The 72,089-nt window shown below is 44.1% G+C and overlaps 2 protein-coding genes and 1 non-coding gene across 10 annotated transcripts in view; 1 reads left to right on the forward strand and 2 right to left on the reverse strand.

Moving 5' to 3' along the window:
- Positions 1–7,505, forward strand: part of ITIH6 (inter-alpha-trypsin inhibitor heavy chain family member 6) — a 12,905-nt gene extending 5,400 nt beyond the window's left edge. The window contains 7 exon segments of the mRNA XM_058712705.1: positions 183–285; positions 1,719–1,792; positions 1,795–1,845; positions 6,043–6,106; positions 6,108–6,421; positions 7,301–7,393; positions 7,396–7,505. Coding sequence (XP_058568688.1) covers positions 183–285; positions 1,719–1,792; positions 1,795–1,845; positions 6,043–6,106; positions 6,108–6,421; positions 7,301–7,393; positions 7,396–7,505 — 809 coding nt within the window.
- A 30,806-nt stretch (positions 7,506–38,311) lies between these two features.
- On the reverse strand, positions 38,312–46,583 carry MAGED2 (MAGE family member D2). Of its 8 annotated transcripts, none has more exons than XM_058712687.1 (13): positions 46,467–46,583; positions 44,872–44,945; positions 44,030–44,485; positions 43,123–43,431; positions 42,941–43,004; positions 42,604–42,683; positions 41,987–42,081; positions 41,201–41,280; positions 41,065–41,107; positions 40,675–40,737; positions 39,445–39,559; positions 38,636–39,054; positions 38,312–38,446 (listed from the first exon to the last, which is right to left on the reverse strand). In XM_058712687.1, exons 2-12 carry the CDS (start codon positions 44,914–44,916, stop codon positions 38,644–38,646), a joined length of 1,761 nt encoding a protein of 586 aa, XP_058568670.1. In that variant the 5' UTR covers positions 44,917–44,945; positions 46,467–46,583; the 3' UTR covers positions 38,312–38,446; positions 38,636–38,643. The 8 variants fall into 8 exon arrangements, with proteins under 8 accessions (XP_058568670.1, XP_058568671.1, XP_058568669.1 ...); XM_058712688.1 differs by lacking the exon at positions 46,467–46,583 and adding an exon at positions 45,832–45,930; XM_058712686.1 differs by lacking the exon at positions 46,467–46,583 and adding an exon at positions 45,248–45,331 and having other exon boundaries at positions 44,895–44,945.
- On the reverse strand, positions 39,715–39,844 carry LOC131503337 (small nucleolar RNA SNORA11). The gene has a single exon (XR_009257427.1). It is a non-coding gene; the product is annotated as a small nucleolar RNA SNORA11 (small nucleolar RNA).
- Positions 46,584–72,089: the final 25,506 nt, after the last annotated feature.

The raw sequence follows: 72,089 nt of genomic DNA on the forward strand, positions 1-72,089 counted from the left end.
AGCTTGAAAGATTAAAATGTTGTGGAGAGAGCATAATAGTCCAGTCATGGCAATGTACAGGTCAAATTGGGAAGCCAATGAAGACTCTCCCAATCAGGAGGAAGGTATGCCCTTTGGTGGGGCCAAGGTATATTTTCCCTGGGAATGTGAAGGATTTCCCTCATTTCTTTTGTGCTTGGTAGGAAATCCACTTTAGGATGACAATTCTGAGGAGATCCTAGGAGGAGCTGGAGGCAGCACAAAATCTCAGGGAAGTTCTGTGGGGCTATCAAAAAGTGAAAAAAAGTTTCTTTGACAAAAATCCCTAAGCTTTCATTTCCATTCAGTTAAAATTCTCACAGGCGTTGTGTGAGCCCAGAGAAGGAAAAGTGTATTAGTTTTCCATTGATGCATAACAAATTACCACAAACTGAATACTTTAAAACAACACCATTAATTATCCCACAGTTCTGTAGGTCAGAAGTCTAGGCACAAGCTAGTTAGGTTCTCTGCTCAGGATTTCCAAAGACTGAAATCAAAGTGTCTTCCAGAGTTCTTGTCCTCTTCCATGCTCATTCAGGTTATTGGCAGAATTCAATTCTTTGTGTTTGTAAGACTAAGATCCCTGTTTCCTTGCTGACTGTTGGCTGGAAGTCACTCTCAGCTTCTAGAGGCCACCTGGGCCATTTTCATGTCCTAGAATTTTTCTGCATTCCTTGTCATGTGGCCCTTTCCATTTTCAAAGACAGCCATGGAGAAGATCCCTCGTGTCAAGTCCTTCTCATACTTCAAATCTCTCTGACTTCTCTGTCTCTGACCTCTAGACCCAAATTTAAAGGGCTAATGTGAGGGTTGCCTGGGAGTCTCAGTTGGTTAAGCGTCTGACTTCAGCTCAGGTCATGATCCTACAGTTCATGAGTTGGAGACCTGCATTGAGTTCTGACACCTTGGAGACTGGAGCCTCCTTCAGATTCTGTGTCTTCCTGTCTCTCTGCCTCTCCCTGACTTGTTTCTCTCTCTCTCTCTCTCTCTCTCTCTCTCTCTCTCTCTCTCTCTCCCTCTTTCTCTCTCAAAAAAAATATTAAAAATAAATAAAGGGCTAATGTGAGTAGCCAAGGAGTCAGGCCCACCTGGATAATCTTATTTTAAGATCAAGTGCATCACAAAACATAACTTACTATGGGAGTGATATCATATCACAGTTCTGGGGATTTTACAGTGTACACTGGGGAATCTTGGGGACCATCTTAGAATTCTACGTACCACAGACAGAGAACAAAGAGAAAATAGAATTGGAACAAACCTGGAAGGAAAACTAGAAATTGATCCTTGTAAGCTAAGGGAAAGGAAAACATTCCAGGTGGCAGGAAAAACAGAGGGAAATGGTCACTAGCAAGAGACAGCAGGGCATTCATAAGAATAGTCAGTTCAGTTGGACTGGAGCATAAAGAGAAGACTAAAGAACTAGGTATGGACTAGATCTCAGAAAAGACTTAAATGCTGAGCTCAGAAATTTGGCTCTTCTCTGGAAAGAATTGACCAGAGTTCCTCGGAATATGATCAATCTCTTCTCATCCTCGGGTATTCCAGCCACCCTCACTGTTCTGAGTAGTGGACAGCTTGAACACTGGGACTGGGGGCTGGACACTCTCTGAGAAAATAGATATGGTCTCCTACCTTCCCTTCCTTTCCTCTCCCCTCTCCTTCCCTCCCATTCCTTCTAGGGCATAACTTCAGAGTTGTATCTCCTGCCTTGCCGTGGATGGGGACCTTCACTTTGTGATCCACATCCCACACTCAGAAGAGAAGATCTGCCACTGGATAGGCCCCCAGGGGACCTGCTACAGCTCACAGACAATCCAAAGGAAGATGAGACCCCCCCCAAGGACTCCACCCCATATAACACCACAGCAGGATTATACTCATATCAATACCTTCAGACATTTGTGTCCTAATTCTAGCGAGCACATAGCAGTGCAGCTCACTAACACACAAGTACACATTCAGACACATAAAAACACACATGAATACATGCTAACATCAAGACATTCACAGATACACACACAGGCATATAATAAACTCATACAAATACACACCTAGGCACACATATTTCAACACTCTCCATAACTACACACAGTAACATACAAATATGTACCCAGATACACAACACATGCCCAGATATACACAATGACACACATACCAACACAGTCAGACATACATACACTGATACTCATTCATCTTAATACCCAGGAATTCAACATACACTGGCACACATACTCTACTACTCTAGACATACAAAATACACCAATGCAGGTCCTTAACTTTAAACCTAAAGGAACTAGAAAAGAGCAGCAAGTAATGCCCAAAGCCAGCAGAAGAAGGGAAATAATAAATATTAGGGAAGAAATAAACAATATAGAAACAAAAAAACCCCAGTAGAAGAGATCAATAAAACTAGAGGGTTTATGGGGGGTTGAAGGGAGGGGAGGGTGGGTGGTGGGCCTTGAGGAGGATATCTGTTGGGATGAGCAATGGGTGTTGTATGGAAACCAAGTTGACAATAAATTTCATATTAAAAAAAACCTAAAACCTGGTTTTTAGAAAGGATAAATAAAACTGATAAGCTCTAACCAAACTTCTCAAAAAGAAAAGAAAGAGGACACAGAGAAATAAAATAACGAATGAAAGGGGAGAGATCATAAATAATATCACAGAAATACAAACAATAATAAGAGAATACTATGAAAAATCATATGCCAAAGACTGGACAATATGGAAGAAATGGACAAATTCCTAGACATTCACACACTATCAAAACTCAAACAGGAAGAAATAAAAAAAATTTGAACAGGCCCAAAACTAGCAAAAAAATTGAATCAGCGATCAAAAATCTCCCAACAAATAAGAGTCCTGGGCCAGATGGCTTCCCATGGATACTACCAGACATTGAAAGCAGAGTTAATACCTATTCTTCTAAAACTGTTCCAAAAAAATAGAAATGGAAGGAAAGCTTCCAAACTCATTCTATGAAACCAGCATTACCTTGATTCCAAAACCAGAAAAAGACCCCAGTGAAAAGGAGAATTACAGGCTAATATTCCTGATGAACCTGGATGCAAAAATTCACAATAAGATACTAGCAAATTGAATTCAACAATATATTAGAAGAATCATTCACCATGATCAAGTGGGATTTATTCCTGGGATGCAGGGCTGGTTCAGTATCTGCAAATTAATCAATGTGATACACCACATTAATAGAAGAAAGGATAAAACCATATGATCCTACCCATAGATGCAGAAAAAGCATTTGACAAAATGCAGCATCTTTTCTTTATAAACCCCTCAAGAAAGTAGGGATAGATACCTCAAACTCATAAAAGTCATATATGAAAGCCCCACAGTTAATATCATCCTCAGTGAGGAAAAACCGAGAGCTTTCCCCCTAAGATCAGGACCACAACAGAGGTGTCCACTCTCACAACTGTTGTTCAATATAGTAGTAGAAGTCCTAGCATCTTCAATCAGATAGCAAAAAGAAATAAAAGACATAAAATTTGGCAAATAAGAAGTCAAACTTTCACTCTTTGCGGACGACATGATACTATACGTGGAAAACCTGAAAGAGTCCACCAAAAAACTGCTAAAACTGATACATGAATTCAGCAAAGTTGGAAGATACAAAATCCACCTACAGAAATGGGTTGCATTTCTATACACCAATAATGAAGCAGCAGGAAGAGAGATATCTAGGAATAAACTGAACTGAGGGAAAAGATCTGCACATTGGAAACTATAGAAAGCCTATGAGAGAAATTGAAGACACAAAGAAATGGAAAAAAAAATTTCATGCACATGGGCTGGAAGAACAAATATTGTTAAAATGTTGGTACTACCCAAAGCAATATACACATTCAATGCAATCCCTATCAAAATAACACCAGCATTCTTCACAGAGCTAGAATAAACAATCCTAAAATTTGTATGGAATAAAAAAAGACCCCGAATAGCCAAATAATGTTGAAAAAGAAAACCAAAGCGGGAGGCATCATAATCCCAAACTTTAGCCTGTATTACAAAGCTGTAATCATCAAGACAGTATGGTATTGGCACAAAAATGGACACATAGATAAATGGAATAGAATAGAGAACCCAGAACTAGACCCACAAACGTATGGCCAACTCATCTTTGACAAAGCAGGAACGAGTATCCAATGGAAAAAAGACCAGTCTCTTGGTGCTGGGAGAACTGGACATCGACATGCAGAAGAATGAAACTGGCTCACTTTTTTATACCATACACAAAAATTAATTCAAAATGGATGAAAGACCTAAATGTGAGATAGGAAACCATCAAAATCCTACAGGAGAAAATAGGCAGCAACCTCTTTGACCTCAACCACAGCAACTTCTTATTAGGTATGTTTCCAGAGGCAAAAGAAATAAAAGCAAAAATGAACTATTGGGACCTCATCAAGATAAAAAGCTTCTGCACAGTGAAGGAAACAATCAACAAAACTAAAAGGTAACCGATAGAGTGGGAGAAAATATTTTCAAATGGCATAAAGGGTTACTATCCAAAATATATAAAGAACTTTTCAAACTCATCATCCCCAAATCAATAATCCACTGAAGAAATGGGCAGAAGACATGAATAGACACTTTTCCAAAGCAGACATCCAGATGGCTAACAGACACATGAAAAGATGCTCAACAGAACTCATCATCAAGGAAATACAAATGAAAACCACAATGAGATACAACCTCACAACAATCATAATGTTAAAATTAACAACTCAGTAAAAAACAGATGTTGGCAAGGATGCAGAGAAAGGGCAACCCTTTTGCACTGTTGGTAGAAATGCAAATTTGTGCAGCCACTCTGAAAACCAGTGTAGAAGTTCCTCAAAACATTAAAAAGAACTATCCTATGTCCCAGAAATTGCACTACTAGGCATTTTTCCAAAGGATACAAAAATGCTGATTCAAAGGGTCACATGCACCCCAATGTTTATACCAGCGCTATCAACAATAGTCAAAGTATGGAAAGAGCCCAAATGTCCATTGACTGACGGATGGATAAAGAAGATGTAGTATATATACACAATGGAATACTACTCAGTGATAAAAAAGAATGAAATCTTGTCATTTGCAACAATGTGGGTGAAACTAGAGGGTATTATGCTAAGAGAAATAAGTCAGTCAGAGAAAGACAAGTATCATATGATTTCACTCCTATGTGGAATTTAAGAAACACAACAGATGAACATAAGGGAAGGGATGGTAAAATAAGATAAAAACAGAGAGGGAAGGGAGCTATAAGAAACTCTTAAATACAGAGAACAAACTGAGGGTTGCTGGAGGGGAGGTTGGTGGGGATTGGCTAAATGGGTGATAGGCATTAAGGAGGGAATTTGTTTGGATGAACACTGGATGTTATATGTATAATTGAGTTATACTCTGGAAACCAATACTACACCATATGTTAACTAACTTAAATTTAAATAAATAAATTTTAAAAATATATGAATAAAATAAAATAAAATACACCAACGTATACATATACTCACCATGACACACAGACAGAAGTATGCACACTGACACCCCCAGATACATGTCAATATATAACAACATACAACCAGACACATACAACATAAAATACTCACCAAGATATGCAACACCAACATATCCAGAGACATGGATAAACATACAAATATATATATATACTGTAACATAGCATCTTCCCTAAATATGCAGATGCCCAGAGATATTCATATGAACTAACCAAACACACACATTTACACACTCAGAAACATACACATACATGCAAACAGACCCACTGGGGTGAGCATGTATACACATACATACATACCCACACACTGTACAAGTAGGAGCATCCAGATAGTACCTGGTAGGAGCATTTTCCTCAGGAGCCTGCTTTCTAACCGCAAATCTACACTACTTCATCTGGACCCCAGGCCCTCTCATGCCTTCCTGTGCTGTGGGTAACCATGTGAATGACCATGTGAAAGCCCATGCTCCACGCACACACTCTCCTCCCTCCAGAACTGCATGCATATGGATGCCCACTTGGGACACCACCAAGGCAAGACCACAAGGAGCAGAACCACATACTTCCATGTTATCACTGTTACTACAGATAAACCAGGGGCCTACATTATCACCATCCTCCACAGTTCCATATCTGTGCAAGGCAAAAGTACCTTGCTCCTATCCTAGGACCAGCTTGCTTTGCTGAAGAGGCCCCAGGTGGAGATCCATGTGATTGCTGCAGCCTGCCTTACCCTTCACCATAGGCCCCACCTTGAGTTCCTTGTTCTCTGGTACTGCCACAGGCACCCCAGCACCCTGCAACTACCCCACCTGGAGTTCTATGTGGTCAGTGTCTCAGGCCTCAGTCCCTTGACTCATGGTCAGCTGAGTGCTTCTGAGGCTGAGAGGGGTTGGGGAGCATCAGTCCTAAGAGAAGCCTTTCTAGGGTGAATAGCCAGTGAGCCCCCAGCACCCTGACCCCCAAACCACAAAGGGAATCAAAGCCAAGTTCTGCCCTTGGGGAGCACCTGGTCTGGGAAGACATGGATAGTGATCATAGGGAGTTATCAGTGCTATACAGAAAATAGTCCAGGAAGATGGAGCAACCCAGGGTGGGGAACCTCACCCAGCCTTGGAGCTCAAGAAAGATCTTTTGGAAGAGAGAGACCCACTCTGAATCTGAAAGCCTGAGTAAAATTATAGAGACAAAATTGAAGGTTGGTGGAGATGAAGCTGTAGTGGTCAGAGTAGAATTCCAGGATGAGGAATTTGGCTTTATCCTAAAGACAGTGGGGGAATCCATGAAAGGTTACAAGCAGGGAAAAGACACTCAGATCTGGGTATTACAAAGATCCCTCTGAAGGTTGCTGTAAAGGGGGATTGTAGGAAGCCAGACTATAGGTCAGGAGATGCAGAAACTGAGGCTGAGGCCCACAACAAAGACTTTGGGCAGTGATGGTGGGTTTGATGGATATTTTTACTCTGGGCCTCCCCACTCCCCTCCTCTCCTCCCCTCTAATTTGCCTGTCATCTCCTCCAAGCCTGACTTTTCCCCCTTATTCTGCCATCTCACCCACCCTGGCTCTGTACTTCCATAGTATACTCTTGTCCCATCTGGCTCTTCTACATTTCCCACAATGCCCACTCACTTCCTTCCTCCAGATCTTCACTGCCCCTCCTCTCTCCCACTTTTCTTTCTAGATTTCCTGCTTTAAGCTCCTCTCAGCTCTTAGTGGGAACTCAGGCCAGTACCCTGACTGGCACTCAGGGCAATTCCAGCACACAGACATCTGGCTGGTGGCAGGGCCTATGGGGCAAAGCCTGCAGAGGCACCAAGAGCCAGGTGTGCCTGTAGTTCTAGGAGGAGGTTGCTGAAAGAATCACTGAGGCTGCTGCCCTGCTGGGCTTCCTGCTGGCTGGTGAAGTGTTCTCATGTACAGCAGCTGCTGTGCTACCTTGCCTATGTACTGTGATGGCCCAAGAATCCCAGTGCCAGGATACTTGAATTTGAGAGACCCAGAGGCCAAGGCATTGGGTGGGCAAAGAGCAAGGATTTAGGGACACGGAAACACACAAAGGGACACACACACTTACACATGCAGTAAGTGACACATACACAAGGACACACAAACACACACAAATATGTAGTCCTGTAGGCCTAGAGGCTTAGGTACTTCTGCTTCCTCAAAGTCCAGCCTGTCTCCAGTCTCCACTCTGTTCAATCCATACTCCACAGAAGCCTTAAGAGTGACTTTTTAAAAACAAAATCTTGGACTTGCGGGAAGATGGCAGCTTAGGAGGACGCTGGGCTCACCGCGCATCCTGCTGATCACTTAGATTCCACCTACACCTGCCTAACTAAGCCAGAAAACCACCAGAAACTAGCAGAACGGAGTCTCCAGAGCCAAGCGCAGACGAGAGGCCCACGGAAGAGGGTAGGAAGGGCGGAGAGGCGGTGCGCACTCCACGGACTGGCGGGAAGGAGCCTGGGCGGAGGGGCGGTCCGCCGGCCAAGCAGAGCCCCCAAGTCTGGCTTGCAAAAGTGGAGGGGCCGGATGAAGTGTGTTTCGACAGCAAGCGGGATTTGCTTAGCATCTGGGAGGTTATAAGTTAACAGCTCTGCTCGGAAAGCAGGAAGCCTGGAGGACAAAGGGAGGGAGAGTTGCTGAGGCCCGGGATGACAGAGCTCAGTTTGGCGGAAAACAAAGGCGCTCACCAGCGCCATCTCCCTCGCCATTCCCCCAGCCAAAATCCCAAAGGGAACCAGTTCCTGCCAGGGAACTTGCTTGCTCCGCGCAAACACCCAACGCTGTGCTTCTGCAGAGCCACCCGTCCGGCAGCGGGTCTGACTCCCTCCTGCTGCCACAGGGCCCCTCCTGAAGTGGATCACCTAAGGAGAAGCGAGCTAAGCCTGCCCCTCCTGCCCCTGTGCACCTTGCCTACTCACCCCAGCTAATACGCCAGATCCCCAGCTCCACAAGCTTGGCAGTGTGCAAGTAGCCCTGACAGGCCACAACACCCCACAGTGAATCCTGCCTCTAGGAGAGGGGAAGAGAAGGCACACACCAGTCTGACTGTGGCCCCAGCGGTGGGCTGGGGGCAGACATCAGGTCTGACTGCAGCTCCGCCCACCAACTCCAGTTATACACCACAGCACAGGGGAAGTGCCCTGCAGGTCCGCACCACTCCAGGGACTATCCAAAATGACCAAACGGAAGAATTCCCCTCAGAAGAATCTCCAGGAAATAACAACAGCTAATGAACTGATCAAAAAGGATTTAAATAATATAACAGAAAGTGAATTTAGGATAATAGTCATAAAATTAATCGCTGGGCTTGAAAACAGTATAAAGGACAGCAGAAAATCTCTTGCTACAGAGATCAAGGGACTAAGGAACAGTCAGGAGGAGCTGAAAAACGCTTTAAACGAAATGCAAAACAAAATGGAAACCACGACGGCTCAGACTGAAGAGGCAGAGGAGAGAATAGGTGAACTAGAAGATAAAGTTATGGAAAAAGAGGAAGCTGAGAAAAAGAGAGATAAAAAAATCCAGGAGTATGAGGGGAAAATTAGAGAACTAAGTGACACACTAAAAAGAAATAATATACGCATAATTGGTATCCCAGAGGAGGAAGAGAGAGGGAAAGGTGCTGAAGGGGTACTTGAAGAATAATAGCTAAGAACTTTCCTGAACTGGGGAAGGAAAAAGAAATTGAAATCCAAGAGGCACAGAAAACTCCCTTCAGACGTAACTTGAATCGATCTTCTGCATGACATATCATAGTGAAACAGGCAACATACAAGGATAAAGAGAAAATTCTGAAAGCAGCAAGGGGTAAACGTGCCCTAACTTATAAAGGGAGACCTATAAGACTCGTGACTGATGTCTCTTTTGAAACTTGGCAGGCCAGAAAGGATTGGCACGAGATCTTCAATGTATTGAACAGAAAAAAATATGCAGCTGAGAATCCTTTATCCAGCAAGTCTGCCATTTGGAATAGAAGGAGAGATAAAGGTCTTCCCAAACAAACAAAAACTGAAGGAATTTGTCACCACTAAACCAGCCCTACAAGAGATCCTAAGGGGGATCCTGTGAGACAAAATACCAGAGACAGCGCTACAAGCATAAAACATACAGACATCACAATGACTCTAAACCCGTATCTTTCTATAATAACACTGAATGTAAATGGATTAAATGCGCCAACCAAAAGACATAGTGTATCAGAATGGATAAAAAAACAAGACCCATCTATTTGCTGTCTACAAGAGACTCATTTTAGACATGAGGACACCTTTAGATTGAGAGTGAGTGGATGGAGAACTATTTATCATGCTACTGGAAGCCAAAAGAAAGCTGGAGTAGCCATACTTATATCAGACAAACTAGACTTTAAATTAAAGGCTGTAACAAGAGATGAAGAAGGGCATTATATAATAATTACAGGGTCTATCCATCAGGAAGAGCTAACAATTATAAATGTCTATGTGCCGAATACCGGAGCCCCCAAATATATAAAACAATTACTCATAAACATAAGCAACCTTATTGATAAGAATGTGGTAATTGCAAGGGACTTTAACACCCCACTTACAGAAATGGATAGATCATCTAGACACACGGTCAATAAAGAAACAAGGGCCCTGAATGACACATTAGATCAGATGGACTTGACAGATATATTTAGAACTCTGCATCCCAAAGCAACAGAATATACTTTCTTCTCGAGTGCACATGGAACATTCTCCAAGATAGATCATATACTGGGTCACAAAACAGCCCTTCATAAATATACAAGAATTGAAATCATACCATGCATACTTTCAGACCATGATGCCATGAAGCTTGAAATCAACCACAGGAAAAAGTCTGGAAAACCTCCAAAAGCATGGAGGTTAAAGAACACCTTACGAAAGAATGAGTGGGTCAACCAGGCAATTAGAGAAGACATTAAAAAATATATGGAAACAAACGAAAATGAAAATACAACAATCCAAACGCTTTGGGATGCAGCAAAGGCAGTCCTGAGAGGAAAATACATTGCAATCCAGGCCTATCTCAAGAAACAAGAAAAATCCCAAATACAAAATCTAACAGCACACCTAAAGGAAATAGAAGCAGAACAGCAAAGACACCCCAAACCCAGCAGAAGAAGAGAAATAATAAAGATCAGAGCAGAAATAAACAATATAGAATCTAAAAAAACTGTAGAGCAGATCAACGAAATCAAGAGTTGGGTTTTTGAAAAAATAAACAAAATTGACAAACCTCTAGCCAGGCTTCTCAAAAAGAAAAGGGAGATGAACCAAATAGATAAAATCATAAATGAAAATGGAATTATTACAACCAATCCCTCAGAGATACAAGAAATTATCAGGGAATACTATGAAAAATTATATGCCAACAAATTGGACAACCTGGAAGAAATGGACAAATTCCTAAACACCCACACTCTTCCAGAACTCAATCAGGAGGAAAGAGAAAGCTTGAACAGACCCATAACCAGCAAAGAAATTGAATCGGTTATCAAAAATCTCCCAACAAATAAGAGTCCAGGACCAGATGGCTTCCCAGGGGAGTTCTACCAGACATTTAAAGCAGAGATAATACCTATCCTTCTCAAGCTATTCCAAGAAATAGAAAGGGAAGGAAAACTTCCAGACTCATTCTATGAAGCCAGTATTCCTTTGATTCCTAAACCAGACAGAGACCCAGTAAAAAAAGAGAACTACAGGCCAATATCCCTAATGAATATGGATGCAAAAATTCTCAATAAGATACTAGCAAATAGAATTCAACAGCACATAAAAAGAATGATTCACCATGATCAAGTGGGATTCATTCCTGGGATGCAGGGCTGGTTCAACATTCGCAAATCAATCAATGTGATACATCACATTAATAAAAGAAAAGATAAGAACCATATGATCCTGTCAATCGATGCAGAAAAGGCCTTTGACAAAATCCAGCAACCTTTCTTAATAAAAACCCTTGAGAAATTCGGGATAGAAGGAACATACTTAAACATCATAAAAGCCATTTATGAAAAGCCCACAGCTAACATCATCCTCAATGGGGAAAAACTGAGAGCTTTTTCCCTGAGATCAGGAACATGACAGGGATGTCCACTCTCACTGCTGTTGTTTAATATACTGTTGGAAGTTCTAGCATCAGCAATCAGACAACAAAAGGAAATCAAAGGCATTAAAATTGGCAAAGATGGGGCGCCTGGGTGGCGCAGTCGGTTAAGCGTCCGACTTCAGCCAGGTCACAATCTCGCGGTCCGTGAGTTCGAGCCCCGCGTCAGGCTCTGGGCTGACGGCTCGGAGCCTGGAGCCTGTTTCCGATTCTGTGTCTCCCTCTCTCTCTGCCCCTCCCCCGTTCATGCTCTGTCTCTCTCTGTCCCAAAAATAAATAAAAAAATAAAAATAAAAAAAAATAAAATAAAATTGGCAAAGATGAAGTCAAGCTTTCACTTTTTGCAGATGACATGATATTATACATGGAAAATCCGATAGACTCCACCAAAAGTCTGCTAGAACTGATACATGAATTCAGCAAAGTTGCAGGATACAAAATCAATGTACAGAAATCAGTTGCATTCTTATACACTAACAATGAAGCAACAGAAAGACAAATAAAGAAACTGATCCCATTCACAATTGCACCAAGAAGCATAAAATACCTAGGAATAAATCTAACCAAAGATGTAAAAGATCCGTATGCTGAAAAGTATAGAAAGCTTATGAAGGTAATCAAAGAAGATATAAAGATATGGAAAGACATTCCCTGCTCATGGATTGGAAGAATAAATATTGTCAAAATGTCAATACTACCCAAAGCTATCTACACATTCAATGCAATCCCAATCAAAATTGCACCAGCATTCTTCTTGAAACTAGAACAAGCAATTTTAAAATTCATATGGAACCACAAAAGGCCCTGAATAGCCAAAGTAATTTTGGAGGAGAAGACCAAAGCAGGAGGCATCACAATCCCAGACTTTAGCCTCTACTACAAAGCTGTAATCATCAAGATAGCATGGTATTGGCACAAAAACAGACACATAGACCAATGGAATAGAATAGAAACCCCAGAACTAGACCCACAAACGTATGGCCAACTCACCTTTGACAAAGCAGGAAAGAACATCCAATGGAAAAAAGACAGTCTCTTTAACAAATGGTGCTGGGAGAACTGGACAGCAACATGCAGAAGGTTGAAACTAGACCACTTTCTCACACCATTCACAAAAATAAACTCAAAATGGATAAAGGACCTGAATGTGAGACAGGAAACCATCAAAACCCTAGAGGAGAAAGCAGGAAAAGACCTCTCTGACCTCAGCCGTAGCAATCTCTTACTCGACACATCCCCAAAGGCAAGGGAACTAAAAGCAAAAATGAATTACTAGGACCTTATGAAGATAAAAAGCTTCTGCACAGCAAAGGAAACAACCAACAAAACTAAAAGGCAACCAACAGAATTGGAAAAGTTATTTGCAAATGACACATCAGACAAAGGGCTAGTATCCAAAATCCATAAAGAGCTCACCAAACTCCACACCCGAAAAACAAATAACCCAGTGAAGAAATGGGCAGAAAACATGAATAGACACTTGTCTAAAGAAGACATCCGGATGGCCAACAGGCACATGAAAAGATGCTCAACGTCGCTCCTCATCAGGGAAATAGAAATCAAAACCACACTCAGATATCATCTCACGCCAGTCAGAGTGGCCAAAATGAACAAATCAGGAGACTAGAGATGCTGGAGAGGATGTGGAGAAACGGGAATCCTCTTGCACTGTTGGTGGGAATGCAAATTGGTGCAGCCGCTCTGTAAAGCAGTGTGGAGGTTCTTCAGAAAATTAAAAATAGACATACCCTATGACCCAGCAATAGCACTGCTAGGAATTTACCCTAGGTATACAGGAGTACTGATGCATAGGGGCACTTGTACCCCAATGTTTATAGCAGCACTCTCAACAATAGCCAAATTGTGGAAAGAGCCTAAATGTCCATCAACTGATGAATGGATAAAGAAATTGTGGTTTATATACACAATGGAATACTACGTGGCAATGAGAAAGAACGAAATATGGCCCTTTGTAGCAACGTGGATGGAACTGGAGAGTGTGATGCTAAGTGAAATAAGCCATACAGAGAAAGACAGATGCCATATGTTTTCACTCTTATGTGGATCCTGAGAAACTTAACAGAAACCCATGGGGGAGGGGAAGAAAAAAAAAGAGGTTAGAGTGTGAGAGAACCAAAGCATAAGAGACTGTTAAAAACTGAGAACAAACTGAGGGTTGATGGGGGGTGGGAGGGAGGGGAGGGTGGGTGATGGGTATTGAGGAGGGCACCTTTTGGGATGAGCACTGGGTGTTGTATGGAAATCAATTTGACAATAAATTTCATATATTGAAAAAAAATCTTAACTGAATTATCAATACTGCTCACAACCTTCTCTGGTTCCCATGGTGTATTTAAGGTTCTTGAAGTTCTTCTAACAAACCATGCTTTCTCCTGCACTGAGTCTTTGTATGTGCTTTTCCTTCTCCATGGGACTCCTTTCCTTGGCTTCATATAGGTAAATTTTACACATCCTTCAAGTCTTAGTTGTCACTTCCTCTAAGAAACCTTTTCTGACTCCTCTCCTAGATTGAGTTTGGGCTCCTCTTATGTTCCTATAGTCCATCCACATTCCATCCAACCTCACCCATTATATTGTGTAGTAATCATTTATTTACTTTTCTGGGTCCCTGACTTAGACTGTGAGCTCTTTGAGGGCAAGGAACTTTTCTGAATCATCTATGTATCCCCAGTGTCTAGCACGTGGTAGGAGCTTAGGAAATATTTGCCAAATGAATGAATGGACAGAAAATAATCCCATGACACAGCATAGACACATACATACATACTTACAACCAAAGACACAGGATCACACACAGAAAGACAGTAACATGGACACAGACATAGATGGGGAAATAGAGCAATAGAGACATATGGAAACACAAAGCAGAGGGATCTCAAAACCAAGAAAATAGACATAGGAAAACACAGACACATACCAAGACTTGGTAACAAAGATCCAAGGACACAGGCACATGCAGGAGAACACATTAAGTGTGAAAAACAGGAGCACAAACTTATATATTCAGAGATCCAGCGGCAAAAACATGGGATACAGACACTTGAACATGGCAAACACCAGCTAAGAAATAGGGTTAGACAGAGACATAAAAACAGGCAATCTGGTGGCCCAGGTATAGTGGAGACACTGTGACATAGGGACACAGAAATTTAGAGAAAGAGATCCTAGAATAAGTAGACATAAGGATGTGAACCCACAGACACAGCCATATGGATACAAGCTAGAAATGGGAACAGAAACACAGGAACATGTCTGGAAGGATCAAGATAGGAATAAAGAAACCTAGACACATAGAAACAGACACACAGAACATAAAAAAATGGGCAGAGACACAGTGACAAGGAAATCTCTCTAGAGATGCAGGGAGGCAAAGACATGGAATCAAGATAAACCTGGGGATACCCAGACATAGAGACCCAAAACTAAGCAACTACAAATGAGGGGATGGGGACAGTGAATCAGGCACAGGGGCACAGAGACAGTAGCTCAAAAATAAAAGACATGGGTAGGAGATATGAAGGTGGTAGTGGAATAGGAGGACGACACTACGCTCACCTTGTCATGTGAACACAACTAGATAATTATTAAATCATCCTAAATACCCTAGAAATAGACCTGAAGACCTACAGAACAAACTTCAAAACTAAAGGGAGGAAAAAGGCCATATCAAAAAAGGTAGAAATATGAAGATGTGAATTAGGGAAGAAATGGATCCTAGGTGCTGTGGAGAGGATGGAGCTGTAGTCGCAGAGAATGGGAAGGCAGAGAGGAGCACACAGAGCAATGTACAAGGAGAATGCTTCCCCAAAGCCATTGGCTTGGAAAATCAGAAGGACTGAATTCATGAGTTCTTGCAACCAGGGTGGCTTAAAGGCTATAGTTTTAAAGGTCAGTGGGCTTGGCTGACATGGAGGTCACTGTGCTACTCCTGGAGAGAAGGCAGGCAAACAACCCGAAGTCACACAGTGTAGAAATAGCGATCTGAAAAACACCTGGGACACACAGTGGGGGAATTTATTTGCTCTTCTCGAGGGTGTGTCCCTGAGAGCCAGCATTCACAGACATGCTGCCCTGGGGACAAAGTTGCTGGCTGGAGCTATTTCCCTCCCTGGACCCTCAGCATAAACACGGAGCCACCTGCAGGAAACAACACAGCACCCAGGCTGGGTGCCTAACTTGCATGAACCAAGCCCTACTTCTCTGTTCTTTGGAGGGACTGCACTTTTCCATCAAGCTTGCCCCAGTCCCAGTGCAGCAAGCCTCTTTCCCAGAAGACGAGCAGAAACCCCTGTCCACACCACATCTCCCAACCAGAGATGTCTTCAGGGCTTTAGTTCCAAGTAGTAGCATCAAGTCTCATTAACACTCAGACTAGAGCACACCTACTTAAAAACACCACATTCCAGCAAAGGACCAAACACTGCCCACTGCAGACTAAGACAGCCTCTGCATACGATGGCCCCAAAGGATAAAGCAGCCAAAACACTCCAGCAGAGCACACACAACACACATCAGAGACACTCCCTGAAGTGCCACTTTCTAGACAATACATTATCTCTTCTTAATAAAGCCATTGCTCTCAGTAGAAGGAAACATAATTGGCTTTTCTAACATAAAGAAGACAGAGACTTGGACAAATTGTCAGATAAAGAAAAAAGATAGGGTCATGGCCAGAGATCTAATTGAGACAGATATAAAAAACATGATTGATGTAGAATTTAAAGCGACGGTCATAAGGATACTCACTGGGTTTGAAGAAAGAATGTGTTTCATTTATTAAAACATTTTTTTTCGCGCTCTCTCTGTGTCCCTCTCTCTCAAAAATAAATAAACATTGGAAAAAAATATTTTTGAGAGAGAGAGCGAGAGCGAACGCAAGAGAGAGAGAGAGAGAACAAGTGGGGGAGGGGCAGAGAGAGAGGGAGATACAGAATCTGAACCAGGCTCCAAGCTCTGAGCTGTCAGCACATGGCCCAACGTGGGGCTCAAACTCATGAGCCGTGAGATCATGACCTGACCTGAAGTCAGATGCTTAACTGACTGAGCCACCCAAGTGCCCCAAAAGAATGTGTTTTATATTTCTAGCATTTACTTCTGATTTTCTTAGGATCTCCATGTATGCTTACATTACCTATTTGTTCTTGTGTATTGTCCACTTTTCCTATGAGAAGTCTTGGCATATTAGTCATTGCCATCTTAAATTTCAAGTCTAATAATTTCTCTGCCATATCAGTTCAGTTCTGATGGTTGATTTATCTTTTCAGACTGTGTTTGTTAATTTTAGTATGCTTGTAACGTTTGGCAAAACTTGGCTGAGGCTTTTAGTGTGAGGTTTTATGTTTATCTGGCTAAGAATTAGATTGTTCTTGCTTGTTGCTGCAGTAGCATACGTCAGAGGCCAAAAATTCTTTTGGGGCACTTGTTTGTGATTCCTCTATTGTCTTGGGTTTCATTGATTTTCTTTCTTAAAGAGCCCAGGCTTCCAGTTCCCTCAGCTGTGATCTCCTGTAGTTAAACACCAATGCAGTGCATATGGTAGTACAGTGTGGGGAAGAAGAAGCATTTCATACTTCTATGCTTAGGTCTCAGTCTTTTAGGACACGTACCCCTGAAATATGACCTTCACAAGTGCTCCTCAGATTTTCCCGACTTAGAAGAGATGGGAAGACTAAAAAATTTAGGAATGGGTATATCATTTCCCCTATACCTAAGACTACAAAAAGTCCTCAATATTTCCATTCCCCCAGTTTGGTTACACACTGGTAATAGACAAGTCAGTAGCCTTAGGTCTCATGTACTATATAGTTCATAACTTCAAGGTACATAAGCTGTACTGCTCAACGTCACATGAACTTTATAATTCTAGAGTCCTAGAGCATTATAATTCAAAATACTGCTTCCTGAAAATTATAGATTCAGGCTCTAAACTCAAAATCTCTTTGGCCAATGGCTCCATTATTCATTTTATTATTATTATTTACTTTTATTTTGAGAGAGAGAGAGCACACGCAGGGAAAGGTCAGAGAGAGAGGTAGAGACAGAGAATTTCAAGCAGACTCTGCGCTGTCGGCATGGAGTTCAATATGGGGCTCAAACCCACGAACTGTGAGATCATGACCTAAGCTGAAACCAAGAGTCAGCTGCTCAACCAGCTGAGCCACCCAGGTGCACCCATTCTGTTGTTTTTTTTTTTAAAGTTTATTTATTTATTTTGAGAGAAAGACACAGGTGTGGGAGGGGGAATGGCAGAGAGGGAGAGAGAATCTCAAGCAGTCTCCACACTGTCAGCACAGGGCCCTAAGCGGAGCTCAATCCCACAAGATCAAGAGTCAGACGTTTAACTGAATGAGCCACCCAGGTGCCCCTCCAGTATTCTGTTTTAACGGTGCTCTGGTTGAAGGGCTATAATATTTAAAAATAGATGGACCCAGGACTCTATAGTGTCTAAGCACTGCAATGTCAGTGCACTGTATTTTTCTGGCTTTGAAGTAAAATAAACAAAACAAAGCAAAGCAAAGCAAAGCAAAGCAAAACAAAACAAACCTGTGGCCTCCGGAAGGCTCAGAGTCTAAATTGACTACAGTTTTATTTTTACTTTTTGACTCAGGTTTTATGACACCAGAATTCTCTAGCTTGAAGGCTCTATGACCCCAGGCCCTTTGGAGACCTGAAGTTTTGTGGTTAAGGGTCTTGATGGTTACAGCCCCATTGTCTAGTGTTTCAATGTTCCTAGTCTTCTGTGGCTTTAGGTCTATATGGCTCTTGATGTGCAAGTTACCAGGACCCTAAGGTAGGCCTTGGCCTATAAGATGCAAGGGTGATGGGAGGTAGAGTCTCTGGTCCCAGGGGACCACTGTTCCAGCACTCTGTGCTTTCTGAGCCCTCTAAAACAAGAGCTAAACGAGGTCCACGGGGTCCTTGTTACCTGCTTCATCTTGCTACCAAACATGAAGCCACTCACATCAACAAGAACAAATGCCACAAATACCAGAATACCATGTTTATCTTGACAGGTGCGAGGCCTCTGGGGGCAAAGTCATGAATAAAATAGTCATCGTAAACCTGGACAAAAAGAAGTGAAACCATCAAGAACTGTGAGAGGCAATCTAAATCAGGTCCCCTCTTACTCTCCCTACAAAACGCCCTGCTTTTTTTCCTTCCTAGGCCTTATCTCTGTTTCTAGTTAAATAGACATCTGTGCGATTGTTTGTTCAATGTTCGTCCGAACTGTGTCTCTGCTGTTCAGGCTGTCAGCCTAGGGCCTGCCCCAGAGCTGTGGAGTGAATGGGACTGGCTTGTGGCCCAAGGCTCCACGGATCAGGATCTCTGTAATATGTGAGTTCCTGTCCATGAGAGCTGACTTGCACAGTCTTGAGGGCCCCTGGGGACATTTTGCCTGGGATCCAGGAACTGTAAGTATTGTTTTAACCTCCCTATAACAGAGTGAGCCAGGGGCCCAGGTCCATTGCTTCCAGGAGCTGGGAGTTTGCAGGGCCTCCCTCTCCTCCTTAAACCTCCTTTCTGCTGTTGCTGGGCAGAATGGGCAGGGAAGGAGAGAGCAGAGGCTGAGTGAGCTGTTTGTTCAGAGGGGATTGGTTAGACCAGGTGCAGATGCCTTGGGCTGTCAGGGATGTGATTGGCTGCTGACCCCCTTCCCCCACTGCATCTCCCCTCTGCAGAGCCTGGGGGCTGGGACAGCTGAGGGAAGTGGAGGGGGGAGCTGGGACGGCCCCCAGGACCAGTGTCAGCTCAGCCTAGGGAAGTTTGGGCTTGCTGAGGGTCTGTACTGCTCAGTAGCCTGAAGTAAGCTCTGCCTTGGGACAACCAGCTTTATTCTCCCCTCTGCCATTCAGGCATGCTCTGATCACAAGGCTGGACACACTATCTCCCCCTCTCTCAAGGGGAAAGGAGGATAAGGGAGGACATCTTACTCTTTCCCTCCATTCCAGCCTTTGAATCAATTCACAAGTGCATGTGCAAGCTCTGTCTACACATTCTCCTGGTACTCTACAGCAGTTCTCAAAGGCCTGGGTCATCCATTGTGCAACTGCCCAAGCCCAAGGCAGACCTCAGCTGCTTTCCCATTCCTCCCATAACCTGGGTAGGTGAGGGTTTCTAGACAAATCACATTCCTATCTCTTCATGGTTCCAGGCTCCCTGGTGGCCCCTCACCTCACAGCCTATAAGCCAGAGGCATGACCCAGGTCACCAACCTCTCATGCTCTCCTCAGCTGACATGCCACCTCACTTTCAGGAAATGTTTCCTTTCCTTCCTAACGAAGAAAATTAGGGCACCAGGCCATGTGCCTTGGACTGACCACCCCACCCTTGCACAGGGTTCACACACCCATACACCTCTTCCTCTATGAAGGACAAAACAGTCCTGTCCTGGACCCCATGCACTCCCAGCCTCCAGCACCTCCTCCACTGGTCAGACCCTTCTCTCCAACCTGCTCCACACATGCTACTGGGTCTTCTTTAGAATACAAAAAGTTGTGTGTCTTTACCATTCACTAAGAAAATCCCTATTGATCCCGATCCCATCCTAACCTCAAACCACGTTCTCGCCTCTCTGCAGCATGCCAAGGCAATCACATTGTCACCTGCAATGGTCTACTCACCTCCAGTTTACTCCTCTCCACACCACAGAATGGCTTCAGCCCCTCCCACACACTGACTCTTCTCTCACTAAAGGCAACAGTAACTAGTTCGTTTCCAAACTCAATGGGTGTATTTTGATTCTTACTGGACTGCATCTCCCTGATGTATTTCACAATTGGTGATCACTTTCAGTCCCAAGAAGAATCTTTCGTCCTGGGAATCTGAGATGATGAACTCTCCTTATTCTCCTACCAGCTCCCTGGCCCATCTGATTCAGCCTCTTTCTAGAGCTCCATTTTCTTCCCCTGTCCCTTAAGCAGTGCTTCTTGATAGTTTTCAGTTACGGTATGGCAAAGAAAATGACTATGTTTGTGTAGCACAATGGAGGGAAGTGGTGGGGATATAGATCTCTGAGCAGACTGCTGGCAGCTGGTGGGGCTGGACCCCCTGAGAGCTGAGGAGATCAACAGCTGCTGGACTGGGAAGCTGTGCCTTAGCAATTGCCATCCTGGATCTGCTCTTCTGGCTTGATACATTCTCCCTGGGTCACTTCCTTAGCTCTCATCCTTTCAGTCCCTGAATCTCCGTGATGACCCAATACCTCTTTCTCCAGTCCAACGCTCTCTACTCTTTCCCCTCCACAAGTGCATACCTACTCACTGTTGGATCTGTTCCCTTGGATGTCAGAAGATGCCTCCAATGTATTTTGCCCAAACAATAAATTCATATATTTCCCCCAACCTGCCCGTGTGTGCCTTTGTCATTTAGAGACCCCATCATCCACATGGTCACTCCAGATACAAATCTGAGTGTCACCCCTGAATCCTCCTGTGCCCCTCACTCCCCACATCCAACCAGCCACCAATTCTTGCTGGTTTAATCTGCTGGATATGTCTCAGGTCTACCCCACCTCTCCATCCCAAACTAACAAAACCCAAATTCAGGACTTCTTTCTCTTTGGTTCTGCTGCTTCCATTGTGGCCTCTCCCAACCATGCACCTTTGTAGCAGCTGCTCAGTCTGGTCTTTCTAGTCTCAAACCCATAATGTCATTCCCTCTCATGGCTGCCTGGTCACCTTCAAGACGTATTCCATATTCCTTATCATGCCTCTGCAGCACTTATAGCCTTCACTCTCACCTCTCACCATTTCTTGTGCCTCAAATCAATGCTCCAGGAACTCTGACCTACTCTAAGCCTTCCCTAAACACCCCTGGGTATATCTGGCCTTCGTTCCTTGTATCATGCAGCTCCCAGTTGGCTAGAATGTCTTTCTCTTTTCACAGCCCCCCTCCCAACTTGATACACTTTTTTGTATTCTTTAATCCAAGTCAGTCTTTGCTTCTACCAAGGAGCCCTCCCCTGACCACCTCCTTCCCTCATGATGGTATCCTTCTTACCTTGTGTTGTCATTGAAAGAGCACTTCTCTCTCTCTCTCCCTCTCTCTCTCTCTCTCCCCCCCTCTGTGCTTCACCCAGAGACAGTGCATAGGATCTGTGTGGAATTCACATCAGGGTTCCCCAAACCATCCAGCAGCGAGCATGAAGCACATTAGGTGCCCAGGGAGTCCCAACTGAGGGAATGAAGGGGTGAAATTGTTGAGCTTTGAAAGGTGAGCATACTCAAGCAGGAATGGGAGGTCAGTTGAGGGGTTTTGGGTAGGGGGTGCAGGAGTCAGGGCACACAGTAAGTGGGAGTATCTGTCTTACTACTTAGTGCCTAATTCCATCTGGTCTAATTATATTTTTACTCCAGGCAAAGGCCAAAAAGGTAAAGAATGAACAAGCAGACAAATACCTCAGTTAACACACCTACATGATAGAACACCAGGTTAAGGCCCCTGCTGCCACCTTGCTGGCAGAGTACCTTCAGCCCCTACTTTGAGAGGGTGAATTATTTTATTCCCCCTACACAACCATCCTTCTGTGCCATACCTCTGTGCCTCTGCACAGGCTGTCCCCCATCTCTCTGCATGCTATTCCCTTCACCCTATCGACCCAGGTAGAGGTAGAGTCTGTTCATATTTTCCCAGGCTAATTCATTTATTTTTTAAAATTTTTTTAACGTTTATTTATTTTTGAGACAGAGAGAGACAGAGCATGAATGGGGGAGGGTCAGAGAGAGGGAGACACAGAATCTGAAACAGGCTCCAGGCTCTGAGCTGTCAGCACAGAGCTTGACGCGGGGCTCAAACTCACGGACCGCGAGATCATGACCTGAGCCGAAGTCAGCCGCTTAACCGACTGAGCCACCCAGGCGCCCCTTCCCAGGCTAATTTAAAGGCCAACTCCTTTCGGAAGGCTTTCCTCAAACCCTTGTCAGTGATATCGGCACATAACCCATTACAGATTTATATGCAGCATTTAGAGCATTTTACGACTGCCACGGCTGTATGTGTCCAGCTGCCTCAGGACTGGGACATTCCAAAGGAAGATTAGAGGCTGTGTCCACCTCATTTCTGAGTTCCCAGAGTCAATGAGGACAGGACTGGGCTAGAGTAGCTCTGATCGGTGGCAGTGTATCCACGTATGAATAAGTGAACAAACACGTGCGTGGGGGAGAGTTGTTACCAAAGCACTATATTATCACAGAGCAGACAGAGGAATTGTCAGTGGACTGAGGTCATCAGGGAGGTGACGTTTGAGCAAGGTCTTCAAGGACGGGGAGGACACTGACCAGTGGACAAAGGAGGGAGAAGACATTCCCAGGGCAGCAGATAGTGTGAGCAAATGCTTAGACACACAGATGGCTGACAAATTCAGGTGTTTCTGAAGAGAAGTGTGCAGTGTGGTGCGGCGTGGTGTGAGGCAGTTGGAGGGTGGTTTGTGTGCTGTACGCAGTGAGAGGTGTGGCAGGAAAGGCAGACTGTGGCCAGACATCTCAGGCTGCCGTACGATCATTGTCATCAAGCCCAGGGTCTTGGGTCTGTGCTTTGCCCCTCTGGCAGAGCATGGGACCTCTGTATATTATTCATGAGTGTGTGAGCTCAGAATTAAGGGATCCCTGTTTAGGAAGATGGCTCTGGCGAGGCAAAAAGTATTTTTAAAACTTAGAGACAGCAAGAAAGCCCGAGGGATGTGAGAGTATCAGAGCTGCAGAAAGTGTGAGAGCCCCACGAGTGTGAGAGACCAATTACTGGCTAATGGTTCACTTTCCAAAAGGACTGGTTAAGAGTGGGCTATAACATGGGGTGCCTGGGGGGGCTCAGTGGGTTAAGCGTTCAACTTTGGCTCAGGTCATGATCTCACGGTTCGTGGGTTCGAGCTCCACGTTGGGCTCTGTGCTGACAGCTCAGAGCCTGGAGCCTGCTTCAGATTCTGTGTCTCCCTCTCTCTCTGCCCTTCCCTCACCCTCTCTCTCTCCATCTCTCTCTCTCAAAAATAAATAAACATTAAAAAATTAAATTAAATTAAAAAAAAATTAAAAAGTGTGGGCTATAATGTGATTCAATTAGGAATGGATGCATTTGTACTTTGATTCAATTTATACAGCTCCAGGTCTCCAACACTTAGAGAAGCACATGTGCTTCCCATGGTTTGAAGCCATGTGTCCCCCCCTATACATCATTCTGTCCGTGTCCGCTTGTTCTCATTCATCATAGGGAAAGACAGATGAGCAACTTACAGAAGCCAGATTATTGCCCAGGCTTGTCTGACTCCAGAGCCCATGCTCGTCCCATTCCCCTGGCCCCCTCACCTGCAGTGACCTCCAGTGATGTCTTCCATGACTACGTCATACTGGACCACAAAGTTGGCCATGGTGCCTGAGCTGGAGAAGGCAGACTGGTCTTGCAGTGTTGGGCAGAAGGTGATTCAGATACAGGTCTCTCCTCATTCAATCCTGGTGGATGGGGGTGAGTCAGCCTCACCTGGATTGGTGGGGAGGATAGAGGTGGGTGGCATGGAGGGCCCACCAGGCAGAAATCCAGGAAAGGGGTATCAAAAAGGGCAATATCTGAGCATGGGGAAAAGCAAACCCTGTACCACCTGCTGCTCCTCCTGCCCACAACACCATTCCACCTGACAAAATGCTATATACTCCTCTCCAAATCCTACAATCAGCTCCTCCTGCTCTGCTTCTTTCAGCAGGCCCAGCCTGACAGACCCAGGCTTCCCCACAGCTCCCAGGCTCAGGAAGTCTGACCCTCACCCACAATCTCACCCTGGGCCCCATCTCTGGAGGAATGTCATGTCCCCAGATAGACCAGGGGCCTGGGTCTCCTCCCACAGAGGCTGTATGGCATGTGCCATGGAGACGGACAAACACAGAGCAACAGGGCCTAGGTCCTCTCCCATGCCCCTTACTGTTGTGGCAAATTGCAGTCTAGCAAGCTTCTCCTCTGGGATAGAATTTCATGTGTTCTGCCTTCTGACTCTCAGAATCATGTGTGTGAATGAGGCTCTCGGCGCCTCAAGAAATCACAGATGATTTTCTGGTCTCGGATGTTTTCAGGCCACAAGATCAACTCCACTGGAATTTCAGCCCAAGACATGACCACTTAGACATACCTCTGTGCCTCCTTTTTTCCAGAAAATGGAACCTTGGGAATTCTGCTTCCCCCCTCCTTCCTGCTACAGCTGTCAGGAAGCTTAGGGGCAAGCCAAGCCCCCATACTCTCTGAGGCGCCTGCTTATATGCATTCCCTTGGCTTCCTTCCTTTCAGAGGTCTTTGTTCTGTTTTATCCCCACAGGATTAGCTCTATCCTCTGCTTTAACCTTTAAGGAGAAGGAGGAGAGAGCTGCCATTTATAGCTTAGGGCTTAAGAGTGCAGCCTCCAAGGACTCAGATGCTGCCTGTGGGCCCCTGGACAAGTTATTCACACCCTCTAAGCCTCAGTCTCCTCATCCGTAGCATAGGAATGATGACAGCTCCTGTCTCATAGACAGTGTTTGTGGGGATTAAATGAGACCATTTATGTAAAGCATTTGGAACCATACTTGGTTCTTAGTAAGTGCTCAATAATGCTAACAATTAACGATTATCATCACATCTTCATTACTCTGCACCAGTGATTTGTAGGAAGGAATTTTCTCAAATCCTCACAACGGTCCTGGGCTATAGATGTCACCTCCCCATTGTACTGATGGGAAAAGTGTAGCAGAGCAAGTGAGTGATTTGCCTGTGGTCCCACCTTAGGAAAAGGTCAAAGCTGGGATTTCAACCCAGATCTGTGTGTCTGTTTTTCTCCTTTATGTGTACCAGCCTGCCTCTCTGGGTCAGCAGGGTCAAAGCAGGCAAGACCTCCAAGCTAAACAGCTTGGTGAGGGTGGGCCCATGGCATGGGTGATTTCTCTGTGCCTGTACATTCATCTCTCAGACGAGGTGGGTAGGCCAGCTCAGTGGTTCTCCAATCTGGCTGGACATCAAATTCACCTGCAAGTGGGTTGAAAACATAGATTCCTGGGTTCCCCCCCACACACCTACTGAAGCAGAATCCAGAAGAGTGGGGTCCAGGAATCTGTATTGCTAACAGCTTACATAGTGATTCTGATGTAGCCAGTCTGGCCTTCAAACATCTGTAGATTAAATTCAAAGCAAGGCTGGCAGCCAGGACATCTCTCTGGCCTACAGAGCCTGAGATGGTATCCTCAAGGGCAGCCTGCACTTCATACTGACCTCACATTGCCCTTGCATTCTCAATGGTCATTTGAGAGGAAGCAAGTGTGGTTTCCACCACTTTTTTGGAATAAATATGGAAGTTTACAGATCAACCTATCCAGTCATTACCTCATTAACACTTATTTACTTATTCATTTATGCATTTATTCACATTACATTCACCCACTCTTTCCTTACTCACACATTCATTCATTCCATTTTTCTTTCACATTCATTGTCTGTGTCAATCAGAATGCTGTCAAAAAAGAGATGACACACTCAGTGGGTAACTGAAGATTAGTGAAGACATAAATTTTCAGAGATGGGCAGGGTTAAGAGAGCTCACAAGTGATCATCAGATACCCAAGGACTCATCAGCTAAAAGCCATTACCACTCCAAAAATTGAAGGACCATAAGATCATAAGAATGGTTACATTTATAATTGGGATAAGGGGCTCCCCACAGGAGTTATGACCATGATTAGGGAACTTAAACATGGCCAAAAGACAACACAATGGATAAGAACACATGGGAATAAATACTGTAAAGTCTGATCATCCTTCATCTCGTGACAATGTGTCTTGTTTGCAGAACAAGGGAGCCCAGAGGATGCAATCAAGAAAAGTCATTCTCCTGGGGCACAAAATAGGATAGACATGGCTCAAGAGGAGCAAATGAGGAATAACAAAGAGAGCCCAGCACCATCAGCTCCTTTGCTGCCCTTGCTCCTGCTTGGGCTGACCCAGTCACGTGTACTTCATAAAGATCTTCGATGTGGGCACATGCTACATGGTGAACGGAATGCAAGACCACATCCAGAGCCATACAGTCTACTATCTAATGAACATCCACATCACACGCTGCTCCATCTACCTATGCTGGCACAGTGAGAGTGAACTCAACCTCAGAGGCTGCATTGGAGGTGACTCTGGCCTCTCGGCTCAGGGCAAGCAGGTAGGAAGGGTTCCATGCACCCCAAGGCATTGACTGATCTGGTCTAGGTGGGCCATGGGTGGGTGGTGTGGCCACTGCCTGGGTCCTGAGGATGGGGGAGGGAACTCACTGACAGTGTAAAAGCAGGTTTTGGTCACACCCACACTTCCACTCCATCAGCCACTCATCCTTGAATGTCTCCCATGTGCCAACATTTGCAAGTTGGTCCTAGCACTTAAGGCTTGCCCAGATCTGGCTGCATCTCCAGCCCTATTACAATGAACACCCTTAACCCCTGCCTGAAAGGTCCCCAATCTCTCTTACAACTCTGTGCCTTTGCTTGTACAGTTTCTCCCACCTAGCCTGCCCTCTGTCATCTGGTCACCATCACTTGTACAGACAGCTCCCCTGATGTGCCCCATCCTTGAATCCATCTTCTCCCTTACTCAGTGCTGATGCCACAGCCTCCAGCCTCAACTACAGGCCATATCACTGTCAGCACTTGTCTCCCACAAGTTACTGCTCTTTTCCTGCCCTCTCTCGCCCACCATCTTCCAAGGTATAGCTCCTGTTCCATGGTTTGGTCCAGAAATCCTTCCCTTGTCCTCCTCTGCCCTCCCAGGCAGGTCACTGTGCCCTGGGCTCCATCTCTCCCAGTTCTGGTCCATCTCTGACCCTGTGGTATGAGTCTCTTCTCTGCAGCCAAGGATAGTAATCTGTACATTATGGTTATAAAACAAAACAAAGGCCCATGTTTTCCTTAGAGTTTGACCCCGTGCTGGGCTTGTTAACACAGTTATTTTTCTTGCTGGGTGGATGGCTTGGGTAGGACAAATGGGAAATGAGGTGCAGGAGGGAGGGAGCACTATCTTTTATTGGGCACCTGTGTACAGTCACGGCACCATTGCTGTGAGCCTCATTTAATCTTTACAACAGCTCTGTGGGGTGGGCATTACCACTAATGGTTTATGAAACCTGATGAAGCTAAGGCCCAAGGAGGAGCAAAGAGCAGTCCCAGGTCATGCAGCCAGTAAAAGAGAGAGCCAGGACTGGAAACCATGTTTTCCTGCCTGCCCCTCAGCATTCCCCACTGCAGAGGTGGTGGTGTCCTAGGCAAGGCACTGCACTGGAAGGCCCATGGTTCCCTTTCTGTTACCTTCAGACTGGCAGCCTCCCCTTGAGGTGGACTAACACCTCTGACTCCCACCCCTCTCACTCTTCAGAGCAGAATGGAGGGTATGGGTGACATCACCCACCCCTGCCCCATGGCAACACTTAAAGCCAGGGTCTTTTAGTTGGGGTCAGCTATTGCCCTGCCAAACTACTGCCCTGCCTACACAGCTCAATATCCAGTTTGGACGCGTGGTCACCTCCACAATGCATACTGCCTCTGCACACAAACATGTATATGTATGCATATACCTGGAGCCAAACTTCATGCTTATGGAAACAGTGAATCATACAGTTGCAAAGCACTTTCCCATTGACTGTCACCTATAATCAGTCACAGAGTCTGTCACCTACTGTGTGTCATGGAGCACTCTAGGTGCTCCTCGTTCACTATCTATTGTGACTCTCACAGGATCAGGCTGGGTGAGCAAATGCTGTTCACATTTTACAGGGAGGAGATACGAAGACAGAGAGAGCAGGGATGTGTCCCAGGGCACACAAGGACCTGTATGCTGGGGTAGTTTAACCCCTGTCGCCTACCTCCCAATCAAGGCTCCTTCCACCAGAGCACACTGACTGCTGATCCTAATTAGAATCCATAATTAGAATGTGTGTACACAATGCTTGTATTTGTACATATACATGTGTGCCTGTGTCTATGCATTTGTGCTGATAATCCTCACACACTGTCTGTGACTAATAACATGCCTATATGCAGAAGAAGAGTGAATCACTTGGTCATTTGGGGTTCCACAGCTCTTTATGGTACCTCTCAGTGCTGTCATCATTTCTCTCACTGGACTGGTTGTATCCTGAGAATTGGATACTCTGGTACTCATCACTAAAGTGTTCGAGCCACACTGCTGGCTCTCTGTCACCTAGGTCCTTGTGGGTAGTTTCTGATAACCAGCTTACTAAAGAAGAAAAAACCCAGGGGCATGGTTTACAGATGCTGCTGCTTGATAAGCAGGAACTAGGTGGAAGTTGACAGCCGTGGTGTTAATAGCCTCACACAGTTGTGACCCTGAAGAGAAGTAAGGAAAAGAAATCCTCTTAGGAGGCAAAACTCAGAGCCATGCATCTGGTTTATCTCTTTATCCAGAAAGTGACCTGGCCAGACACAGAATCAATACCATCTAACACTCTGGCCAAATGGTCAGAGAGTAGGAAGGAACAAGATGGAGAACTGATAGCATAATAATAATGCAACAAAATAGTGCTTATTATGTGTAAGGCACAGTGTAATTGCTTTGCTTGAATATATATGAGGAGTAAGTGAACAGATCTCTCAGGATGGGCTGAGTATAAGAATATTTGTGCTACCATAAGGAGCATGATGGCTTAGCCTAGGGAAATCAGTCTTTCTCTAAACATCCAAGTGATTGTTTGATGAGCCAATGAACAAAATTGCCATAGTAGAAGAGATGGATGTTACAGAGGGGTTCAACATGGATTTACCTTCACTTAGGTTGACTTGGCTATCATCACTGTTGAGTGCTTACTTTCTCAACAGCACAAATCCCAATATGTTGGCATTCTCTGGGAAGACCAACAAGTCCTTGAGTAACAGACAGATTACATTGGGCCTCTTCCACCATGGAGTGAGTATCAATTTATTCTTACTGAAATAACCACATATTCTGGAATGGATTTGCCTTCCTTGCCTCCAGTGCTTTTACTGGTACCATCATCTTTGGATTTTCTAATTATTTTATATACTTGATACACAACTGAAACATCCATACAATATTTTTTCTGGTCAAGGTACATATTTCACAGTGAAAGAGGTAAGACAATGGTTTAATGACCGGGCTTCCCTGTTCTTACCACATACACCATAATCTATAAACAACTGCCCTTATAAAAAGGTGGAATGGTCTATGGAAGCTTTAGTTATAGCTACAGTTAGGAAACAACGCTTTGTAAGGTATGAGGGCCATTCTACAAAATTCTGTGTATTCTTTTAATCAACAACAAATATATGGCGCTCTTTTTCTTATAAAAAGAATACATAGGTCTAGGAACCAAAGGGTGAAAATGGGAGTCACACCTCTCATCACTTCACTCAGTGAAACTCTTGCAAAAGTTTGATTAACAGGAAGTTGAGACTCCTACCTGGCTATTTGGGGTTCCCCATGACTTTGAACCAATAGACATAAAAAGGGTGTTTACTGTGTGGCTGGTATGAGTGCTTCTAATCATCAAGGGTAAATAAGGAGTCTTCTACACAATGGGATAGGGAAGAGCATGTTGGGAATCCAAGAGATTCACTGCGTGACCCTAGCACTGCCATGTCCAGTGGCAAAAGTTGAAGGAAGATTAATTACAACAGCCCAATAAAGATAGGAACTCTAAGAGCTCAGATTTCACACAATCATTTGGACGCAGCCTCTAGAGTCCCTTAGGAGCATAATATGCAACTTGCTCCTACAAGTCATGTACAGGATTGCTGGACCTAGTGGAGCAGGGCTTAATCTACTGTTTCTATCTATGAGTCCCGGGAAATCTCCTGAGTGCTTTCATTCACCTCGTGTGCAGTAATAAGGTTAGCCAAAGAATACAGGAGCCATACACATGGAGAACCTGAAAGGGCCCCATGCTACAAAGCAAATAACCATGAGCAGCTAAGGTGCTTGTTAAAGCCAAGGGGCACACATTGATTCAAAAGAGAGAAAGGTAAGTCAGAAACACCAGCTGTGGCCTCTTGGCTACTGTCAGGAACAAGGACTATAACCATCTTCCTTATTTCCTTCCTTGCTCCGTGTGTGTGTGTGTGTGTGTGTGTGTGTGTGTGTGTGATTTATTTCTGTCCTCTTCATCTTTGACCCATTGTAGAAGATAGCATGTGCATGGTGGCTCAAAGTAAAATTTAACTCATAGCTGGTAGCATATCTACAAAGGATTGCAAGAAAATTAGAATGGGAAAAGGTATCACCCAAAATTATTGGACTTGGAGCTCGAGACAGTAGGTGGTAAGATTTGCAGTAATCTTGTTTTGGAGAAGCGGTGGATGGTAGTTATAAATGGATTAGAAGCATTATGTTGAACCAAGACAGTTTTGAAAGTGTCAGTTTGGGGAAAAGTTTGCTATCCACTTTTTTCTTACAAATGTTTGTTCTCTAGTAGATATTTCTTATTCTCTCTCTCTCTCTCTCTCTCTCTCTCTCTCTCTCTCTCCTTCCCTCCACCCCTTCCTTGGCTACCCAGCATTCATTCTACCTTCTTTTATTCAGTTCACTAAGGAAATATTACTTTAGGGCTTGCATTTTCAACTTTTAAATGCAGAGGTGAAAGTGGATGGGGTGGTGGGTAATCACCCCCAATAGGGTGAAAATTAACTCTTGGAGAAGCAAAAATAAGCTATTATGATAGTTTGTGGCCCTCTACAGCTCAAGACTACCTAATAAAATCTTATTTCTGTTTTTAATTTTTCTTACTGGATTTTTTTGGGTATCACATGAGTAGCAATGATGCTGAGGTCATGGAAGATACACAAAATGTATGCAAGGTCAGCGTTACAAAACCTTGGAGAATACATGGCTGTGATTGGAGGATTTACAATTTGTTGCTCCATTGCAATCATATGTGAGAAGTGGCCTGCGTGTGCCCATTTGCTGCCATTGACTGCCTTTGATCCTCAGTTCCTTTGTGTTATTTGGACTTTGAGAATTAAATTAAAATAGGTTCTATTTAATTCTACAAACGTTACTCAATCCGTCATTATTTATGTCAGGTACTGAAAAGAAAAACTGTTGACAATATCTGAATAAATATCAAGCAGCACTTACATATTTTCACTGGGGTGCCTGGGTGGCTCAGTCGGTTAAGCATCCGACTTTGGCTCAGGTCATTATCTTGCAGTTCATGGGTTTCAGGCCCTCATCAGGCTCTGTGCTAACAGCTAAGAGCCTGGAGCCTGCTTCAGATTCTGTGTTTCCCTCTCTATCTGCCCCTCCCCCGCTGGCTCACGCGCTCTCTCTGTCTCTCAAAAATAAATAAACATTAAAAAAAATTAAGTTCACTAAAAATAGTTTTATAATAATTTAAAGTTTTCAATTGTTTTACTTTTGCTGGAAAAATAATGTGAATAACTTTCAGATATTTATTACGCTGTTATCATATCAGTCATGAAAATACCTAATTTCAGGGGCACCTGGCTGGCTCAGTCAGGTAGAACATGTGACTCTTGATCTCAGGGTTGTAAGTTCAAGCCTCACATTGGGTGTGGAGCCTACTTAAAAAATGGCTAATTTTCATATATAATTTGATACATTATAATGTAAATTACATTACAGTGTAAATAAATTGCATTTAAAGTTGTTCAGCAAATAGTTATATAGAGTTAAATGTTAATAGCTTTTACCATTTTTAAACTAACTTTTAACTTAAACATTTTAGTCATAACTAACCCTGTATTTAAAAATATTTTATGATGGACTTTGACAGATATATTTAGAACTCTGCAAACCAAAGCAACAAAATATACTTTCTTCTCGAGTGCACATGGAACATTCTCCAAGATAGATCACATACTGGGTCACAAAACAGCCCTTCATCACTATGAAAGAATTGAGATCATACCATGCACACTTTCAGACCACAATGCTATGAAACTTGAAATCAGCCACAGGAAAAAGTCTAGAAAACCTCCAAAAGCATGGAGGTTAAAGAACACCCCACTAAAGAATGAATGGGTCAACCAGGCAATTAGAGAAGAAATTTAAAAATATATGGAAACAAATGAAGATGAAAATACAACAATCCAAATGCTTTGGGATGCAGCAAAGGCAGTCCTGAGAGGAAAATACATTGCAATCCAGGCCTATCTCAAGAAACAAGAAAAATCCCAAATACAGAATCTTCCAGCACACCTAAAGGAAATAGAAGCATAACAGCAAAGACACCCCAAACCCAACAGAAGAAGAGAAATAATAATGATTAGAGCAGAAATAAACAATATAGAATCTAAAACACTGTAGAGAAGATCAATGAAACCAAGAGTTGGTTTTTTGAAAACGTAAACAAAATTGATAAACCTTTAGCCCGGCTTCTCAAAAAGAAAAGGGAGATGACCCAAATAGATAAAATCATGAATAAAAATGGAATTATTACAACCAATCCCTCAGAAATACAAGCAATTATCAGGGAATACTATAAAAAACTTATATGCCAACAAACTGGACAACCTGGAAGAAATGGACAAATTCCTAAACACCCATATTGTTCCAAAACTCAAACAGGAAGAAATAAAAAACTTGAACAGACCCTAACCAGTGAAGAAATTGAATCAGTTATCAAAAATCTCCCAACAAATAAGAGTCCAGGACCAGATGGCTTCCCAAGGGAATTCTACCAGACATTTAAAGCAGAGATAATACCTATCCTTCTCAAGCTGTTCCAAAAAACAGAAATGGAAGGAAATCTTCTGGACTCATTCTATGAAGCCAGCATTACTTTGATTCCCATACCAGCAAAAAGACAACTACAGGCCAATATCCCTAATGAATATGGATGCAAAAATTCTCAATAAGATACTAGCAAATCGAATTCAACAGCATATAAAAAGAATTGTTCACCATGATCAAGTGTGATTCATTCCTGGGCTGCAGGGCTGGTTCAACATTCGCAAATCAGTCAATGTGATACATCACATTAATAAAAGAAAAGATAAGAACCATATGATTCTGTCAATCGATGCAGAAAAGGCCTTTGACAAAATTCAGCATCCTTTCTTAATAAAAACCCTCGAGAAAGGACAGAAGGAACATATTTAAACATCAGAAAGGCCATTTATGAAAAGCCCACTACTAATATCATCTTCAGTGGGGAAAAACCGAGACCTTTCTCCCTGAGATCAGGAAAACGACAGGGATGTCCACTCTCACCGCTCTTGTTTCACAGTGTTCGAAGTTCTAGCATCAGCAATCAGACAACAAAAGGAAATCAAAGGCATCAAAATTGGCAAAGATGAAGTCAAGCTTTCATTTTTTGCAGATGACATGATACTATACATGGAAAACCCGACAGACTCCACCAAAAGTCTGCTAGAACTGATGCATGAATTCAACAAAGTCGCAGGATGAAAAATTAATGTACAGAAATCAGTTGTACTCTTATACACTAATAATGAAGCAACAGAAAGACAAATTGATTCCATTCACAATTGCACCAAGAAGCATAAAATACCTAGGAATAAATCTAACCAAAGATGTAAAAGATCTGTATCCTGAAAACTATAGAAAGCTTGTGAAGGAAATTGAAGAAGATATAAAGAAATGGAAAAACATTCCGTGTTCATGGATTGGAAGAATAAATATTGTCAAAATGTCAATACTACCCAAAGCTATCTACACATTCAGTGCAATCCCAATCAAAATTGCACCAGCATTCTTCTTGAAGCTAGAACAAGCAATCCTAAAATTTATATGGAACCACAAAAGGCCCCGAATAGCCAAAGTAATTTTGAAGAAGACCAAAGCAGGAGGCATCACAATCCCAGACTTTAGCCTCTACTACAAAGCTGTAATCATCAAGACAGCATGGTGTTGGCACAAAAACAGACACATAGACCAATGGAATAGAATAGAAACTCCAGAATTGGACCTACAAAAGTATGGCCAACTAATCTTTGACAAAGCAGGAAAGAATATCCAATGGAAAAAAGACAGTCTCTTTAACAAATGGTGCTGGGAGAACTGGACAGCAACAGGCAGAAGAATGAAACCAGACCACTTTCTTACACCATTCACAAAAACAAACTCAAAATGGATAAAGGACCTGAATGGAAGACAAGAAACCATCAAAACCCTAGAGGAGAAAGCAGGAAAAAACCTCTGTGACCTCAGCCGCAGCAATTTCTTACTTGACACATCCCCAAAGACAAGGGAATGAAAAACAAAATTGAACTATTGGGACCTCGTGAAGATAAAAAGCTTCTACACTGCAAAAGAAACAATCAACAAAACTAAAAGGCAACCAATGGAATGGGAAAAAGATATTTGCAAATGACATATTGGACAAAGTATCCAAAATCTATAAGAGCTCACCAAACTCCACACCCAAAAAACAAATAATCCAGTGAAGAAATGGGCAGAAAACATGAATAGACACTTCTCCAAAGAAGACATTCAGATGGCCAACAGGCACATGAAAAGATCTCAATGTCATTCCTCATCAGGGAAATACAAATGAAAACCACACTCAGATATTACCTCACGCCAGTCAGAGTGGCCAAAATGAACAAATCAGGAGACTATAGATGCTGGAGAGGATGTGGAGAAACGGGAACCCTCTTGCACTGTTGGTGGGAATGCAAATTGGTGCAGCCACTCTGGAAAACAGTGTGGAGGTTCCTCAGAAAATTAAAAGTAGACCTACCCTATGACCCAGCAATAGCACTGCTAGGAATTTACCCAAGGGATACAGGAGTGCTGATGCATCGGGGCACTTGTACCCCAATGTTTATAGCAGCACTTTCAACAATAGCCCAATTATGGAAAGAGCCTAAATGTCCATCAACTGATGAATGGATAAAGAAATTGTGGTTTATATACACAATGGAATACTACTTGGCAATGAGAAAGAATGAAATATGTCCTTTTGTAGCAACATGGATAGAACTGGAGAATGTTATGCTAAGTGAAATAAGCCATACAGAGAAAGACAGATACCATATGTTTTCACTCTTATGTGGATCCTGAGAAACTTAACAGAAGACCATGGGGGAGGGGAAGGAAGAAAAAAAAAAAGTTAGAGAGGGAGGGAACCAAACCATAAGAGACTCTAAAACTGAGAAACTGAGGGTTGATAGGGGATGGGAGGGAGGGGAGGGTGGGTATTAAGGAGGGCACCTTTTGGGATGAGCACTGGGTGTTGTATGGAAACCAATTTGACAATAAATTTCATATTAAAAAAATATTTTATGTATGAAGCACAATTATACATACATAGCTATATATATATATTTCAATATACATACATAGCTATATATATATATATATATATATATATATATATATATATTTCAATACCATAGATATACCACATACGGTATATCTATGGTATTGAAATTTCATGGGAGGGAGCAACAGCAATTAGAAAAAAAATATCAAGAAAGGCTTCTTAAAGAGTTATAATGAAAAGTAGGTGGATAAAACTACTCTAATAGCTCTTTCACTTCCTAGCCAAGGGGAAGAGGTATAATATAATCTAGAGTTAATAAATGATATAGTGAAAGAAAGAACAAAAATTGTGGGAGTTTATTCATTGTAGTAGTGGCCTCCAAGTTGTTAAGTGGCAAAAACATGAACTGGAGTCTGTCCCTATTTAGTCTTCCCAGCTCTGGCCACTCCCCACTTGTGTGGAACCAGACTTGATCTCTTTCCCCCTGCTCCACATGCCTTCAGTCCTTACATTTGCGGAGAAATAAGCCAACCCCATGTCGTGTCAAATTTTAGGCCTTGCATGAAGGGAGAAGAGGTAGAGAGCCCTGCAAGCCCATTGGTCTACAGAGGGAAGGGGAAAGGGCAGAGTTCTCCCAGGACTATGATACACTCTTAATTCTATCAAGCACTTTTAACTGAATTATTAGAATTATGACAAGTTCCTTGTCAGACCCCATCACCTCCCCATTCCATTTCAGATAGACATCACCTGGAAATCTGAGGGGGTCCCTGGACACAGTACCCATCCACTAAAGAGTCCTTCCTAAGCCTAAGCTGTCTCTGACCTTGTCTACCTCTCCTGGGTATTACCCAGCCCCTTAGGAAACCATGGTCCAAGAAATCAATGGAAGAACCTCTACTTCCAGTAAAAAACACCTCAGCGCCGAAAGCAAGTCTTGGTTCATGGTCAGTCAAGGAGCTGCCTTGCTTTAAATGGAGGTGGGTTTTGTTTTACATTGTTCCTTTATTGATGAATTTACAGGAAGAGAAAGCCATTACTCGGTCCTCCATAAGATTCTGTCCCAGCGATTAGGGGTCTGGTATTGGGGGACTAGAGGGTTGGGGATTCCTGGAGAAAGGTCCAGGGAAATACTCTCCCAAACAGGGTGAAGGTGGATCTTGGATTGTCTGAGGGCCCTATCCCTTAGTGGACAGTGTACCTGGGAGGGCAATTTCAACCACACAAGTGTACTTTGGCACATGGTTCCAAGTGTTCCTCCCTACCGCAACTCCTGCCACCATCCCTGGTGATCTCACTGTCCACATGAATAACCCAACCAACACCCTGTTCTCCCAGCCTATTGACCCCTCCCTCATCTCTAGGAAATGTCTTCACTCCCCTTTAAGCACCCATTCCTTGGGCCTTACCATCACTTTGTCTGCTCTGTCTTCTTAAATACAATCATCCTACTGCCTGACCATAGGACTAGTGCCCTAGTTCATCTTTCCAGTTCTGTCAACACCTCTTCGCAGATACCTAGAACACTGCCAGACATACAGCAGGCACTTGATACTTGGTATACTTCTTTAACATTCTGCCCTGTTCATAGGCTTCAAGTCTCCTATACTGTCTCCTAAATTTCCTCATCTTCCTCCCCAAGCCTCCCTGGGTCCCATGATCCATGTCTTCCACCATTCTGTGTATCTACTGTGTCAGGCACCGTGCACACAGTAATGAAGATAAAGACCCACATAGTCACGGTCTTTGATCTTGAGTCCTTATTCCAGAACCAAATCTTGAGATAAATGAACTAATCTTCTTGATTCCAAGAATACTGACCACCTTGCCATGGAGGAAAGGTCTCCCAAAAATCATGGGCTCCATCCTCCAATGGGGTCTCCCCAATGCCTGTCATCTTTCCACAGTCCCCTCTCCAAGTCCTTTCTTGACAGTCCCTTATCCCAGGCCTTACACTGTTACCTCCTCAGGGCTACATGAGTCAATCTCTAACATCTCCCTCTCTATCGGCTCCTGCCTGCTTAAACTTCTCTTTCCTTTCCCAAGAAAATCTTCACTTATTCCTTTATCTCCCTTGAGTACCTCTCTCCTCCCTGTCTCATCTACATTTCTCAAAAAGAGAGCCTATACTTGATGCCCAGTCTCCTCTACCTCTGCTTTCTGCTCCAGACTTGCCCACTTCACTCCTTCAAAGTCTGTCCTCTGTGCTTACAATCCTCATGACTCCCCACCCCACTGCAATCCTGCCTGTACTGCAGACTACAGCTAGGACCCAAGTTATCCCAGAGAAGCATGCTAAGCTTGCTCCCCTGAATCCAATAAATATAGATTGAGGCAGAAACTCTTCCATTTTTAAATGTCATACCAAAATGTGATAGCCCACCAAAAAAAAAAAAAAAAAAAAGCAACAAACTCAGAAATGGCAAGTAGATTTAATGGAGAATGTCGACTTCAATTGATTGATAGTGGCTGCCTAGAGTGCTGTGTTGAGTAGGTTTCTGAGGATGCACCCTGGCTCGAAGAGAAAGACTGCTGGGATTAGGAATATCTGAAAACACAAGTAAAATAAATTGAAAAAGTCAACTGATAACCATCAAAAGGGAAAGAATAAAATGCTAATCGTGGGGTTTTCCCACATGCTCCATACGGTCCTGCAACCTTGGCCTTCCTATAACCAGCCAGTTCCTCATCCCAACCCCATAGGCCCAAGCTGTCCAGACCCAGTCTAAGTAGATACCTGAAATCTCACTTATAGGAGAAACCACAGGCACCAGAGCTGCCACTGGTGCTGGCACCAGCTCCACCAAGGCCCGCGAAGAGCCCAAATGTGAGCGTAGCAGTCAGGCTGGCACTGGCACCAAAGCCACCACTGGCACTAGCACTGGCACTAGCACCAGAGCTAGCACCACCACTCTCTTGGGCTTTGGCTTTAGCTTCAGCTCCTGCCTGGATCCGGGCTTTGGCCCAGGGTCCAATATCAGCTTCGTCCCAGTTGCAGGGCCCAGCAGCATTTTCAGAGCCAAGCCCAATGCCCATTCGAGCTCTAATCTCAGCTCTCGCCTTGGCTTCAGCTGCAGCCTCGGCAGCAGCCTTCATATCTGCTTCCATTGCCTCTCGGTACTGAGCTGCCCATTCCTTGGGATCCTTCTTTTGTACCTGAAACAGAAATAACAACCATCAGAAGGATCAGAATCTAAGAAGTGAGCACCTACTTTATGCTAGGCACCATGTTATGTGCCCTACACAATAATAACAATATAATAAATACTACAGTAATTACGTACCTAACATTCCATCCCTGCTCTGACCCTTATTAGCTCTGTGACCTTGGACATGTTATCTAATAAATTCTGTGAGTCTGAGTTTTCTCATCTGGTATAGGGTAATGACGTTAGTTGTACAAATTAAATGATTCAGGTAAATGGCACATTAACAGAGGCTTCAGAATGTTCATGTATGAGCTGCAGGCTGCTATACACACAGCCTACTTTAGCCAGTAGCACCCCATGCTCTTGATATGCCAACCTTGGGCAGCGATCCAATTACCTTGCAGGCAAACTTGAGGACTTTCATCTTGCTGGTCTCATAGTAGGAGCGCAGGCCCCAGAAGAATTCATACTCAGGGGGATTGCTATTAGGGACTCTGGCATAGTCCAAGTACCTTGAAAAGAGGTTGAAAGCCTTTATGTCTAAGACAACCACAGCCAAACCATGTATGGACTGGACATCCCCACTATATACTATAGCTTTTCTTCCAATATGGAGCCCTATCCCATTGGTCCTGCCCAGAAGCCATGTGGAGGTGCAAGATGAGATACATGTAGAGTATCTGCTCATAAGAAGGCCACAACTTCTGTGCGCTTTGTCACAATGAACCCAGATTCTTGCTGGGTGTGTTGTAAACAGAGGAGCCATTTCTTCAGGGCCCCTGCTCTGAGCACACCCCACCACTGGGTCATGTCTGTAACCTGGGGAGCCCTGGGACAGTCCACCATAGAAAATGACTATAAAGAGAAGAAATAGTCCACCAAGAGTAGCGTATTTTGTGCATACTCCCAACTGTGTGTGTGTACGTGTGTACGCACACACACATGCAGGTGCATGCTAATGTCTCTGTGTGAGTGCACATGTGCTAAGAACCACAGACACAATGGGCCCTGGCTAGAAAATCAAGAGGGCTCCGTGACCAAATGGGCCCCTTACCAGCCAGGGCCACAATCAGACTTCCACTCTCTGAGACCCAGGTCCCTCAGCTGACAATGGGGATGGGATGGCAGCACCTATACTGGGTATATGGTAGTTATGAAAATGAAATGAGATGCACAAGTCAAGCCCCCAGCATAGTACTTGGCTGCTTAAAGCTATTATTCTATGGCATTTCTTTATGGACATTAATTTCTATAAAGCCCTGGTTAGCACAGTAAAAAATAACCAAGGCACTGGGGCCAGTACCTAAATATGACTCTTCCATTTGCTACCTGTGCAACCCCCTAAGCAAATTACTTCACCTTTCTGAACCTCAGTTTACTCACATGCACAACATTGGTAATGACAATCCCTACCTTGAAGAATTGCACTGAGGGCATAAGTGAGAGTACATTTCGGTCAGGAAATGTGTCCTCCTGCTCACTCTCACTATCTCAGAAATAAGCTACCTACCATCTGCCACACACACATATACACATGCCTAATCACACACACGCAGTATAGCTTAATCACTCAGCTCTGAAAACAGGCAAAACACATGGAACACACCATCACCAGACACACACTTACTTCTGCTTCACGAACTCATCAGTAATAAGCTTCTTCACATCCCCAAAAAGCGAGTGATGTATCCTGATAGCACAAAGAAAAATCCATCAATAAGTCAATCAATCAAACAATCAATCAATCAGATATGGCACTTCCCAGAGGTATGCAGAGGCATTTTCAACATGGAAAAGAGACTGTTAGCACAAGAGGAAAACTCCATAGAAGCCCAAGAGATAGTGAGACGGGGGCAGAGAGTTTGGGAACATTTCCCCATCCACCCAGGTCAGAACCCTGGACCCTCTACTAGCACTTCCATCTATTCCACCAGACCACCAGACTGATGCAATCCTGGGACTCCTCTCTTGTCAAAGGACAACATGGACAGCAAGCACTGAAAGAGCCCAATCATACCCAGGGCGCAGCCCCAGCTTGCGCAGCACCTCCCAGATGACAGCTGCAAGGGGAGGCAAGAAGAGACAGGGACAGAAAATGAACATGTGGAATTCCAACTGTGGCCACCCATTCAGCTGCATGCCCAGCCACTCACCCTCACTGGACCGATTTCCATTCATAAAGATGATGCTAAGAAGCACCATGAGGAGACCCAGCTTTGGTGAATCCTTAGTCCTAGGAAAATAACAGGGTAGAGAGGAGGTTTATGTCCAGCAGCCATCTGCAAAAACCACACCAGTCAGTTCACCAGGCTAGCCTCTCCCAGATTCCTCAGACATGAGAGAATTCTGCCCAGTCTATGCTTCAAGCTCTATGTGACCCTGGGCAAGGCGCTTAGACTCTTGAGCCTCAGTATCCTATTCAGTAAAATGGGAAAATCCAATCCTCCCTACCTCAGGTTGCTGAGAGGATGGAAGAATGCCTGAAACCTGGTACAACCCAGGCACCCAGCCAGCGTGAGTCCCACCTTTCTCTCCCAGATCCCTCTGCCCCAAGAAAATTCTAGGCACAGCCCCAGTGATGTTCCTGTCCTGTGAGCATCATGATTTACCCACACCAGGAAACTTTCCTTTGAGAACCACTCTACCAAAGCCAGTAGGAAGAGACAAGCAATGACAGGTCTACTTTCCTGGGAAGCTTCTGGAAAAACAGAAAACCTGATAGTAGGAATGCACTGCTTCAGGCTTCTACACCTTCATTCAATCATAATCAAGCACCACTACCGTGTGCAGGGCTCCAACTATGTGTGAACTGAAAGAGGAGCTTTTCAGGCCCTGTCTTCCTGCCTCTCTAAGGAGATGTGAGGAGAGTTGACAGGGATGAGGTAGTGCCATAGACAGAAGCAGAGCCTCCCTCCCACCCAAGCCCTTTCCCAGCTTACGTTCCCAGTATGCCTGCATCAGTGGGCTCTAAGGTGCTGAGAAGAATGTACAAGTGGTCATTCTTATCAATTTCCTTCAACTGAATCCCAAATACCTATGGATGGGGAGAACAGCTTGTGAGATCACAAATTCAGCTTCCTGGGCATCCCACAGCTCCCCATGTACCTAGGTATGTGGGGGTGTGGGTGTGCATGTGTGTGTATAGGGGGAAAGGGGTCAGTGAGATAATGTACATAAACGTTAAGTGATCAGCACACAGAAAACAGGTAAGAAATGTACTATTGTTATCAGCATCATCTCTGAGATTATCGGGAATCTAGGGAGACAGAGAATGGGGAATGGAAGGAAAGAGGTGAGCATGTGAAATACATTACATGACATCTCCAGCAGCAGACAGAAACCAGGACTAAGTTGGGTGGCTTAGGTCCTAGCTGTGCTTTTGCCAGACATGCTATGTGACCCTGGGCTAGTCTATACCCCTCCTTAGGCTACTATCTACCCATCCACACAGTGATGGGACTGAATTAGTGAGTGGTCCCACCCCCAGAAGACACATGTACACTTATTTAATTCAATGCTTCCCCATTGCATCCATCCCCCACGGCTGCCACTTCACCTTCTCCAAGGAATAGCCTGCTCGTTCAATGATTTCAGGGTACACATCAGTGTATTCTTTGATGATGTCCTTCAGCATGTCTGCAAGGGGAGAATGTTGCGAGCACCTGAGCTGAAGTGAAGCCAGGTGGCCCAAAACCCAAGCTAAAGACCCTTTAACAACCCTGCTATGGGTGGCACAAACAGTTCTGAAATAATGAATAGAGTTGCTAGCACTGCCAAATTAGAACTTTGGGAGTACACAGGTAGGAGCATAAGGGCAAGGAATGTCCTCAGCACATGGGAAAGTGGGCAATGGAGAGCACAGTTTAGGGGATGAAGGGTTAGCAGGACGCTACCTGAGCGTTTGATGGGAATCTTTGTCTGGTCTTTAACCAAGAGGTACTTTACCAAATCGTTTGCCTGGACAAGGGAAAAAAAGGTAGAAAGATCAAAATATGTTTGCAAAAGATTTGAGGGGAAGGCAGAAAAAGAAGGCAAGGCAGTAGATAAGGAAAAGTACAGAGAACAGGGTTCTTACCCTTCCCTGCAAAAGGGCCACATCCCGAGGTGGTGGTGTTTCAGGCTCCTGGGATGACTGGAGCTTGGCAGCTCGGCGGCGAGCCTTGCCCCTACGGGCCTTAGGTGATCTCAGGGAGAGCAAAGCTCTCCGGGCCCAAGCAGCCAACCGAGTCCTTGATGCCCTGCGGGCCCAAAAGGCTATGGGGCCCCTTGAAGCCCTGCGGGCCATTGAGGCCATTAGGGCCTTTGAGACCCTTCGGCCAGCTGTGGTTCCAGAAGCCTGACTCTGATCACTGCTGCCATCCTCTTCACCATTCAGAGGCTTCACCTGCATTAATAGAGCAAAATATTGTCAGATAAAGTAGATGTTCCTTCTCCCTCATCCTATTTTTTCCAGAAGGTTCCTCTAATCCCACCCATGTAGTAATAGCCTGACTAGATATTGGCCATGTTGAGTCTTGGGTTTGTTTTTCACAGACTTCCAAGCAGGAGTTTCATCTCTTCACCAGGCCAGAAGGAACATAAGGATGGGGCCTGAGGATTCTCCTCTCCCTATGTCCACCACTGCTCTGCTTGTACCACCCTGGAAAAGTCATTCCACCTCTCTGGGACTCAGCTTCCTTCCCTATAAAACTGTATTATTTTCAGGATTTAATGAGATAACCCGTATGAATGTGCCTAGCTCAAGGTCTAACACGTGGTAGCTACTATGTAAATACAAACTGCTTTATATTCAGATTGCAGCTATGTGTACTATCTTATTTCTCCATGAGTCTGTGAACTCTCTGCAGAGAGAAATTGTATCACATTTCTCTTATTGTCCCCCACAGCCTTGATGAGCACAGGAAACTTCCTAAATGTTTGCAAAACAAATGAACTAACTGGGAGAAGTGAAAAGGGAAGAGTGGTGATTATAGAGGTCTTACCTTTCTGGCTTTCTTGGCCTTGACCTTGGGCCTAGTATCCTGATTCTCCTGAACCTGAGCAGCTGCACCCTCAGGCTTAGGTTCATCTGCCAAAGCCTGAGAGGCAGGATCCTCAGGCTCCAGGGCCTTTATATTGACCTTTGTATTAGCCACACAGCTGACCTTTTTAGTCTCAGTGGCAGGCAGTGTCACAGGCTGAGGGTCAGCACTCTGTATCTTGGTGTCAGCTGCTAGACTCTTCTTTTCAGCTGCCAGAACCTGGGTATCAGTCAGCTTAGTGGTAGGTGAGGCCTGAGTGGCAGCTGTCTCCCGAACCTCTGGAGTCTTTGAGACCTCTGTGGCCTTTGAGACCTCTGGTGCCTTTGATGTCTTCTGTGTCTCTGAGACCTCCGAGTTCTGGGTCACTGTCAATAGGCTCTGTATCTTCAAGCCACTGTCCTTCTCTGAAGCTTCAGCCTGCAAGAGGAAGCAGGAAAGCTCACAGACTTTCTCCCCACCCCCAAGTAAGCAAGTGGCTCCAAAATTCCAGGCCTCACTTCTCTGACCTATACTAACTCCTACTTGTGATGTGCTCTGCCCATCTAACCCACAAGGACTCTTTCCTCTGAGCAGGAAGTGATGGCACAAGAATGGCTGGCCTGCCCTCCCTCCCTTCTTCCTTCCTCCCTCCCTTCCTTCCTTCCTTCCTTCCTCCCTCCCTCCCTCTACAGAGTAGGGGGAGGGGCACCCAGACAGGAAAGTGGGTAAAAAAGGACAAGGATGGGGGGGTGGTGCCAAGGGAACTGAAGCAGCAACAGGGGTTGGAGAAGAAAAGAAGCAAAGGAGAAGGAAGGAGGCCTTACCTGGAAGCGGGTTGGACCCGTACCTTTCTCGCTTGTGTCAGACATGTCTCAAGTTGGCCTGGCAAGAGCTGAGCCTAAGGAGAGAAGGCTTGGGTGAAAAGGGGAGCCTCCAGAACGTCCTCCCTCTAGTTCTGCCTGGAAACGGATCCTCACTTTCTGTAGGGCCCCAATCCCAAACCCCTCCCCCACCCCCAAAGACTACGTTCTTAGATTCAGTAATCCAGAGCGTCTAGATCTCAATTCTCTGCAGCCGCACCCTCCCCTCCTCCAGGAAGATGTGCCAGCGCGGCAGCTGGGGACCCCGCCCCTTTTCCCAATACACCCCCCGCCCAGCCGCAGGCCAACAGTACGCATGCGCATTCGTTGCAGGGCCCACCTCAGCCCCACCCGCTTTCCCAGCACAAGCTCTTTTTTGATGTCCACCGTGCACATGCGCACTCGGCATCTGCCCCTGTCTCCAAGCTGGCCCTTTACACGCCCCTTCCTAGAGATCCATAGTGCGCATGCGCAACGGTCCGGCCTCGGTCCACAACCCTTTCCAACATACGCCCTTCTTTAGGTCCGCCGTGCCACTCCACCCCGCCCCCTCCCCAACAGGCCTCCCTCTAAAATTATCGCAGTATCTGGTGGTCCCAGCCCCTCCCCTACTCATACCCACCCCAAGTCCACAGTACCGCCCGCCCGGTCCCACCCTTTTTCACAACACGCCCCCTCCGACCAGGGGCAAAGCACATCTTGGTTCCGCCCCTTCCTTAATACACCCCCTCCTCAAATCAGACTGAAGCCAGTGATTCCATCTTGGGCCCAGCCAAACCGGGTCCAGTCCCCTCCCTTCCCATCCGGATGGATCCAGTACGATCCGGTCCCTACAGCAGGTTTTCCCCAGATCCCAGAGGGTGGGGCCGTAGATCACAGAGCCCCTACTGGACAGCGGATCGAGAGCTGGGCCCCGCAGCTCACCTCCTTCTCCTTAAAGAAGAGTGCGTCCACTCTCCAAGCCCCTCCAAAACTCCTAGACTGCCCTCCCCGCTCCAGGCCGGAAATGGTCCCGCCCCTTTCCGCCTCCCTAGGGGGCCTCCGTCGCAGCCAGTCTGCCCTTCCCCCCTCTCTGCTCCTCATTCCTTATCACCCCCCCACCCCCGTATTTCCTCAGCCTTGCTTCTTGCTCCCTATTACCCCTCACATTTCCTATTTACCCCACAGAATTCCCTATCCCCATTCCTTACATCCTCCTCCGCGTCACCTATGCACCCCCTTCCCTAGTATTCCTTAACCCTTCTTTGCATTTCCTATTTTCTTCTCTGGATTTACACTTTCCCTCAATGTCCCCCCCCCCCTCATACTTCCAGTCAGCCACCCAACAAGTCCGGTTCCCCTTTCTTCTCCCCCCCCCCCCCCCCGTCTCCCCCACTAATCTCTGACCCATAGTCCTACCGCCTACTACTCTCAGTAGTCTTCTTTGCCTACATCCAGCTCCAGGTCATCTCTCCCTCAGCTGCAGTAGTGCAGTAAAGATTGCCCACCTGCCTGGCTATAGGTTCGAGGGGGCTGAAACTACTGGCTGCCAGGAAACCCAAAATCTCAACGCCCCTTACCTGGTCCTCGAGCAAGTCCCAAATGCGTCTGCCCTCTCTCAGTCCTCTCAAAGTCTCAGCCTCCTGGACTAGAGCTGCAACCAGCCCAGCCCAGCCCCTTTCCGCAGCCCCCTGCCACCCCCCCCTCCTTCCTTGGGGGAGGGGCAATGGGGCCCCGCTCAGGGCTGTCTGACGCCAAAGCCCGTGTTTATGCCACTGTACCAGGCTCGGTCTGCAGCCCTTCCAACCAAAACCACCCCCTCAAGCGACTCATTCATTGAATTTATTTATTTTTATATCTTTATTTTTTTCTTATTACAAAGGTAATGTGTTGTGAAAATTCAAATAATGCAGAAATATGTAACATACCAATGAAAGGCCACTCATCTCATTTCCCAGAAATAACCACTGTTAACAGTTTGATATACATCCCTCCTCATTTTTTTCTACTCATACACTATTTGGGTTTTCTCCCCACAAATGGTATCCTGTTCTGTGACCCGGGTTTTTTTCCAGTTATATATTCTAAACAGTTTTCTGTAGTGCACATTTTTCTTAACAGTTGCATAGTCTTTTCTTGCATAGATAGTCCATAATTATTTAACCAGTCCAGGTTCAGGATACATGGATATGGACATTTAGATGGTCTTCCCCTCCCTTTACTATTATAAGCAACACTACAAGGAATATCCTGTATTTGTATGTCTGTATTGGGCTTTTTTGTTGTTCTTTACAGTATTTTTTGCTGACTCGAATGCTACAAAAACTCTTCCATTTAAAATTTGTCAACTTACTCTCAAAAGGTACATGGAATAATGTTCCCACCAACAATGTCTCTCATACGTTTATGTGTCACATATATAACAAATATTTTTCATGTTATTGATGATAATCTTTGCTATACAAAAGGATTTAGTTATTATGTAGTGTCCTTTTATCACAGTTCCCTTTTATCACAAAATGCGTGTTTTTTTCAAGCACTTTTTTGGCTTCAGTATTTACATTTACATATTCGAGTATTCAAAAATTTGTTTTGTAAAAGACTCAGCTTAATTATTTTCCAAAATCACAGTCTTTTATCCTTATATCATTTGCAAATTAATCCATCTTTTTTTCCCCGCTGATTTGAAATGGCAGTTTTATCACATAATAAATTCACATAAGTAATCGGGTCTATTTAGGAGAACAAAATAAGATATATAAATAATGGAAATTAGATAAAATTATCATTAATTACAGAGTATATGAGTGCAGACCTGGACAACCCAAGAGCATTAAGTAAAAAGTTATTAGAAAACATAATAAAATTCAGCACAGTGGTTAGTTACATAAATAATATTTAATATCTTTCTTACATTCAACAATAATTCAAATGGTCATAAGTCTTCTGCTTTATGAGGTCACCTTTTTCTTTACTAAGCTAATAAAATATCAATTCCTACCTTCTATAGAAAATTCACACACACACACACACACACGCACGCACGCACACACACTTCCCAGACATTCAAGATGGGCCTCTGTTCTCCTGACTTCTTCTTTCTCTGAATTGTTGCTTCCTCCAAGTTTATAGCAGTTTACCACTTCTTGCTTCCTAGGTTCTCTTCCCCATCCGCAGGGCTTTATTTCATACTTCTCACAGAACCTCCTTTTCTTCTAGTTCTAGGATCCAAATTCCCATTGCTTCCAAATCATAACAAGGGATAAGGACTTTGGTCTTGATTTTGAGAGCACTGAAAAGTTTTTGAACGGTTTAAGGGTTTGATACAATACAGACTAGTGTTTTAGAAAGAACACTTCAGCTGCCTAGTCCATAAGGAGTATAGATTAGACGTCTACCTGGAAAGAGGGTGAGTAGCCATATAGGTAAACTATGATTGTGGTTTGGCTTAGAGTGGTAGCTGTGGATATAGCGAGAAATTATTGAATTCAGAATATATTAAAGAAGTAAAAAGCAACAAGACTTTATGAATAATTGGGTGTGGGGAAAGGAGTGAGGAGGAGGGAACTATCAAAGGGAACTCTTGGGGATCTGATTTGAGAGATCAAACGTGTTAATGGTAGCCCATTTCACTGCGATATGGAATACTAACAAGGGAATACTAACGGGGGAACATTGATATTGAGACACCTGTGGGACATTCAAGAAGAAATATTCCACGGGCAGTTGAATATACATGTCTGAAGCTCAGGAGAGAGGTCTGGACTAAGGTTACAGATCTAGAAGTCACAAGTATATATATGGTTTTTTAATCTATGGAAAGGGAAATAGCACCTGAGAAGAATGTTTAGCTTTAGAACAGAAGGGGCCTAGGGAAGAGCCCTGGAGACCAGCAGTAACTATGGCATAGGCGGAGGAAAAGGAGTTCACAAGAGAGATGAATAAGTAGTGACCAAAGAGATATGGAGAAAAGCAGGAGAAAGTAGTGTCACAAAACCAGAGGAAAAGAATGTATAGGGGCATCTGAGTGGCTCAGTCGGTTGAGTGTCTGACTCTTGATTTTGGCTCAGGGCATGATCCCAGGGTCAAGGAATCAAGCCCTGCATCAGGCTCTGCACTGACTGTGGAGCCTGCTTAAGATTGTTTCTCTCTCTCTCTCTCTCTGTTCCTCTTCACCACTCGCTCTCTTTCTCTCTCTCTCTCTCTCTAAAAAAAAAAAAAGTTAAAAAAATGTTTCACAACAATGGGGGTGATGGTGAATAGTGTTGAATACTACCAAAGAGATCAAGAAAATTCTTGAAAAAAACATCTAGGGAATTTAACAATCAGGTGGTGGTGGTCTGGTCACTGGTGACCTTGGAGGGGATAATTTCAGTACAGACATTTGTGGAATAGATTGCTAACTGTTACCCTAATATCCCTTCTTATCTTCTTTCTTAGTAATAAAACATCTTTAAAAAACATCTTTAGTTTTAGCTGGACACATAGACTCCTGGAATAAAGGCCATGAGGACAAGGGTCAAATCCTAAGGATAGTGGATCAATAAACTAAAAAGAACCTGGATTTCTAACAATTTCACGGTGCTACCATACCAGCTTTGGACTGCCTACCCTCTAGATTTCTTTTAGGTGAGATAAATACATGTATACATTATTTAAGTCATTGTTACTTGGGAGTCTATGCCATGTAGTAGTTTCATGATTACAGTGAGTTGAGATGTCAGTGGTCGGTGAGGTATACATGACAATGAGTATAGACTACTCTTTCAAGAAACACCTGAGCCTGATTTCAAGGTTCTCCCAAAATTTATCCCTAACTAGTTTTTCAGGCTTTCTTGCTGTTTTTCTGAATACTGCCTATATTCAAACCAAACAAAACACTTACTATTACCAGATAAGCCTTGCTTGCTTATGAGCCTTTGTACAATTTCTTCCCCATGGAACACCATCTGTTAGATCTATCCTATGTTATAACTTCCACCATTTTAAATTCCACAACATTTTAAGTCCCGGTTGTGGCCTTTGGGATTCTGGAGTAACTTTAAAGGAATACAGAGTCAGAACCTTAGGAGATATTGGATTCAAGGGACTCAAGCAAAATCTCAGTCCAAGTCCATCAGAAAGGCATTCCCAAAGATGTTTAAAGCCAAACTTCCCCAGTCCCTTCTCAATACCACCATCTGTCTAACATAGTACCATAACCACCCTTATCTTATGACCTGGGGATTCAGAGGACAGGAAGAAATCTTATCAGGAGAGAAAAAACAAATTCATTCACAATCTTCACCCTTGACCAGAGAGATTTCCTTCCATCTTCTCCTTGTGAACTCTTGGAATCTTTTGATCTTTAGCATCTACCCATAAAATCTGAAGAACCAAGGTCACTGTGTCCCAGACAGGTTTCCAGCATCTGGACATCAGCAGGCAAATACCTGAGATAATATAGGTTCTACACATCAACTGAGGACAAAGATGAAAAGCTGAGTTATCACCAGGGAGCTCTGTTAAGGAGATAAGGAAAGGCAGGCTAAAGATTGCTTAGTGTAGAAGGTCAGGGATAAAACTGCCTAATTCTGGAACATCTAAGATTTTAGACTGCTGAAGCTTAAATGGAAAGCCCAGAATATCCTTATCACCAATCCTCTCCTAACATAGTTCCTTTCCACCAAACTATACAAAGTAAGTACCTCCGAATTTTTCAGAGGTAAGGCTAGAAGTGAGTGGCAAAGGTTTCTTTCCAAAGCTACCTATCACTTTTTTAGTCATCTAAGTCTGCACAGCATAGCAATTAGCTTAAAATTTGATATGAGACTTTCCTGTTCTTCATATTTTTTAGCCATTCCCATCACTGGGAAAGGCCTACTAAACATCCCTTCTCCTGGGCCCCTACTCCTCATTGTTGTTGGGCCTTTTCTGTCCCTGAACATGTGGAGGTACTCCCTATTTCCAATTTCCAGGTTCCTATGCCCTCTCTCTTGAGCTGCTAATGAAATCTCATTTTTTCTTCCTTTTATGTGCAGGGCAATTTAATTTATTTTGTAATGTTCTAAGCTCAGAGAGCTATCTTTCCACAATCAAAATGGCTTCATTTTGTTAAACCAGAGGCAAATTTCCCATAGATGAGGAAACCGGCTACTCACTTTTACACTAAAATGCCTTCTCCTCTGCTCTTGAGTCCTTCCTCAGCACACATCTTTGAGGCAGATTCAGGTCATTCAACAGTCAATAGGCACCAACTATATATTAAGCACCTCTCTAGAGGTAGTCCTTGCTTTTGAGGAGCTTTCATTTCAATGTAAAATGAGCATTAGCCTCATTTTACAGGCGAAAAAATTGGGGGTGAGGGAGGTAATTTTCCCATGGCAAAGCAACTAACAACTAGTGAATGGCAGAGAGAGGACTTGAACCCAGGTCAGTACAATGCCAAATACTAGAGCCTTCACCAGTATGCTGTACTATTTCCAATGTTTTAAGTGCCAGAATATTCTTTCCAACCCTTTTCATAAACACATGTGAGGTACATTGCACTATGATTATCTTCTGTGGAGATGAATCTAATTGGATATTCACATACCCATTTTGATACTATCATAAAATATCATGGGATATATAATTATTTTTTGTTGTGAGATCAACATAAAGTATTTATAATTTTATTTTTATTAAAATACAGGAAAGCATATGATAAAAGCCATAGTCCCTTGCCTTGACCCTCCCCATCTCCATCCCACTCTTAAAAGGGTTTTTGTTTTTGTTGTTGTTCTGCTGGTAGCTCCCTTTACAACTCTAGATAATGCGTATATAGCTGGGTTTTTTTTTTTTCGTTTATAAAATTTATACACTATCCTATTGTCTCCCTGGTATGTCAATGAAGATTTTGTTTAAATGCATATACTGCCTCACTTTGCCCTTCACTCCCCACCATTGTTGAACACTGATATTCCTTTTTTTGTTCTTGGTTAATTTTGTTACTTGAAAAAAACAAACCTCCATTCCTTGTTTCATTCATTTTTGACAGATAATTTCAATTGCCCACTTTTTAGGACAAGGATATTAGGGTCACTACCCTCCCCTTGCCCATTCAATGACCCACGTTGTCGGTTTCATCTTTCCTTTACATTGTTCAGGTAATCAACATTTATATTGTGTTCTGCAGCCACAACCAGGTCTTCTTTGTTTTGTCTCCAAGTTGGCTCTAAAACTGAAAACCAGTAAATAGCATCTACACGATTATGACTATGTAAATATTTTTCAAAACCCAGGCAAGTAGTGAGCCAGGAAAACACTTCCTTCTCTACAAGTCCAACAACACAATCTTTGGGCCTCTCAAAGGAGAAAGTTTCTACCATCAAGGTCAAAGAGAGTCTCTTTTATATTCTATCAGCTGCTTATAATCATGTTATATTTTATTTTGCTTTACATTTGGACCATGATTTTCTCAAGCAGTGACACACAGACACACACACACACACACACACACACACACACACACAGTTTCTAATAGCCTTTCTTTTTTCTTTGAATCATTTGCCTTTATCATATTCATTCATTCAACAATTATTTATTGACTATCTACTATGTGCCACGCACTGTTCTAGAAGCTGAAGATACAACAGTGAAGAAGGCAGACATCCTTGCCCTTCTGGAGCAGATATTCTAGTGAGGGAAAGAGAGAAAATAATCAGATAAATAGTAAAATATACAAGTTAAAATGTGGTAAATGCTATGAGGACAAATAAATCAGGGTAAAAGAAATGGGGAATTCCAGTCAGGTGGCAGGTGGCAGGTTGTAGTTTTAAATAGGTTGGTCAGGGGTGCCTGGGTGGCTCAGTAGGTTAAGCGTCTGACTCCAGCTCAGGTCATGATCTCAGTTCATGGGTTCGAGCCCCAGGTCGGGCTCTGTGCTGACATCTCGGAGCTTGGAGCCTGCTTCGGATTCTGTGTCTCCCTCTCTCTCTACCCATCCCCTGCTCATGCTCTCTCTGTCTCTGTCTCTCTCTCTTTCTCAAAATGGATAACAATTAAAAAAATAAATAGGTTGGTCAGAGAAAGACTCACTGAAAAGGTAGAATGTGAGCAAAGACTTGCATGACATGAGAAAGCTAGACAAGTGTGTGTGTGTCTTGGGAAAGAACATTTCAAACAGAAAGAACTGTTTGTGTAAAGGCCCTAGAGCAGGCCTGTGCCTAGCATTTTTTTCTCCCACTTGCCATTTTAAAGAGCATAAAGGTCAGTGTTGCTAGAGTAGTGGAGGAAGGCAGAGGGGGAAATGACAGGATGAGGTCAGATAGATAACAGGGCTTAATCTTATAGGACCCTGTAAGCCACAGTGGGATCCACAGGAGAGTTTTGAGAAGAAATGGGAGAGGATCTGACTTAGTTTCATAAGGATCCCTCAGGCTACTTGGAATATATACTGGTGTGGGGAGGTGAATGGGAAGATGACAAAGGGGGTAGCAGGAGGACCAGTGAGGAGGCTGCAGTAATCACTTTGGTTGGATTAACCATTTCCTAGGTTCACTGAGATAGACTCTTAAAATTTCTCTCATACCTTGTGTTTCTTTGTTGTTGTTGTTTTGTTTTGTTTTGTTTTTGTTTTTGTTTTCCTCTACATTCTGGGAAATTTCCTCAACTTTATTTCCCAGTCCTTCTGCTAATTTTTGTAAATTTCAACAACTTATTTTTCATTTCTAAGGAGTCTTTCTTTTCTCTGTTCCTGTTTTGTGGCATCTAGTTCTTGTTTTATTCATGCTATATCTTTCTGAATTTTGCTGAGAGTATTAATATTTTCTTTCTGAAATTCTCTTTTGTTTCCAAAATTCCCAAATTGTTCTGGGATCAGTTGTTTTGCTTATTTTAGTCTTTTTCTGTCATGCTGCAGTTTCTTTTAATTTGCTTAAGTATTCTTGGTTATCCATTCCTAGTTAAGGGATAGGACTGGTAGCTGATTTTTCTGTTGTTGCACAAGCAGGGTTGTTTTCTAAGTAGGGTTCTCTTCTATGAGGAAATTCTGACAGGAAACTTTGTGTGGACTTGGGGGAGGTGGCAACTGACAAGCTATGAGTTGTCCAAATACCAGAATGAAGAGGATTTGTTCTGCAATACCAAATGCCATAGGGACAAATCTCAGTGTTCCCTATACAGTTTGTAAAATGTCATTAGAGATTTTGCCTGAAGGTAAGTGCTGGAACTGCATGTTCTCTATGTGGGTGGAAAGGGCAGGGAGATAGGGATTTTGACTAACTAATGCTGATGTCCCATGTGCAGACGTTCAAGTAATCTTTTTCTCAGCTCCAATCCTCACTCTTGCCCTCCACTGTACCTGCAGATACAATCCAGAGCATCTCCAGGTTCCCACATACAGACTGATGCCCATTAACTCAGCCTCTCCCCAACCTTCCTCCACCTAGGTCTCCAGAGGGACAGGGAGCTTCCCATACTTTTCATCTCATTCCAACCTCATCCCACTGTAGTCCTAGCAGCTAATATTTACTGCACACTTTGTTCCAAGCATTCCGAAAGCACAGTGTCACCTAATCTTTGTTATAACTTTACTACAACTTTATGAAGTAGATGTTATTATTATCCTCATTTTATAGGAGAAAAATTGAAGCTATAGAGTGGTTGATTAATTTAATGTTAAGTATTAATTTTTAGTATTATTATCTCAGTGTTACATTGCGAGTAAGTGGCAGAACTGAGATTCAAACTCAGATGATCTGAATCCAGTAGTTTCATTTTGAACCACTATGTTAGATTCTCAGTTCTACCCTAGCCTGTCTTGGCCTCTGACTATTCTGGAGACTGTAAGTCTCATATCTGTGGACCCTATAATTTGTTATAGAACTCTAAGTAAGTCTCTCCTGTCTCAAGGTTAAAGCCAGTACCAGAAGGGACCAGGATTGGGACCTTGCTCCACCAACCCCTCTCTCATATCTGCTACTTTTTTAAGAAGATCAGTACTAAGGATCTTTCTCTGGCCTCAGTTTTTGGGATCCTCTGGATGTTTATAGGAAAGAAAAACCCCACCTTGAGCCAACATAGCAAACAGACAGACCCAGAACTCTAGTATGTTTAGCTTTTAGTCATCTATAACTGGATGAGGAGGGTAAAGGGAGGCATGGAACTGGCCCCTCTCTAGGCAAGATGCCAATCCCAGCTCTTGGACAATCCTGAATTGTATAGGCCTCAATGACACATTCAGAGCCTTCTTCACCCTTCAGGATAGTCCCTCTCTCTCAAGAGAAGGGATACCTGCAGGTGCAAAAGAGCAAGAATTTGGGGATCAGGCTCAGACCTTATGGATGTGAACAACAGACCCAGGCCAGAGGTGAGATCATGTCTGAGTGAAGATGCCTCATCTGTGTCAGCTTTTTCCTGACCATCTTCCTTGAACTGACACACCAGCGACCTCGTGGCCACCCCCTCCCATCAAACACAAAGGTCAGCTCTGAGATGAGGGAACAAACCCCTTGGATTTGTAAGAAAATTCACTCTTTATGTGGGAGGATTGGAAAAGTCATTGGGTCTGTGTTCTCAGTTCTGTAACTCAGAAGCTAGAACCAGAGAAAAAGTTACTATTTGCTGAGCACATGTCAGGTGCTGAACCAGGGATTTTAGAGTTACTAGTTAATCCTTACAGTGTCCCTGTATCTCAATCACATAGTGGAGGAAACAGAGGCTCAGAGGTTAAGACATAGTTAGGAAGTGGCAGAACCAAAATTTGAACCTAGGTCCATCTGATCCCAAATGTCTGACACTGTCTGACTCTGAGAATGAACTAGATATATGTTATAGGTAGGTAAATGTATATGAGGGATCATGGCTTCAGGAAAGGTGAGGAAGAAGATCAGTATCCTACTTGTATGTGACCTCAGTCTTTGGGCCCAACACACTATTAAAATGTGGACAATAATAGTATCTAGCTCATAGAGCCTATTCGAGAATTAAATAAGATCATGGATGCCAGATATTTATCATGATTTCAGTGCATGATGTCACTTATCAGATGCAATTTTTACACCTGAGATCCTAAAGAAGAAGAAAAAAAATATTTATCACAGTGCCTTGCACAGAGTAGGGCTCAACGAATGATAGCTGCTCTGTTATATACTCTAAAGCTTTGTTAAAGTAAAATACGTAGACTAGCATCACCAGCATCACCTGGGAGCTTATAAAAGGCAGAATCTCAAGCCCCACCCCAGACTTGCTAAATCAGAATCTACATTTTAACAAGATCTCCAGGAGATTCATGTACATACATGGTAAAGTTGTTGAAGCACTTTTTCAGAGGTCCCTTAATTGGTGGTCCTCTGTAAATCTGGTTATGAGACTTGATAAAGCTCACTGAAATATTAAGCAGATTTATGAAATGGATGACAGAGGCTGATTTCCCTTTCTTGTCTTTAGTTTCTCCACCTGTCATTGAGGCCTGTCCAGGAGTTCTGGGTTCCCAAGTACTACTAGCACATGTAGGCCAAGGGTAGAGTTTACCTAACTCACTTTCTTGTCTTCTCTCTCAGCTGTTGATGACAAACTAATTTCATACATTCTACTGTGGTTTCCCACTATGCCCACACCTTGGTCACATCTGTTCTGTTCAAACCATGTGCTAAGGTCCATAACGCCATCTTTGACCTGGATCTGCCTTACCTTGCCTTTATGTCTAATTTTACTACATAAGTCTGCTTCCAAACTTATTGTTTTATTCATTTGTGCATATATATATATATATATATATATATATATATATTCATGCTTTTGTCCATTCTTTCAGCAGAGCATAGTGATAAAGAGCATGTATTCTGAGATCAGATTTCTTGAGTTTGAACCCTGGCTCTGTCAGCTATGGGACTCAGGACAAGTCACGTCACTTCTCAGGGTCTCATTTTACACATCTATAAAATGGGGATAAAATTAGGACCAACCTGAAAGGACTAAATGAGTTTATAGATGTGAAAGTTTCTGATAAAATCAGTGTTGGGCACATAAGTTCTTGATAATATTAGCTTGATTTAAAAAAATAAAAACATTTCCTGATGCTGACTGTGTGACTTACACTGTGCTGGGTACTATGGAAAAAGGAAGATGAATTACACACAGTCCCTGCTCCCAAAGAGTTCGCTGTCTAATAGGGGACAGGAAAAATGAAGCTGATAATTTTAATAATATGCTGGCAGAAAAGAGAAGTGTGAATTCTGGATGATGGGAATGGTGAGGCTTACCAGGAGACAGGGGTCAGTTCCCCACCCCCAGGCAGTCAGAGAAAGCCTGACAGAGATGACACATAAATTGAGTCTTGAAATATGATATGTTCATCAGATGAGCAAGCAGAGGGCAGGGCTGGGAATTTCAATGTCACTGGAGTGTAGGGCACAAGCTGGGGTGAACAATGGTAAGAAATGAGACTGGAGAGGTAAGGAAAGACTAGGTAGTGGAGGGCTACCAATGCCAGACCAAGTTCCTGGCCCTTATGTGGTGGTGTCAAAACCATCTAATGTGTTTGCACACTCATCAGGAAAAACTTGATCAAGTAATCTCCAAATATGTATATTTATTAACTTATAAATTATATAAATATACTAATGAGCAACTGTATTAGTTATATTATTAAGCATATGCAAAAATATAAACAAAGGATGAAGAAAAAAACATTATAAGTAGAGTGTTAATATTCTTTCCCAGTCCCTCATGATTTATCTCCAGCACACCCTGGAGCATGTGCACCCTACTTTAGAAATAACTGTGACCCATAATGAAGAGACATGGCAAGGTTTTTTTTTTTAATTTTTTTTAATGTTTATTTATTATTGAGAGACAGAGACAGACAGAGCATGAGCATGGGAGGGGCAGAGAGAGAGGAGGAGACACAGAATCTGAATCAGACTTCAGGCTCTGATCTGTCAGCACAGAGCCCAACGCAGGGCTCAAACTCACAAACCACGAGATCATGACCTGAGCCGAAGTCCCACTGAGCTTAACCCACTGAGCCACCCAGGCGCCCCGACATGGCAAGGTTTTAAGCAAGGAGTGCCAATAGTGAAATGAGGGTGGATTGGAGGGGCCAGCTATGAAGCAGGGAGCTCAGTAATGAATCTGAGTGATGCTGAAGGCTGGAGTAGTGCAGTGGTGGTAGGATTAGAGACGATAAAGAGGGAGAAAAAATGTGATGTATGTGAAAAATAACTAAATAGAGAGGGTGCCAACCTGATTTAAGCTTGTCTGACCTGGTAGATGACAGTGCCCTCTTTGAGATGATAAAAATGGGAGAAGGAGCAGGTCAAGGGAAGCTTAGTGAGGTCTCATTAGCCCATATAACACCTTAGTGTAGACCAGAAAAAGCCTCCCTGACTTTGGAGAGACGACTTGGATTTAGAAGTTGAGTAAGGCCAGCACAAACAGGGGTCCTTGTACTGTAAACAACCAGTAAGTCTCTACAACAACCCTGGAGCCTGGGCTTTGTCTGCGGGAATCCCCTGGCTTTGATGGATGATGGCACTCCCCTAGAGAGAGGAAAGGTTCAAGGAGGTGAGATGTGTGCTCCTGGCCAGAGAGCTCAGGGGAGAGGTGCTGAGGTAGTTAAAGAGGGTTTCCTAGAAGCTTGATTTCCACATGAGTAAGATTTAAAGACTTAAGAAGCCAGAGGAAGGAGGGGGGAACCAAAGGCAAAAAAGCTGGTATGAATTTGAAGTATGAGGGCTAACTACAGAGGTTCCTGGTCAAATGATGCAATGGCCAAGCGATGGGGCAGAATTTGGATTCTTGCTCCAACAGGAAAAAAAAAAGCAGACACCAAAAGATTTTTTTAATTAAGCAAAGTAGGCTGGAGGAAATGTTGGGCAGACTCTGTGGAAAGTAGGCTTGCTGGAGGCAGCACATACACAGAGGCCTCAGTGTGCTGCTGCCAGACCAGCTCCACCCTACACCCCCACATCCCCCAGGAAACCTTGGGACTGTGCCAGCCCAGCCCACCCCCACCCTAGTCCAGTCACAGCAATAGTCTGTTTTAGCTGCCTGGGAACAGTTCCTGCCTGAGTGGTCTCTTCTGCAAGCTTCATATCCTTCTCAAGTGTTCCTGACATATGCTGCTTTGGTAAAATAACTTCACCCTCACCTCCCATATCTGTGCCTCAATTTCTCCATATGTAAAATGGAGACTGTTGTTCCTGCCTCTTACAGAGTTGCACTAATATTCTCTAGGGCACTGAACTATGTATTGCTCCTTAAAGGACAGCTCTGACCCATCCTTATCCTTTTCAAGATTTATCCCTGACCCCCATTCTTCATAGCAAAAGTCTTCACGGCCATATGAGTTCATTGAGTCTGGTGTTCAAAACCCTTTATTATCTAGGCCTACTCAACCACTCCAAACTTCTCTCCATACCTTCTTTACCTGCACCTCTGCTCTAGACAAATCTAACTAAATACTTGCTGTTCCTTGAAACACATTCTGTGTTTTCCTGTTGTCTTTCCAGAATAGCCATTCTATAAGTAATTGCTGAGTGCCTGCTGTGTGCCAGGCCATATTCCATACACTGGGGATACAGCAGCAAATGAGACAGACAAAATCTCTGCCCTAATGGGGCACACAGTCCACTGGAGAAGACAGACAAGGAAAAAATAAACATGGAAGTATATGTCAATTTATGGATGAGAAGCGCTACAAAGAAATAGAAAGTAGAGCAAGGGAGATACAGAGTGAGTAGAAAGGTGCTATTTTAGAGTAATCAAGGATGTCTCTCTGAGGAAATGACATTTGAACAAAGACCTGAAAGAAGAGAGGATGTAAGTAAGACTTGCAAAGATCGGGAGAAAGAGTATTCCAGATTAAGGAAACAGTCATTGCAGAGGCTCTGAGACAGGAGTATGCTGAACAAATTCAAGGAAGAGCAAGGAGGCCAGTGTGGATGAAGCATAATAAATGAGGGAAATAGTAGGATGTTATGCGGTTAAAGAAGTGACAGTGAGCCAGACTGTGTACGGCCATGCGGGCCCTGATGAGAATTTTGGCTTTTACTCTGAGTTAAGACACAGTCACAGAGAATTTTGAGCAAAGAAGGGGACTTGGCCTGATTTAGGATTAAAAGGATCTTCTGAGGGGCACCTGGGTGGCTCAGTTGGTTAAGCGTCTGACTCTTGATTTTGGCTCAGGTTATGATCTGACAGTTCATGAGTTCAAGACTGCATTGGGCTCTGTGCTGACAGTGAGGAGCCTACTTGGGATTCTCTCTCTCCCTTCTCTCTCTCTCTCTCTCTGCCCCTCCCCCACAAAAAATCAATAAATAAACCTTAAAAAAATTTAAAAAAGGATCTCTTTGCTGTGATAAGAACAGAAAATAAGGAGGCAAGGCTTTAAGGAAGGAAGCCAGTTCATAGGTCATTTGTCCAAGCAAGAGATGTTGGTAGTTTGGACTTGGGTAGTGATGAGAAGTAGTCAGATTCTGGATGTATCTAAAGATAGAGCTAAAATTCCCTCATGGATTATATATGGAGTGTGAACAGAAGAGGGGAATCAGGCATGACTAAGATTTTTTAGTGAAACAACTATTTCCTGAGATAAGGAAGACTGGGGAGGAACAGATTTAGGAGGAGGTGGGGGAGATACTAGGAACTAACTTTGGGACACTTTAAGCTTTAGGTGTCTATTGGACATTCTAGTGGGAATGTCAATAAGCAATTAGATATACAGATCTAGAGTTCATGGGACAGGTCCACAAGAGAGATACAGATTTTGGACTCATCTGCATAGAAATGATGTTTAAAGCCATGGGGCTAGATGACCTCACCTGTAGAAAGAACAGAGGAAGGGAAGGGGAGGTTGAGAGCAGAGTCTTGGAGTGTCCCAAAGATTTGGAGGCCAGGAAGGGAAGGAGCCAACAAAGGAGACTAAGAAGTCATGGCCAGTGAAGACCATCTATCCAAAGCTTCTTTGTTTTTCAGGCCTGGAAGCAAGGCTACCTCCTCTAGGTCCCTTTCCTAAAGGCTTGGGGAAAAATTGCTCCCTCCATTCTTTGAATTTTACACTCTATTACTTTAGAGCAATGGGAAAAATTAGGGGTGGTGTTAAACAGTCTGAGTTAGTATCCTCTTAGTCTTTGAGCTCCCTGAGGTCAAGGTCCCCTCCCTAGTCAGGCCCAGATGACTTTGCAGGGATTTGCATTCTGCTTTCACAATTTTTACCACCTGTACAGGTGGTACCACCTGTACCTCCTACCATATTATTTACTTAATATAGTTTATTTAAATAAATGCACTTTTTAAGTTTACCTAAGTTAGTCTTATCCTAAGCAACAATATCTGTGAACTCATGGGTTCAACATGCTAGTTATCTTTTTAATATATGTTACAGTAGACACATAACTATTACACTACAGATATTCAGTTGTGTTTCATAACCTTATGTACCAAAACATGGAATTCATTTAACACTTTGGGAAACATAAGTCCCAGCACCAGGTCCACCATATGCCAACCTTGTGGTGTCTATTGCCCCATCTGACAAATGGAGATAATGATAATTGCTTCACATGATTTTATCTGACCTACCCTCTCATCTCTCATTCCTTCTCTCACTCTAGTTCTATGGTATTATTTTTTCTCTTTCTCTCTCCCTATCCCTGATCCATCTTTTTGTGTTTGTATCTTTCTCTCTCTGTTTCTAACCACCTATTTATTTTCTTTTTCTGTTTCTGTCTGTCCTTCCTCATTCCTCCTTTGTCAGAACCATCAACAATAAACTCTATATTGCAGAAGTCAAAGAGAAGCACCATGTAAAGAAAATCCATGAAAAATCCCACCAACAAGGAAAGATATCTGCTTATGTAGGCATCAGGTAAGGCTCCATCCAATCTGAAATGTGACCGAGTTCATCTTAGCTATGTGATCAGGAACTTACACGTGTTTTCCCATGGCCTCAGTTCTTACCTCTGTAAAATGGAGATAATGATCTCTGTTTCATAGTAGTACATGAAGATGATGTAAGTTAATTAATATCCAAACTTGTGAGAAAGTAGGTGTTCAATAAATGAGAGTTTACATCCCCATTTCCACTTTCCTCCTCCTGCAAGTTATGGCTTAAGAATTGGCACCAGACAGTGAGGTTATATTCAAGTGAAATTTTTCTAAATTGAATCCTGTTTCCTGAGTTCCATTCAACTGGCAGAAATGTAGTCTTCCTTCAGCTTTCCTCCCAGATTCCAAAAGAGTTTCATCAAGTACATAAAATTTAGGATTGGCTACTGCATGCTGAGGAATTAATGGCATATAAACAAGTTTGCTATACAGCATGTGGAGTGAGGGGCTATTTGAAGGGAAAGAGGCATTGTATATAAGTGGAAAACAGTTTTTGTAAAATAAATAATTAGCCATTTATTGTTGCATTCTACATTAAGATTTTAATCCACAGAGTTTCCTCATGGGCAAGCTGCCTGTGAGAGTTTCTCAGGCAGAATATGCAGGAGTGTGAATGAGGAAGAGAGATAGGTTAATAAGCAGATGACAAACGATGAGTTGAGGGCCTTAGTTGAACTGGAAGCCTGATCGGGTCTACTGGGGCCAGGGTGGGCATGGGCAGAACTAGGTAATCAATCCATTTTCTTCCCACTTATGATATCCCATCCCCTTAGTACCCACCCTCCTCCCTTTCATGACCCAAAACTGGGAAACAGAAAAGTTCTGAATTTCTACTAGCCTGGCAGTAAGTACAGAGGTGACTTTCTCCCTGGCCTATGAGTGGTTATTGCAGTGGCACAAGGGCCAGTATCTGATGGTGGTGAGCCTGACGCCTGACCAATTGTTGACAAGAATGAGTGTAGAGGTTTCAGTGTCAGAAAGAATGGGCATTGGCTATATTTACATATTGTCTCTGAGGGGCAGCTACCTGTATACCAACACTCACACAAGTACGTTGGCAGCATTATAGGGCAACCATCATATTGGCCTTCCCTGAATGTGATACTTGCACTTGGGCTTCCCTTTAGTACCACTTCTACCCTGTCCTCACTGCCAAGATCCCTCCACATTCAAATGACAAGAGGTAATGCTTGGAATAGAAGATTTTTGTGTTATAAACTTGATCTGATGCTTGCAAACTGTGAAATCAGCAAGTGCATTAACTACCAAAATCTAATTTCTCTTAAGAAAAAATAGATTGCAGTAGGGGATGCTGGGTGGGCTCCATGAAATCATATGTTGAAAATACTGAGGGTACAGAAGCCAACATAGCCAAACCTCACATTCTTCAAATGACCACTGAGAATGCAAGGGCAATGTGAGGTCAGTATGAAGTGCAGGCTGCCCTTGAGGATACCATCTCAGGCTCTGTAGGCCAGAGAGATGTCCTGGCTGCCAGCCTTGCTTTGAATTTAATCTACAGATGTTTGAAGGCCAGACTGGCTACATCAGAATCACTATGTAAGCTGTTAGCAATACAGATTCCTGGACCCCACTCTTCTGGATTCTGCTTCAGTAGGTGTGTGTGGGGGAACCCAGGAATCTATGTTTTCAACCCACTTGCAGGTGAATTTGATGTCCAGCCAGATTGGAGAACCACTGAGCTGGCCTACCCACCTCGTCTGAGAGATGAATGTACAGGCACAGAGAAATCACCCATGCCATGGGCCCACCCTCACCAAGCTGTTTAGCTTGGAGGTCTTGCCTGCTTTGACCCTGCTGACCCAGAGAGGCAGGCTGGTACACATAAAGGAGAAAAACAGACACACAGATCTGGGTTGAAATCCCAGCTTTGACCTTTTCCTAAGGTGGGACCACAGGCAAATCACTCACTTGCTCTGCTACACTTTTCCCATCAGTACAATGGGGAGGTGACATCTATAGCCCAGGACCGTTGTGAGGATTTGAGAAAATTCCTTCCTACAAATCACTGGTGCAGAGTAATGAAGATGTGATGATAATCGTTAATTGTTAGCATTATTGAGCACTTACTAAGAACCAAGTATGGTTCCAAATGCTTTACATAAATGGTCTCATTTAATCCCCACAAACACTGTCTATGAGACAGGAGCTGTCATCATTCCTATGCTACGGATGAGGAGACTGAGGCTTAGAGGGTGTGAATAACTTGTCCAGGGGCCCACAGGCAGCATCTGAGTCCTTGGAGGCTGCACTCTTAAGCCCTAAGCTATAAATGGCAGCTCTCTCCTCCTTCTCCTTAAAGGTTAAAGCAGAGGATAGAGCTAATCCTGTGGGGATAAAACAGAACAAAGACCTCTGAAAGGAAGGAAGCCAAGGGAATGCATATAAGCAGGCGCCTCAGAGAGTATGGGGGCTTGGCTTGCCCCTAAGCTTCCTGACAGCTGTAGCAGGAAGGAGGGGGGAAGCAGAATTCCCAAGGTTCCATTTTCTGGAAAAAAAGGAGGCACAGAGGTATGTCTAAGTGGTCATGTCTTGGGCTGAAATTCCAGTGGAGTTGATCTTGTGGCCTGAAAACATCCGAGACCAGAAAATCATCTGTGATTTCTTGAGGCGCCGAGAGCCTCATTCACACACATGATTCTGAGAGTCAGAAGGCAGAACACATGAAATTCTATCCCAGAGGAGAAGCTTGCTAGACTGCAATTTGCCACAACAGTAAGGGGCATGGGAGAGGACCTAGGCCCTGTTGCTCTGTGTTTGTCCGTCTCCATGGCACATGCCATACAGCCTCTGTGGGAGGAGACCCAGGCCCCTGGTCTATCTGGGGACATGACATTCCTCCAGAGATGGGGCCCAGGGTGAGATTGTGGGTGAGGGTCAGACTTCCTGAGCCTGGGAGCTGTGGGGAAGCCTGGGTCTGTCAGGCTGGGCCTGCTGAAAGAAGCAGAGCAGGAGGAGCTGATTGTAGGATTTGGAGAGGAGTATATAGCATTTTGTCAGGTGGAATGGTGTTGTGGGCAGGAGGAGCAGCAGGTGGTACAGGGTTTGCTTTTCCCCATGCTCAGATATTGCCCTTTTTGATACCCCTTTCCTGGATTTCTGCCTGGTGGGCCCTCCATGCCACCCACCTCTATCCTCCCCACCAATCCAGGTGAGGCTGACTCACCCCCATCCACCAGGATTGAATGAGGAGAGACCTGTATCTGAATCACCTTCTGCCCAACACTGCAAGACCAGTCTGCCTTCTCCAGCTCAGGCACCATGGCCAACTTTGTGGTCCAGTATGACGTAGTCATGGAAGACATCACTGGAGGTCACTGCAGGTGAGGGGGCCAGGGGAATGGGACGAGCATGGGCTCTGGAGTCAGACAAGCCTGGGCAATAATCTGGCTTCTGTAAGTTGCTCATCTGTCTTTCCCTATGATGAATGAGAACAAGCGGACACGGACAGAATGATGTATAGGGGGGGACACATGGCTTCAAACCATGGGAAGCACATGTGCTTCTCTAAGTGTTGGAGACCTGGAGCTGTATAAATTGAATCAAAGTACAAATGCATCCATTCCTAATTGAATCACATTATAGCCCACACTTTTTAATTTTTTTTTTAATTTAATTTAATTTTTTAATGTTTATTTATTTTTGAGAGAGAGAGATGGAGAGAGAGAGGGTGAGGGAAGGGCAGAGAGAGAGGGAGACACAGAATCTGAAGCAGGCTCCAGGCTCTGAGCTGTCAGCACAGAGCCCAACGTGGAGCTCGAACCCACGAACCGTGAGATCATGACCTGAGCCAAAGTTGAACGCTTAACCCACTGAGCCCCCCCAGGCACCCCATGTTATAGCCCACTCTTAACCAGTCCTTTTGGAAAGTGAACCATTAGCCAGTAATTGGTCTCTCACACTCGTGGGGCTCTCACACTTTCTGCAGCTCTGATACTCTCACATCCCTCGGGCTTTCTTGCTGTCTCTAAGTTTTAAAAATACTTTTTGCCTCGCCAGAGCCATCTTCCTAAACAGGGATCCCTTAATTCTGAGCTCACACACTCATGAATAATATACAGAGGTCCCATGCTCTGCCAGAGGGGCAAAGCACAGACCCAAGACCCTGGGCTTGATGACAATGATCGTACGGCAGCCTGAGATGTCTGGCCACAGTCTGCCTTTCCTGCCACACCTCTCACTGCGTACAGCACACAAACCACCCTCCAACTGCCTCACACCACGCCGCACCACACTGCACACTTCTCTTCAGAAACACCTGAATTTGTCAGCCATCTGTGTGTCTAAGCATTTGCTCACACTATCTGCTGCCCTGGGAATGTCTTCTCCCTCCTTTGTCCACTGGTCAGTGTCCTCCCCGTCCTTGAAGACCTTGCTCAAACGTCACCTCCCTGATGACCTCAGTCCACTGACAATTCCTCTGTCTGCTCTGTGATAATATAGTGCTTTGGTAACAACTCTCCCCCACGCACGTGTTTGTTCACTTATTCATACGTGGATACACTGCCACCGATCAGAGCTACTCTAGCCCAGTCCTGTCCTCATTGACTCTGGGAACTCAGAAATGAGGTGGACACAGCCTCTAATCTTCCTTTGGAATGTCCCAGTCCTGAGGCAGCTGGACACATACAGCCGTGGCAGTCGTAAAATGCTCTAAATGCTGCATATAAATCTGTAATGGGTTATGTGCCGATATCACTGACAAGGGTTTGAGGAAAGCCTTCCGAAAGGAGTTGGCCTTTAAATTAGCCTGGGAAGGGGCGCCTGGGTGGCTCAGTCGGTTAAGCGGCTGACTTCGGCTCAGGTCATGATCTCGCGGTCCGTGAGTTTGAGCCCCGCGTCAAGCTCTGTGCTGACAGCTCAGAGCCTGGAGCCTGTTTCAGATTCTGTGTCTCCCTCTCTCTGACCCTCCCCCATTCATGCTCTGTCTCTCTCTGTCTCAAAAATAAATAAACGTTAAAAAAATTTTAAAAAATAAATGAATTAGCCTGGGAAAATATGAACAGACTCTACCTCTACCTGGGTCGATAGGGTGAAGGGAATAGCATGCAGAGAGATGGGGGACAGCCTGTGCAGAGGCACAGAGGTATGGCACAGAAGGATGGTTGTGTAGGGGGAATAAAATAATTCACCCTCTCAAAGTAGGGGCTGAAGGTACTCTGCCAGCAAGGTGGCAGCAGGGGCCTTAACCTGGTGTTCTATCATGTAGGTGTGTTAACTGAGGTATTTGTCTGCTTGTTCATTCTTTACCTTTTTGGCCTTTGCCTGGAGTAAAAATATAATTAGACCAGATGGAATTAGGCACTAAGTAGTAAGACAGATACTCCCACTTACTGTGTGCCCTGACTCCTGCACCCCCTACCCAAAACCCCTCAACTGACCTCCCATTCCTGCTTGAGTATGCTCACCTTTCAAAGCTCAACAATTTCACCCCTTCATTCCCTCAGTTGGGACTCCCTGGGCACCTAATGTGCTTCATGCTCGCTGCTGGATGGTTTGGGGAACCCTGATGTGAATTCCACACAGATCCTATGCACTGTCTCTGGGTGAAGCACAGAGGGGGGGAGAGAGAGAGAGAGAGGGAGAGAGAGAGAGAAGTGCTCTTTCAATGACAACACAAGGTAAGAAGGATACCATCATGAGGGAAGGAGGTGGTCAGGGGAGGGCTCCTTGGTAGAAGCAAAGACTGACTTGGATTAAAGAATACAAAAAAGTGTATCAAGTTGGGAGGGGGGCTGTGAAAAGAGAAAGACATTCTAGCCAACTGGGAGCTGCATGATACAAGGAACGAAGGCCAGATATACCCAGGGGTGTTTAGGGAAGGCTTAGAGTAGGTCAGAGTTCCTGGAGCATTGATTTGAGGCACAAGAAATGGTGAGAGGTGAGAGTGAAGGCTATAAGTGCTGCAGAGGCATGATAAGGAATATGGAATACGTCTTGAAGGTGACCAGGCAGCCATGAGAGGGAATGACATTATGGGTTTGAGACTAGAAAGACCAGACTGAGCAGCTGCTACAAAGGTGCATGGTTGGGAGAGGCCACAATGGAAGCAGCAGAACCAAAGAGAAAGAAGTCCTGAATTTGGGTTTTGTTAGTTTGGGATGGAGAGGTGGGGTAGACCTGAGACATATCCAGCAGATTAAACCAGCAAGAATTGGTGGCTGGTTGGATGTGGGGAGTGAGGGGCACAGGAGGATTCAGGGGTGACACTCAGATTTGTATCTGGAGTGACCATGTGGATGATGGGGTCTCTAAATGACAAAGGCACACACGGGCAGGTTGGGGGAAATATATGAATTTATTGTTTGGGCAAAATACATTGGAGGCATCTTCTGACATCCAAGGGAACAGATCCAACAGTGAGTAGGTATGCACTTGTGGAGGGGAAAGAGTAGAGAGCGTTGGACTGGAGAAAGAGGTATTGGGTCATCACGGAGATTCAGGGACTGAAAGGATGAGAGCTAAGGAAGTGACCCAGGGAGAATGTATCAAGCCAGAAGAGCAGATCCAGGATGGCAATTGCTAAGGCACAGCTTCCCAGTCCAGCAGCTGTTGATCTCCTCAGCTCTCAGGGGGTCCAGCCCCACCAGCTGCCAGCAGTCTGCTCAGAGATCTATATCCCCACCACTTCCCTCCATTGTGCTACACAAACATAGTCATTTTCTTTGCCATACCGTAACTGAAAACTATCAAGAAGCACTGCTTAAGGGACAGGGGAAGAAAATGGAGCTCTAGAAAGAGGCTGAATCAGATGGGCCAGGGAGCTGGTAGGAGAATAAGGAGAGTTCATCATCTCAGATTCCCAGGACGAAAGATTCTTCTTGGGACTGAAAGTGATCACCAATTGTGAAATACATCAGGGAGATGCAGTCCAGTAAGAATCAAAATACACCCATTGAGTTTGGAAACGAACTAGTTACTGTTGCCTTTAGTGAGAGAAGAGTCAGTGTGTGGGAGGGGCTGAAGCCATTCTGTGGTGTGGAGAGGAGTAAACTGGAGGTGAGTAGACCATTGCAGGTGACAATGTGATTGCCTTGGCATGCTGCAGAGAGGTGAGAACGTGGTTTGAGGTTAGGATGGGATCGGGATCAATAGGGATTTTCTTAGTGAATGGTAAAGACACACAACTTTTTGTATTCTAAAGAAGACCCAGTAGCATGTGTGGAGCAGGTTGGAGAGAAGGGTCTGACCAGTGGAGGAGGTGCTGGAGGCTGGGAGTGCATGGGGTCCAGGACAGGACTGTTTTGTCCTTCATAGAGGAAGAGGTGTATGGGTGTGTGAACCCTGTGCAAGGGTGGGGTGGTCAGTCCAAGGCACATGGCCTGGTGCCCTAATTTTCTTCGTTAGGAAGGAAAGGAAACATTTCCTGAAAGTGAGGTGGCATGTCAGCTGAGGAGAGCATGAGAGGTTGGTGACCTGGGTCATGCCTCTGGCTTATAGGCTGTGAGGTGAGGGGCCACCAGGGAGCCTGGAACCATGAAGAGATAGGAATGTGATTTGTCTAGAAACCCTCACCTACCCAGGTTATGGGAGGAATGGGAAAGCAGCTGAGGTCTGCCTTGGGCTTGGGCAGTTGCACAATGGATGACCCAGGCCTTTGAGAACTGCTGTAGAGTACCAGGAGAATGTGTAGACAGAGCTTGCACATGCACTTGTGAATTGATTCAAAGGCTGGAATGGAGGGAAAGAGTAAGATGTCCTCCCTTATCCTCCTTTCCCCTTGAGAGAGGGGGAGATAGTGTGTCCAGCCTTGTGATCAGAGCATGCCTGAATGGCAGAGGGGAGAATAAAGCTGGTTGTCCCAAGGCAGAGCTTACTTCAGGCTACTGAGCAGTACAGACCCTCAGCAAGCCCAAACTTCCCTAGGCTGAGCTGACACTGGTCCTGGGGGCCGTCCCAGCTCCCCCCTCCACTTCCCTCAGCTGTCCCAGCCCCCAGGCTCTGCAGAGGGGAGATGCAGTGGGGGAAGGGGGTCAGCAGCCAATCACATCCCTGACAGCCCAAGGCATCTGCACCTGGTCTAACCAATCCCCTCTGAACAAACAGCTCACTCAGCCTCTGCTCTCTCCTTCCCTGCCCATTCTGCCCAGCAACAGCAGAAAGGAGGTTTAAGGAGGAGAGGGAGGCCCTGCAAACTCCCAGCTCCTGGAAGCAATGGACCTGGGCCCCTGGCTCACTCTGTTATAGGGAGGTTAAAACAATACTTACAGTTCCTGGATCCCAGGCAAAATGTCCCCAGGGGCCCTCAAGACTGTGCAAGTCAGCTCTCATGGACAGGAACTCACATATTACAGAGATCCTGATCCGTGGAGCCTTGGGCCACAAGCCAGTCCCATTCACTCCACAGCTCTGGGGCAGGCCCTAGGCTGACAGCCTGAACAGCAGAGACACAGTTCGGACGAACATTGAACAAACAATCGCACAGATGTCTATTTAACTAGAAACAGAGATAAGGCCTAGGAAGGAAAAAAAGCAGGGCGTTTTGTAGGGAGAGTAAGAGGGGACCTGATTTAGATTGCCTCTCACAGTTCTTGATGGTTTCACTTCTTTTTGTCCAGGTTTACGATGACTATTTTATTCATGACTTTGCCCCCAGAGGCCTCGCACCTGTCAAGATAAACATGGTATTCTGGTATTTGTGGCATTTGTTCTTGTTGATGTGAGTGGCTTCATGTTTGGTAGCAAGATGAAGCAGGTAACAAGGACCCCGTGGACCTCGTTTAGCTCTTGTTTTAGAGGGCTCAGAAAGCACAGAGTGCTGGAACAGTGGTCCCCTGGGACCAGAGACTCTACCTCCCATCACCCTTGCATCTTATAGGCCAAGGCCTACCTTAGGGTCCTGGTAACTTGCACATCAAGAGCCATATAGACCTAAAGCCACAGAAGACTAGGAACATTGAAACACTAGACAATGGGGCTGTAACCATCAAGACCCTTAACCACAAAACTTCAGGTCTCCAAAGGGCCTGGGGTCATAGAGCCTTCAAGCTAGAGAATTCTGGTGTCATAAAACCTGAGTCAAAAAGTAAAAATAAAACTGTAGTCAATTTAGACTCTGAGCCTTCCGGAGGCCACAGGTTTGTTTTGTTTTGCTTTGCTTTGCTTTGCTTTGCTTTGTTTTGTTTATTTTACTTCAAAGCCAGAAAAATACAGTGCACTGACATTGCAGTGCTTAGACACTATAGAGTCCTGGGTCCATCTATTTTTAAATATTATAGCCCTTCAACCAGAGCACCGTTAAAACAGAATACTGGAGGGGCACCTGGGTGGCTCATTCAGTTAAACGTCTGACTCTTGATCTTGTGGGATTGAGCTCCGCTTAGGGCCCTGTGCTGACAGTGTGGAGACTGCTTGAGATTCTCTCTCCCTCTCTGCCATTCCCCCTCCCACACCTGTGTCTTTCTCTCAAAATAAATAAATAAACTTTAAAAAAAAAAACAACAGAATGGGTGCACCTGGGTGGCTCAGCTGGTTGAGCAGCTGACTCTTGGTTTCAGCTTAGGTCATGATCTCACAGTTCGTGGGTTTGAGCCCCATATTGAACTCCATGCCGACAGCGCAGAGTCTGCTTGAAATTCTCTGTCTCTACCTCTCTCTCTGACCTTTCCCTGCGTGTGCTCTCTCTCTCTCAAAATAAAAGTAAATAATAATAATAAAATGAATAATGGAGCCATTGGCCAAAGAGATTTTGAGTTTAGAGCCTGAATTCATAACACTTTCTATGAACATTATCAAATCGTATTATTCTAGGGTTCCAGAATTATAAATTTTATAAGTGATGTCACTGTATAGAATTTGTAATGTAAACTTTTGTACCACAGTTCTTTTGGGAAGGAAGGTACAGCATCCACTGAATTTCAGCATCATGGATACATGAACACTTAAAATCCTTGAGAATAATTGGACATTAAAGTTGTAAAAGGATTTTTTTGACGTCATAAACCTTCAAGTTTTGAAGCTCAGTTATCTTAGAACCAAAGTGATGTTTTAGCTCTTTAGCCATAGTATTTTTCGGCTATCCCTGCCTTTTGCTATGTCTATTCCATGCACTTAAAATTTTTCATTTCTTCAAATTTTTAAAAAGGTATAGTTAACACAAAATATTACATTAGTTTCATTTGTACAGTATAGTTATTCCCACATGTTTACATTATGCTATCCTCAGAAGTGTAGCTACCATCCGTCACCATACAACTGGATTACTCTACCCGTTACTATATTCCCTGTGCTATACCTTTCATCCCTGTGACTTTTCATTCCATAACTGGAAGCCTGTATCTCCCACTCCCCTGGACCCATTTTTCCCTCCGCCCCAGATCCTCCTCTGCGAA

This window comes from Neofelis nebulosa, chromosome X (genome assembly GCF_028018385.1).
Source record: "Neofelis nebulosa isolate mNeoNeb1 chromosome X, mNeoNeb1.pri, whole genome shotgun sequence".
NCBI classification, from domain to species: Eukaryota; Metazoa; Chordata; class Mammalia; order Carnivora; family Felidae; genus Neofelis; species Neofelis nebulosa.

Excerpts from the sequence above, each read along its gene's own strand:
- MAGED2 (XM_058712685.1), bottom strand. The coding sequence starts at position 45,303 with ATGTGCACGGTGGACATCAAAAAAGAGCTTGTGCTGGGAAAGCGGGTG. Across the intron at positions 43,432-44,029 it reads AGGCCAAGAAAGCCAGAAAG|GTGAAGCCTCTGAATGGTGA; the intron begins GTAAGACCTCTA and ends CTATTAATGCAG. Across the intron at positions 39,055-39,444 it reads TCCTCAAGTTTGCCTGCAAG|GTACAAAAGAAGGATCCCAA; the intron begins GTAATTGGATCG and ends TTTCTGTTTCAG.